Genomic DNA, 72089 nt, shown 5'->3' with positions numbered 1-72089 from the left:
ATCTTCCTCATTTGAATTTTCTTTCAAGGCTTTTAGAGCTATAGACTTCTTATTCTTATTTTTAGTGCTTCTTTCTTTCAAAATCATTTCATAGGTTAGAAGTGATCCTATGAGTTCATCTAAGGGAGTCATTTTAAGGTTTCTACCCTCCGTTATGGCCGTTGTTTTTGGTTCCCAAATTGGTGGAAGTGCTCTTAGAATTTTTCAAATCATCTCATGGGTGGAATATGTTTTTCCTAAGGCACTTAGTGAGTTTATGATATGTGTGAACCTAGTGTACATACTTGTTATAGTTTCATCGGAATTCATCCTAAAAGCTTCGTATTCGCTAGTTAACACATCAATTTTGCTTTCCCTAACATCTACTGTGCCTTCATATGTTACCTCTAATTTATCCCAAATTTCTTTAGCTTTTTTACATGCCATTACTCTATTGAATTCATTTGCATCAAACGCACAGTATAGGGCATTTATTGCACTTGAGTTAATTTGAAGCATTTTGTAATATGATTCGATTAGTTCTTTATCTTCTTTAGGTACTTCTTTTCCATCTAATAGTTTAGTGGGAATCAAATTTCCATTTTTGACAACATTCCATGCCTTCCAATCCATTGTTTGAAGGTAAATTCTCATTCGTTGCTTCCAAAAAGCATAATTTAGTCCACAAAAAATGGGTGGCCTAGTTGAGGATTAACCCTCACCAAAGGGAGCTACTCCTATTTGTGCAATCAAGATCTTTATATAGCTACTTGTTAGGTTTTGCTATAACCGTGGCTCTGATACCAATTGAAACCTAAGGTGTAGTCCTAAGAACGGGGGTGAATTGAGTTATTTAAAATTCCGCAAAAAATTGATTAACCAACGTACTCCATTTCAGTTTTCGCAAGCTCAAGAACAAATTAGGCTTTGGTTTATTTAATTTTTAATATGCATTGTTTTTATAATTGAAAGAATTAAAACATCCATGCAGTTTATATTTTTGCTGAAATTTAAAGAGAGTAAGGGAAAGAGAATGACACCACTGTTTCTACGAGGTTTGGCTTACCCCAGCCTACATCCTTGCCTTAGGTCAACCCCCTAAGGATTTCACTATACCATGCTCCTTTCGGGTGGAAAAAAAAAAAAAACCTTTACAATAACCAACATCTTTTTCAGGAAGAGAAACCTCTCCAACCAACAACTTATGTTTGGTCCAACGATCCAACTATACCTTGAACCATCAAACATCAAGTAGCAAGGAAATTGAAATCTGCATAAAAAAAAAAAGCTCTCAAACATAGAGCAAGTTATACAAGTTAAATCTCAAATCATACTACAAAATCAAAACTAGATAGAAAATATGAAGCTCAAGGTTTAGAAGTCACCAAAGTTTCTTTCTTATGTTATAAGAATTTTAGATACAACTCATAATCAGAACCCTTTTTTAATCCAGAAATTTCGTAGAGTTTTCCCCCCGGCAAAGGTGTGATCAAGAATGAGTTTTAGGAGAGTTTTAGCATAGAAATCATGTATTGTTTGAATGTATTCTTTATTTAGTAAGGAAGGTATTTATAGACATTTTTAAGGAAAATTTTCCTCATTTAACATGAATCATTTAGGTAACTTTTCAAAAAATATTAAATTATATAATTAATTTATGAAAATCTTCCATTTAGGTAACCTTTCAAAAAATATTAAATTATAGAATTAATTTTGAAAATCTTCCATTTATGTAACTTTTCAGAAAATATTAAATTATAGAATTAATTTTTGAAAAATTTCACGCAAGTTTGAAATTCAAAAATTCTCCACAAAGTCAGTCGGCTGACTCATTCGACTGGGTCACTGACTCACTTGACTAGGTCATTAGTCAGTCGTCTAGGCAGTCCTCTCTTTTCAAATATTCTCTCTTTCTAATTTCTTTAAAATCTTGTTTACTTGAAAAACTTAATTATGACATTTCAAAAACATGCTCAAGAGTTTTTTTTTTTTTTTTTTTTAAGTGTTGGTCTCTAAGTTTTTGTATCTTAAGGAACTTCACATATCTAAATAGTGATGACTTGAAGTACTTACAAATATCTTTCTAAGCATGATCTCCTTAATCACTAAGTCTTGCAGCCTCTTGAGGTTCAGTCTTTACTTCAAGGTCTGCTTGACCTTTAAGCTCTTCATGTATCTTCTATTTTTTCAATGTTCTGAGAAGCTTTCATTTGATTGACTTTGATCTCCAGCTTATTTCCATGATTAATCGTGAGTGTCCTTTTACTTAGACTTGAATTAAAACCACTCAACAACGCATATTAAAACATCCTTCATTTTGTTATCATCAAAACAAGATTGAAAAGTCCAATTAGGCCAACAACATACTCAAGCATCATTGTTTTGAAGAAAATATTTTCTGTACAAAAGCAAGGAGGGAAGTCAAAATGCAAACATTGAGGCCTCTAGTCATCCATACAACACTCGGAGGAAAGCTAAAGTTATGAGTGAAAAGTTGAAAAATAGAGTCATGGGTCTGGAACAAGGGCAGGAAGAAATAAACAGCAATTTCAAAGACTTGCAGGTGCAAATGAGTAAGGTTCTAGAGCCGCTAATGAACAAAGGAAAAGCAGTGCAGATCGATTCTGAGCCAGATTTGGACTGTTAGAATTGGTGTGATCCCATGAGGGGGGGTGAACTGGATTTTAAACACTTTTTGGCTAATTTTAACAATTCGCCGATTCACCACAGTATCATATCCCGTTCAACATGTAAATGTGTATGTAGAGCGAGTTTAACAATAAAAACAAACATACACGTGTGCAGTATCTTTTTTAAATCAAATGTGTGCATGAGAATAATTTTGACATTAAATAAACATTCATACACATGCTGAAATTAAAGTGTAAGAATTTAAATAAGATAGAAAGAGCAACACCAGATTTGTTATCGAGGTTCGGCCAAACCAGCCTACATCCCTGCCTTGGGCTTACCCCTAAGGATTCCACTATACCTGCTCACTTAACCAGGCGGAGCAAAAATTTTTTACATCCTCTCCTTACGAGGCGATGAAAACCCCAGTTCAATTGCTAGGCTGAGCCAAACTAGTCTCACTTATAGAGCTGAGACTCCCCAGTTCAATTTCGAGCTGAACTGAACTAGTCTCACCTGTGGGGCTGAGACTCTCTAGTTCAATTAACGGGCTGAACCGAGCCGTTACATGAAAACCATTTTTGTACATGAAAATTCTTCTGAAATACAAGCAGAGATGTACATAGTAAGCTCATACATATACACACTCCAATGATGTGAAATAATACTCAGGGGAGTAAAGGTGCTTGACTATGTTTAAACCCTAATAAAAAAATTTTCTCCAAAAAGGTATTTCAATAATAATATAGGAGAACCTAGGGTTTTGCTCTTTTAATGAATCTGCACAAATGCAATGTGTATGAAAAATGTGTATTATGTTCTCCTACAAAGATTTATACAAGTTAGAAATATTTGGAGAATCTAGGAGTTAAGCTCAATAAAATGTTTGTGCGATAAGTAACTTCTCCCAAAATATATTTATCAAGGAAATAATCTGGGAGAACACCTAAGCAATATTCTCAGAAATGTTTTTCAAATATTTGATGCCTAGTGAGAATATGTGCAAATGAAATGTCCTACATAAAATACTCTCCTCAAAGAAGATTTTGAAATAAATACATGAAAGAGAGTTAAAGAGATTTGAATAAAAGATATTTGACCCCAAAAGAGTGATTTAAATAATAAGAAACATTTTGGGGGAACTTTGATTAACCAAGGATTAGAGAGAAATTTAGAGTTAATCAAAGTTGCTAATCTGGAGTAATGAAGGGGTATTTATAGAGTTTGTGAGAAATATGACTGTTGGGGACACAGAGGTCATTTTAGAAAAAGTTTAATGACATTTAATTATAATTAACCTCGTTTTAAAAAGTTAACTGCGGTACAAATTCGAACCAACCCGAGAGCACCGATCAACCAGAAGACTTTCGGTCAACCGAAGTTCATATGGCTCGGTCGACCGGGCCAATTTTGAACTTTAGGGTCGGTCGACCAGGAAAGGCGATTTTTCCAAATTAACGCAGTTCGGTCAACCAGGGTGAAAATGAACTAACTAGTCGGTCGACCGGAAGAGGCAATTTTTCAAAACAGCGAGACTAGGTCGATCAGGACATTTTGCACTGAGAAGTTTGATCGACCAGGTTGTTAGGGCATCTCCCGATGACCCTCGATCGACTAGAGCATTAGTGTACATTTTGGGCTCGGTTGACTAGGTGGTCAATATGTTGACTTCAAGGGAGTTTGGTCGACCGAGTGTAAATGAACTGTCTAGTTCGATCGACTGGGCCATGGTCAAACTATTGACCTAGATCGAGTTCGGTAGACTAGGGCCAAAATGAACTACCTAGTTCGGTCGACCAGGCTATGGTCAACTAGTTGACCTGGTCCGAGTTCAGTCGACCAGGGCATTTTGTACATGGTAGTTCGGTCGACCGAATGTGCACATTTTGTGCATTTCGACCCTATTTAAGCCACTAGTCACCCTATTTCAAATGACCAAACATGTTTATCCATGAGTAAGTGTCCTAGGGTCATTTTGAAGACATCAAAAAAATCTGGTGTCGGTCAACCGAAGTTTTCGTAAACATCATTTTAGCCCCGATTTTGAACCTAAATCTATTCCAAAAACTTTGTATGATTTTAGTCTATTTAGAAAAAGGTTTTTAGTGAGACATGCTGGTCCCTAGGTTCTATCTACGGTCGTTCTGAACATTCATACACATCATGCAGATGCATGCATTATTACAGACCAAAGATATAAAAATTAAATGCAATTACATAAAACACAAATGTCTTCTTCTTCGTTTTGCTCTTCTGACTTCATGGAATGCGTTTAATCGTATAGTCTTTAAGTCCTGCAAGCTTCCATTGTCGTTTCCTTATGTGTGTGTTAAATTAATGGACTTGTTCACATGCTAAATACACACATAAGACACATGTGCTTTGTCAGCACCAAAACAGGGATCGAACTCAAAAAGTTAACATGGACCCCACACATGCTCTAGAATTGACCTCGGTTCATGGGTAGACCTCAACACCACCACCTGGTAATATAGAGGGTGCAATGCCAAATATCCCCCATTCATCCCCACCATGCCGGTGCAGGGGTTCCTAGCGACAAGGACACCTCCAATAATATTTTCTGATAAAGGGATAAACAGATTCGAGACCAAATGCCGGTGTGATGTGCTTGAAGAATGACTAAGAGCAATGGAGGGAACTAATGCATTTGGACCCATCGATCCTACCAATCTCTATTTGGTGTCGAAGGTAACTCTACCCCCAAAATTCAAAGTCTCGGAGTTCGAGAATTTTGATGGAACTCAATGCCCTCTGACTCATTTGCACTTATACTACCACAATATGGTAGCCTATTATGATAACGAGAAGCTAATGATGCATTGCTTCTAAGACAATTTAACTGGTGTAGCCATTGAATGGTATTTACAGCAGGATAGAGCCCGGGCCTGTACTTGGAAGGATTTGGCCAACGCTTTTATGGCCCAATTTCACCATGTAATGGAGATGGCACCTGACCATCTGACCTTGTAAGGTATGGAGAAAAAGCCCACTGAGACTTTTAGAGAGTATGCGTATAGGTGGAGAGAAGCGATCCAAGTAAGTCCTCCCGTGGATGACAGGGAGGTAATCTCCTTATTTGTTAACACACTTAAAGATCACAACTTTGGGCATCTTCTAGGGGCCACCTCCTAAAATTTCATGGATGTAGTGTCCAAAAAAGAGAGGATTGAGACAACTATCAAGATAGGCAAAGCCAAAGACATGGATTGAAACTCAAGTTCAAGCAAGAAATGGACTAGTAAAAAGAAAGATGAGGAAGCCCATATGATTCAAGGGCGTTATTATTAGGGCGGCTAGAACCGAGGGCCTAGGAAAAATTTTATTTTTTAACCCACCATTAACCAGATCACACATACGGGAGCAAGGCCTCAGTTTGTTCCCTCAAGGCCTACACTAGCCCAAGAAAATGTTCAGACACGGGAAAAAGGTTTTAATAAAGTGGATCCAATTCTTATATCCTATTCATATTTGTTCCCCCAATTACTTGAATAAAGGCTTGTGTCGGCCATCCCCAAATTGGATGTACGACATCCCCTCCCACAATGGTACGACCTAGATGCTTGGTGTGCATATCACTCCAATTCCCCTAGCCACACCATTAATCGTTGCTAGACATTTAAACAAAAAGTACAATCATTGAGGGATGCGGGTTGGTTGGATTTCAATGACAAGTAGCCAGGGATCCAGAGCGATCCTCTACCTAATCACGAGGAAGAAAATGATTTGTATGTTGGAAGAAGATCTAGAAGCCGAAGTTAGGAATAAGAGTATATCAGTTATGGATCCTAGAGACCCCACAAATAGCTTGAATGGATGGGTTTACCCTTTGATCATAGGAGTGAAGATACACAATTGACAAGCTTTTGATTATTTGGTTTATTTCATGTAATGATGTGATTTTCTTTATTTTCACTTTATTTCTTCTTGAAATCCGCTAACGTTGTTGTCTCACATAATTTTATTTTTTGTTAGTAAAATGAATTATGCGTTTCCTTACATCACTTGCATCATGAGTTCAGTTATCAAAAAGTTGTTTGCTTTTGTTTCATACGGGGATAGGGAAAATAACAATGCTAGTATTCATGAGTTAGAAACAGATGTTAATCCAGGATGTGGAAGTAGAGGAAGATGAAACAATGTTCCTCATCCTATGAATTCATATGTTGTGAAGAAGTATTTTGCTTGGAAACCATACAAACTCTTGAAGGAATTTAGTAAAATATTTGTGTTGTTCCAAGAATTTCATGTCAGTATGTTACTCTTGTTTTTATCAAATGACAAATGGCCATCTTTGGCTGACTAGTTTTCCTACAAAGAACCAAACATTGAATAATCATTCGTTCAACCCTTTGAGCCTAAATTTTACGCCATTTTCTTCAGAAGTCATTTGCCAAAAGTTTAATCGGGTTCGAAATTTAAGTGTCTCACAAATTTTATAAGACAAAAATTAATTGCCAAAAGGACAACAGGTCATTTTTCTACTACCTGAAAGAAAATCAAAAAAGAGAAACCCCTTTTTCCAGCCTTTTTGAGTTTAAAAATTCAATTCTTGATTAAGCCATCAAAGGATCACACCCCACACTAGGGCAGTTTAAAAAAGAATAATCCCAAATAAAGTTCCAATGAAAATGATGCTCAAAGTCCTTCATAAAAGGAAAAGAAAAAAGTACAGAAAATGAAGAAGAAAATGAAAATGAAAAAAGAAAGGAACATGCTTCAAATGTGATCTTTGACCAATGACTAAACTTTATAAGTTCAACAAAATTTGAGCCTTATTGTACCCATTTCTTCTCTGACCTATATCCCCAGCCTACATTATAGTCCAAATGAAAATCCTGACTAGATTAGTACATACATTGTTGTCACTAATGAATTGTTAGCCTCAATTTTGAGTATGAACTACGTAATGACCTAATCTTAAAAAAGGTACGTAGGCTGCTTGTTTCAATAACAAGCTTAGTCAATATCTTACAAACACCTCACCACAAACTAGGGCAAAAAATGTCATTTGGGGAAGGGGTTGTTGAGCTTTAGTTTCTTTGTTCTTATTGAAACCTAAATCCTTAAGCCTACATTTCGTCCCGATTCTTAAAGCCCATCTTGAGATCAAAACAGGGGCAGAACTTAACTAAACTATGGACAACAGTCAAAACAAGAGAGTTCCAATGGTTTCACAGCAAAATAAGATAGAAGAGGAGAAGTTTCCCTCGATAAAACTAAGGTAGTTGGAAAAAGGAGAAAATCATATGTTCAGCCTAATAAATTAACATCAATGTCATATGGCTTTCGAATACTTGTATAAATTTTTGCCTCTAAAATAGCATGTCAACATGGTTGAACATCTATTTTATGCATATGACCTTTTGATTTATCAAATTGATGTCCTAAATGCATGATCATTCATAATTTTCAAAAAAAAAAAGAGGCTCTCTTTTTCACTCCAAAAGTTCCAAAAGAAGAGTAGATAGTCAAAGAGATGTCTCGCAAAGCTTAGCTAGAATCACCAACATATTTTTCTATAAAGATGGTCCTCCAAGAGAATGATTGGAAGATGAAAAAAGGATCCGAAACATGGTGGTGGCAGAAAGAGCAACATGCATACATCCCAACATGCATACATCCCAACATGCATACACATCATGTAACATGCATCATTATGCATACGTACATATAACAACATGCCTACATCCCTACATTCTTGCATCATAAGTAGCAACATCCATGCATCACATAGAATCATCCATTCATATTTGTCTTGTTGTATAGGTTTTTGAACATCTTTTTTCACCTTTATACAAGCAATCCTTGCCTCACTTATATCTGAAACTAGGGCAACTGACCTAGGTTCAAATTGGGCACTGATCGAGGAACCAATTGATCCATCTTCTCTAAAATTGGGGCAACTGACCCTAATCCAAATTGTGTCATTTTTAAATTGAGTCAACTAATATCTTCAGGAGGCTCTCGAGACCCTACACCTAAGCAGTCACCTAGCTCTCGGGATCCTAAACTCGAGTAGCATCTTCCAAAAACTCTTGGGATCCTACACCCGAGTAGTCATCTACATCTAGCTCTCAGAATCCAACACTCGAGCAAACATCTTTAATGTATTTGGCTCTCAGGATCCTACACCCGAGTAGCATCTTCCAAAAGCTCTCAAGATCCTACACTCGAGTGGCCATCTTCTAGAGGTTTTCAAGATCCTACACCCAATAAGTCATCTTCCAAAGGCTTTCGAGATCCTAGACCCAAGTGGCCATCTTCAAGAGGCTCTCGGGATCCTACACCCGAGTAGTCATCTTCTAAAAGCTCTTGGGATCACACACTCGAGTAGTCATCTTCCAAAGATTCTCAAGATCCTACACCCAAGTAGTCATCTTCTAAAGGCTCTCGGAATCCTATACCCAAGTGGACATCTTCCAAAAGCTCTTGAGATCCTACACCTGGGCAGTCATCTAGCTCTTAGGATCCAACACCCGAGTAGTCATCTTCCAAAGGGTCTTGGGATCCTACACGCAAGTAGTCATCTTTCATAGGTTCTCGAGATCCTACACCTGAGTAGTTATCTTCCACAGGCTCTTGGGATCCTACATCCGAGTGGTCATTTTCCAAAGGCTCTCGGGATCCTACACTTGAGTAGTCATCTTCTAGAGGCTCTCGGGATCCTACACCCAAGTAGTCATCTTCCAAAGCCTCTTGGGATCCTACACTTGGGAAATCATCTAGCTCTTAAAATCCTACACGCAAGTAGTCATCTTGCTAGCTTTGGTGTATTCCCAAGAAGGGGTGAATTGGGTATTTAAAATTTCTCTCCTAGGTTCAATTTAACTAGCAACAATATTACACAAACCTAGGGTCTTTTTGTTCAATCATAAACCCAATTAACACATGTACAACATATAATGAATTAAACAGAATACATACATATGCTGAAAATGAAAGTGCAAAAAATAAACTACAAAAATATAAAGTATATGCATGATATATTATCGGGGTTCAACCAATACTACCTATATCCTCGCCTCTAGCTTGCAAGCACAAGGAATCCATTAATGCTCACTTAATGGGTGGAGCGGCACCAGTTACAACCAGATCAAATTAACATAGGGCTGACTTCAACCTTTACAAATTCTCCTCGCGGGGCGGAGAAGGCCCTAAGTTAAATTCACAAGGCTGATAGCAATCTGATCCTTACAGGCTAGATCAAAGCCCTTCAGGCCACGCCTGGAATACAACCAATAAACTTTTTGTACAAACAAAAATTTTTCTACCACAAGTAGATTTGTACCAAAATTCAGCACAGTATAGTCAAATCGCATCAACAAGATAGGAACTATAAGCTCTGTGCAATGTGTTTAACTATACTCTTAAAAATGTCAATATGCAATAACCTCAAAAAGTGTGCAGATAATCTATCTTTGAAACTAACAATTAATGTTAATCAATCAAAGCAAGTGTTTTAAAGAGTTACAATAAGGATGTAAAAAAATCTCTATTTGAAATGAATGCTTGTGAAAAATATTTGCACAATAAAAAACACAAGCCAAGTGAATCTTGCAATGGTGGTGCAGAGGCCCACTAGCCATAAGGTTTTCCCGAAAAAAGAATATTAATTAATCTAGGAAAAACCTTTGGCTAACTCTCAAACAAAATCAACAAACAATCAAAGTAATGAGAGTAATAGCTTTGTAGGATATCTCAAGATATACTCACTCGAAAATATTTGGCGAGGGAATGATAAAAGGATGAGTATATGGGATGTGTATGAAGAAAGGGATTTCAAAGAATTTAGAGAAAATTTTCTTAATCAAACTCCCTAATCTTGTGTTAATATTGCAAATGAGGCCCTATATATAGACATGGGCTAAATTATAACTATTAAGGACTCATACGGCATTATTAGAATTGTTTAAAAGCCAATTAGAAAAAATAACCATGTTTAAACAATTTTAACCACAGTAAAAAATAAACAACCTAAGAGTTTTTGGGTGGCTTAACCTTGGTTCGGTCACCCGAATAGACATAGTTCAAAAACCACTTTTGAAGGTTCGAGTGCCCGTATGTATGTTCGATTTGCTGAATTGAGGTGATTTCATTCTATCCATGCTTTGGTCTTCTGGTTTCTTATTCGGTTAACTGAACTCAAGTGTTTGGTCACCCGGGGCCATTTTGAACATAAAGTTTGGTTCGGTTGGTGAGAACAGTCACTTCAGTTGTTCAGTCGCCCATGGACGGTGCGGTCCATTATGTTTTGCCACCCAAATCCAAGTCAACATGTTTGCTTGTCCGCGATTCGGTCACCTGTGGTGTTTTGAACACCAAGGGTTCGGGCGCTCGACCTCTCACAATTTTTCCTATTAAGTCCATTTACATTTCAATTTATTCCCTTGATATTATAAATGATTATGAGGATTATTTTGTGCATTTGCATAGGGACCTAAGGTTTTTCTAGGGTCATTTTGAAATGGTCTCAAAAATCTAGTGTCGGTCGACCGAATGGTGATCCCTAAGGTCTTTCTAAGGTCTTGAGCTTATGGTTCCTATATGCATGATATGCAACAATTATTACAGCGCTTGGCTTAAATAGATATTACAGACCCAAAAGAATATAAATACAAATTAGAACAGATAAACACACTGGGGTTTTCATTCTTGTTTAAGTTGCTGCATGCCATCAAAATGATCAAACTAAATGTGATCCTACACACAAACTTGAAAGTCATCAAATACCAAGAGTATTTGTCATTATTAAAATAGGGTATGACCTATAAGGTCAAAACATATTCCAAAGGCTATCGGGATCCTACACCCAAATAGTCATCTAGCTTTCAGGATCCTACACCCGAGTAGTCATCTTCCAAAGGCTCTCAGGATCCTACAGCTGAGTGGTCATCTTCCAAAGGCGCTCTGGATCCTACACTTGAGTAGTCATCTTCTAGAGGCTCTTGGGATCCTACACCTGAGCAGTCATCTAACTCTCGGTGTCATGCCCTGAACCCAATAATTGGACCTGAGGGTGAAAAAGTAACCAAACATGTCCCTGTATCACCAAAATCAAGATACAGTACAATGAATGAGGTTCCGACCCCATGGGATTCCCAGGCACCCTATACACACTCACATACACAATAAAAAGACAGCGGAAGATAAGTCTTTCTATACACAATCTGTACCATATCAGAGTTTAAAAAAAGGAGTCAAACTTCATAAAAATACAACACAACCCATGTGACGACCATAACCTCAAAAGTCAACTCGATATAGTCCTAGTACTTACCCAAGTACCTCTCGTAGTACACCGACCACTATGCTCCTAACACCAAGACCTAGTTTCGGTTACTCGAAGGACCTGAAAAAATATGTACGTACAGTAGGGGTGAGACACCTCTTAGTAAAGGCACATACAGGTTATATCGGTGTGTGGCATTCGAGTGTTATCATGACAGTGAAACATACACTGTTAAATTCAATTTCCAGTACTTCCATAAAAAGCTTCAAAACAGTGCATACACACGCACACACACGATCAAGTAACCCGGTGTTGTCACACCCTTTGGCCTGAAGCCGGCTTGCAATACCCAACATCGTCCCGTAGCTGGCCTGCAATACCCAGCGTCGGCCCGTAGCCGGCCCGCGATACATGGCGTCCCTGGAACATGGCAAACCCTAGGCTTCCATGGCATCGTACTGATACAAACTAGTGGATCCACACCCTTTGGTGAATAACCAGTAAGGCTCACACCCTCGCATATAGAGCCAGATGCTCTTGCCAAACATGGCAGGCAATAAACACACGTCCTCAGATATAGAGTCAGACACTCTTTCAGTACCTGGAACAACTTGAAACCCAGTTCATATTGCACTTCATCAAAACACAACCATGCATGCTCATATAACCAAACAAACCACAGCCATTTAGTAATCTATAAATCATGATTTTCCAAGCATATACAGTTTAATAAAGTCAAGGCATGGCCATCCCTAACATAATATATAGCACAATATACCAAAGGTTTTCCAACAAAACTAGGGATTGTAGCCCAGTACCCCTTTTTTCCCAAAAATTGTCACATGAAAAACCCATAGTTTTACCTGTTAGATTTTCCCAAATGAGTAACCAAAACACATACAGGACCGTGAACCACAGTTCTACCGAGTCCAATTTCAAAATAAACCGACATAAACTGAATCCCCTTACCTTTTCCCGAATGACAAATCCCGAACTCCAAGGCCCCTAATCTGCAAATTGGGTTCCAAAACCTACAACCCATAGTACAAAACTTGCTCATAACTCTATTACCTACAAAACTATCGAATTAGAACTAAAAATCAAGCCTTACCTCTATTTTGGGCCAAAACCCGAGAATGCCCGAAATGAAAATTCAATCCGTAGAACTTGTAGAGAATCCTTCCCTGATCCTCGTGGTAATGTCGGATCTATGATTCCCGCTACATACGACGAAGAAATCTAGAGAGATAGAGAGTAGGTTGAGTTTCTAGAGAGATAGAGAGAAAATTTGAGTTTTCTTAGCTGAGAAGTAATGAAAATATCTACTTATAAACCTTCTTTTAATTAATTAATTCCTTATATCATGGTTCGGGTTCTTACAACCTCCCCTCCTTACAAAAATTTAATGTTCGAAATTTTCTATCTCTTATTCATAAACTCATTCATGAAATCAATTATACACTCGACTTTAGGAAGAAAATCGGTGACTACTATTACGCAACCCCGTCAAAATGTATACATACCCTTATTTATGGCAGAGGAATATCATGGTAACAAACATAAACCGTCTCAGGAGTTCACAAATACATACACTCCTCAAGACCAACCACCTATTCCAATACAAAGTAGGGTAATGTACATAACTTAGAACAACTGCGGATACTTTCGGCGTATTTCTGCTTCTAATTCCCAAGAAGCTTCCTCAACCTCGTGATTCCTCCATAATACCTTCACCAAAGATATTTCCTTAGTACGTAGCTTCTGACCTTTATGGTCTAGAATCTGAACAGGTATCTCCTCGTAAGCTAAAGTATCCCCAATCTCCACATTCTCGTAGCTAATAACATGTGAAGGATCCAACATGTACCTCCTCAACATGGATACGTGAAACACATCGTGGACCCTCGAGAGTGCTGGGGGTAGTGCAATCCTGTAGGCTACCTTACCCACTCACTCAAGAACCTTGAATGGTCCGATGTATCTCAGGCATAACTTGCCCTTCTTCTCAAATCTCATCACCCTTTTCATCGGAGCGATCCTCAAAAATACCTTACCCCCCACCTCGAACTCCAACTCAAGGCGGCGAACATCTGCGTAGCTCTTCTGCCAACTTTGAGCTGATTTAATCCTTTCTCGGATCAAACCTACTTTCTCAGATGCCTGCTGCACAAGTTTAGGTCCTAACACCTGACGTTTACTAACCTCACTCCAATACAGAGGAGATCGACACCTCCAACCATACAGAGCCTCGAATGATGCAATCCCGATACTAGGCTGGAAGCTGTTGTTATAAGCGAACTCTACTAGTGGCATAAACTGTATCCAGCTACCACCGAAATCTAACACACAAGCCTGCAACATACCCTCCAAGATCTGTATCGTTCTCTTCGATTATCCATCAATCTAGGGGTGGAACGTTGTACTGAAAGTAAGCTTCATCCCCAATACTTCCTACAAGCTCGTCCTGAATCGGGAAGTAAACCTCGGGTCTCGATCTGATACAATGGACACCGGTACCCAGTGCATTCTAACTATCTCATGCACATACATATCTGCTAGCCTACTTAAAGGGTAGCTAACCTTTATCGGTAAGAAGTGAGTAGATTTCATCAACTTATCCACGATCACCTAGATAGCATTCTGCCCGTGAAGTGCTGGTGGTTATCTGATCACAAAATCCATGGAAATATGCTCCCATTTCCATTCTAGATTAGCTAAGGGCTGTAACGGCCCTACTGGTCTTTGATGTTCAGCTTTCACCTACTGACATGTCATACTGTTCCACGAACTGAGAAATTGTCCTTTTCATACCACTCCACCAGAAGGTCTCACGCAAATCCAGATACATCTTCGTACTACCTGGATGTACTGTATACAAGGAACGATGCGCTTCCTCCAGAATCACCCCTCTGATATCGTTGTCATTCGGAACTTAGAATCTCATCCCAAACCTCAACACACCTCCTTCAGATATGTTAAATTCCATAGCCAACCCCCGTTGTACCTTCTCCACAATCCCCAGCTAACTCTGTAGCACTAGCCTGCGCGACTTTAATATGCTTCAACAAAGTCGGCTGGATTACAAAAGTAGCAATGAAAGCCTGATGATCATCTGACACCAACTCTATAGCCAAGCTCTCCAGATCCCATCTGATGTGACACTGAGTCACAACTGAAGATATTGCCGCATGCTCTGACTTCCGACTCAGTGCATCAGCCACCACATTGGCCTTCCCCAAGTGATATCTAATGGTGCAATCATAGTCCTTGATCAACTCAAGCCACTATATCTGCCTCATATTCAACTCTTTCTGCATGAAAACGTACCTAAGGCTTTTATGATCAGTGAAAATCTCACATTGAACACCATACAGATAGTGTCGCCAGATCTTCAGTGCATATACAATAGCAGCTAACTCCAGATCATGCGTAGGGTAATTATTCTCGTATTCCTTCAGTTGCTAAGAAGCATATGCTACCACTTTACCCTGTTGCATAAGCACACATCCCAAACCCTTTAGAGATGCATCGTTATAAATTACAAAGTTGTCATCCCCAAAAGGAATGGTCAAAACTAGAGTAGTAACCAGCCGGTGCTTCAATTCCTGAAAGCACTGCTCGTAATCATTGGTCCATTCAAACTTCACCCCCTTCCTAGTCAATCGAGTCAGAGGCCCAAACGACTTAGAGAATCCCTCCACGAACCGACGATAGTAACCCATCAGTCCTAGAAAACTCCGAACCTCCTGAACATTCTTTAGCCTTACCCAGTCAACCACATCTTCGATCTTGCTAGGATCCACTGAGATACTGTCCTTAGACATTAGATGGCCTAAGAATGCCACCTGATTCAACTAGAATTCACACTTATTCAGTTTAGAGCATACAACTTCTTCTCCCATAGAATCTGTAATACTAACCTCAAATGGTTCTCACGGTCTTCTATACTCTTCGAGTATACTAGAATATCATCAACAAATACCACCACAAACCAGTCCAAGTACTCATGGAAAACCCTATTCATAAGATCCATGAACACTGTCGGAGCATTCGTTAACCCAAACGGCATGAATAGAAACTTATAGTGGCCGTATCTGGTACGAAAATTAGTCTTCGCTACATCCTTAGATTTGAACCTCACCTGATGATATCCTGACCGTAGGTCAATCTTCGAAAATACCTGCGTACCCTGCATCTCGTCAAAGAGATCATCAATAGGAGGCAATGGGTAGCAATTCTATACAGTTATCTTGTTAATCCCATGATAATCTATGCACATACGCATCGACCCATCCTTTTTCTTCACAAACAGTACTGGAGCTCCCCAGGGCAAAAAACTAGGTCGAATAAAACCCTGTCTAGTAATTCTTGTAACTGCTCCTTCAACTCCCGAAGTTCTTCTAGAGCCATCTAGTACGAAGCTTTAGAGATCGGTGCCTTACCATACAACAACTCTATCACGAACTCCACCTCACGATCTAGAGGTAAACTGGGTAAATCATCTAGAAACACATCCGAGAACTCGCTAACTACCTGAATATCCTCAAGCCTCAACTCATCTCGCAGTGGTTCCCTCACACAAGCCAAGTACCCCTGACATTCGTCCAAGAGTAATCTCCTCGCCTGCAATGATGATAGAATCTGTGGCATCGAATGCACACACGATCCCACAAACTCGTACTCCTGCTCGCCGGGAGGTTTGAATGCTACCACCTTCCTACAACAGTCAATATCAGCATAACTGGAAAATAACCAATCCATTCCCAATATAACATCAAACCCTGACATGTCATATACTATAAGGTTTGCTGGTAGAAGCTTCCCTTAGATTACCACTAGGTAGTCATCCAACATCCTCTTATAGAATGATATACCCCTAGATGGTGTGGCTACAGACAATTCCTCTTCCATGACTTGGGTCTCCACCCCACACAATTTCATAAAATTAATAGGTATAAAGGAGTGGGTCACACTCGAATCAAATAAAACCACAGCTCTATTTACAACATCATAGTACCTGTCACCAAATTCCCCGCATGCTCAGCATCCGCCGGAGTAAGCTAGTAAACCTTCGCTGGAGCTGTGTTCATCTAGTAGGTTCCCTGGGATACCTGATTACTCCCCCGATTCTGACTCGAAGAAGAGGTACCCCTCTTCGGTGCATGACAATCTCAAGCCATGTGACCTGACTAACCAAAATTGTAGCTGTTACCCCCAAACGATTGGCACTCACCGTTATGCTATCTAAGGCACCTAGTACAACGATCACCCACCTGGCTCATCTGAGAACCCTGATGCTTGGTATTCTGTTGGTAACCCGAGCCCCTATTCCTCTTCTTGCACGATCCCTGATGAGATACAAACTGAAACCAGAAGGTACTGGCCTCTTCTTCAACTTTTGATCCACCTCATCCTCTCAGATACTAGTCTCAATCACAGTGGCTTTATCCACCAAAACTGAGAACTCACGAATCTGAAGCATACCCACTAATCTGCGGATGTCCTTCCTTACACCCTTCTCAAACCTCCGAGTCTTCTCGTACTCGTTTGAGATCAAACACGGTGCAAACTGGGATAGCTGTGTATACTGAGCAACATACCCCTACACCGTCATACTCCCTTGAGTCAGCGCAAAAAACTCATCCACCTTAGCGACACGTACAGAAGCTAGGAAGTATCTGTTAAAGAACACTTCCTTGAAATGGCTCCAAGGCATCTCCATAGGACCAGCCTTCTGCTTCTCCAGTAGACTCACAGTAGTCCACCATCGCCCTGCCTCCCCAGATAACTGGAAGGTAGCATAAAGAACTCTCTGCCTGTTTGTGCAGTCAAGGACCTCCAAGATCCTCTCAATCTTCTCAACCCAGTCTTCTGCTATTGTCGGATCATGTCCCCCTGAGAACATCGAAGGATGCATGCGTGTGAACCTCTCAATGGTGCATCCCACAGACGTAGGAGAATGTTCGCGTCTCCTGACACCCCGCCCGATCTCCCGTAGGACCTGTCTCATCAGTCCTCGAGGCACAGTAGGAGACTCATCACTCGCCGTCTCCTTGGAGCCACTTCTCAGGTCATTATCCTTGGGCTCCATTTTGAAAACACAACAGAGTTCTATCAAGACTCCTACAATATGTACATTTTACACAATTATCTAACCCTAATCATGTTAACTATCACCTATCAGGTCGAGGTCTATCCTATCACACTAACAGGAAAGTCATCAATGGTTTGTCGTGATTTTACTAAAATCGTCATTCTAGGAAAAAAAAACACAGAACACAGCCGAAGAGCCCCGATTTAGCAACAAACATCCCTTAACCAACTCTACCCACATCCAACCTCCTATGCTTTGGTATATACACACAGCTATGCCTAACCAAGTCTACAAGACCTAGCAACCTGGTTAGCTCTGATACCAAGTTGTCACGCCTTGAACCCAATAATTGGACCCGAGGGTGAAAAAGTAACCTAACTTGTCCCTTTATCACCAAAATCAAGATACAGTACAATGAATGAGGGTTCGACCCCATGGGATTTCCAGGCACCTTATACACACTCACATACACAATAGAAACACAACGGAAGATAAGTCTTTCTATACACAATCTATGCCATACCAGAGTCTATACAAAGGAGTCAAGCTTCACAAAAATACAACACAACCCATGTGACAACCATAACCACAAAAGTAAACCCGATAAAGTCATAGTACTTACCCAAGTACCTCTCGTAATACACCGACCACTATGCTCCCAACACCAGGACTCTAGTTCCGGTTACTCGAAAGACCTGAAAAATATGTACGTATAGTAGGGGTGAGACACCTCTCAGTAAAGGCACATACAAGTTATAATGGCATGTGGCATTTGAGTGTTGTCATGACAGCAAAACATACACAGTTAAATGCATTTTTCAGTACTTCCATAAATAGTTTCAAAACAATGCGTACACGTACACACACATGATCAAGTAACCCAGTGTTGTCACACCCTTCGGCCCGAAGCTGGCCTGTAATGCGCAGCGTCAGCCCATAGCTGGCCCGCAATTCATGACGTCCCCGACACATGGCGAACCCTAGGCTCCCATAGCATCGTACCGGTACAAACTAGTGGATCCACACCCTTCGGTGATCAGTCGGTAAGGCTCACGCCCTTGGATATAGAGTCGGACACTCTTGCCAAACATGGCAGGTGATAAACACACACCCTCGGATATAAAGCCGGACACTTTTTTAGTACCTGGAACAACTTGGAACCCAGTTCCTAAAACACAACCATGCATGCTTATATAACCAAACAAACCATACCCATTTGGTAATCTATAAATCATCATTTTCCAAGCATATACAGTTTAATAAAGTCAAGGCATGCCATCCCTAACACAATACATAACACAGTATACCAAAGGTTTTCCAACAAAACCAGGGATTGCAGCCCAGTACCCTTTTTTTCCCAAAAACTGTTACATGAAAAACCCACAGTTTTACCCATTAGATTTTCCCAAATGAGTAACCAAAGCACACACAGGACTGTGAACCACAGTTCTACCAAGTCCAATTTAAAAAATAACTGACATAAACTAAATCCCCTTACCTCTTCCCAAATGACAAATCCCGAACTCCAAGGCCCTTGAACTATAAACCAAGTTCCAAAACCTACAACCCACTATACAAAACTCGCTCACAACTCCGTTACCTATTAGACAACCAAATCATAACTAAAAAATTGAGCCTTACCTCTATTTTATTACAAAACCCAAGATCGAAACGAAAATCCAATCCGTACAACTTGTAGAGAATCCTTCTCTGATCCTCGTGGTAACGTCGAATCTATGATTCCCGCTACATACAACGAAGAAATCTAGAAAAATAGAGAGTAGGTTGAGTTTCTTGAGAGATAGAGAAAGCATTTGAGTTTTCTTACTCGAGAAGTAATGAAAATATCTATTTATAACCCTTCTCTTAATTAATTAATTCCCTATATCACAGTTCGAGTTCTTACACTCGGGATGTTACAACTGGGACAGTCATCTAACTCTTGGGATCATACACCCGAGTAGTCATCTTCCAAAGGCTCTCAAGATCCTACACTCAAATAGTCATCTTCCAAAGGCTCTCTAGATCCTACACTTGTGTAGTCATCTTCTAGAGGCTCTCAAGATCCTACACCCGAGCAATCATTTAGCTCTCAGGATCCTACACCTGGGCAATCATCTAGCTTTCGGGATCTTACACTCGAGTAGTCATCTTGCAAAGGCTCTCAGGATCTTACACCCAAGTAGTCATCTTTTAGAGGTTCTCGAGATTCTGCATCTGAGTAGTCATCTTTTATAGGTTCTCGGGATCCTGCACCTAAGTAGTCATCTTTCAGAGGTTCTTGGGATCCTACACCCGAGTAGTTATTTTCCATAGGCTCTTGGGATCCTACACCAAAGTGGTCATCTTCCAAAGGCTCTCTGAATCCTACACTTGAGTAGTCATCTTCTAGAGGCTCTCAGGATCCTACATCCGAGCAGTCATCTAGCTTTTGGGACCCTACACATGGGCAATCATCTAGCTCTTGGGATCCTACACCCGAGTAGTCATCTTCCAATGGCTCTTGGGATCATACACCCAAGTAGTCAACTTTTAGAGGTTCTCGGGATCCTACACTTGAGCAGTTATCTTCCACAGGATCGGGATCCTACACCCTAGTGGTAATCTTCTAAAGGCTCTCGGGATCCTACACTTGAGTAGTTATCTTCCAAATTCTCTCGAGATCCTACACCCGAGTAGTCATCTTCCAATGGCTCTCGGGATCCTACACTTGGGTAGTCACCTTTCAGAGGTTCTCGGGATCCTACAATCGAGCAGTTATCTTCCACAAGCTCTCGAAATCCTACCCCCAAGTGGTCATCTTTCAAAGGCTCTCGTGATTCTACATTCGAGTAGTCATCTTTCGAAGGCTCTTGGGATCCTACACCCGAGTAGTCATCCTTCCAAGGTTCTTGGGGATCCTAGACCCGAGCACTTACTACTGGAATTAGTGTATTCCCAAGAGGGGGGGTGAATTGGATTTTTAAAACTTCTTCCTAGGTTTAACCAGATATTAGTAATACACAACCTAGGGTCTTTCTAAGCATATACCAATTGTGTAGATAAAAATAAAATGCAGAAATTGAACCATGTGCGGAATTCACAATATATAAAATATAACATACATGTAAAGGAATATAAAGTGCTCAAAATAAAAAGTAGACACATGATATGTTATCAAGGTTTGGCCAATACTGCCTACGTCCCTGCCTCAGCTCGCAAGCCTAAGGATTCCACTAAAGCTCACATAACGGGTGGAGCGGTACCATATACAACACTAGGTCAAATTACCAGGGCTGACCTCAACCTTTACAATCAGACCTTATAGGCTAGATTGACACCCCCTCAACCCATGCTTGGAATACAATAGATAATCAAATATAAATTTTCGTGTACAATTTCAATGCTTCTCCAATAAGCAAATATGTACCGATACGCACAATACAAAAAATTATGATTCAATATGATAAGAATGTATAAGCTTGGTGAAGTCTATATGCCGACTCTTAATAATAGGCAACTATAACAGTTAATATGTGAGAGTGTTGTGAATAAATATTTGAGTCTCAATATATATTAATCACAAGATCAATCTCAAAGATCTTAAGAACACAATTAAATATCTCTTGTACAAATTTCAAGTATCAAGTGTAGGAGATATTCGAAATTAAGCTTGTCAGAAAATATTTAGCAATATCACAATACAAGCTCTTGAATCTTGCAACAAGAATGCAAGACTCACAAGCCCAAGAGTTTTCCCAAAGGAAATTTGTGGATTAAATACCAAGGTAAAACTCTAGCTCACTCTTCTAAAATCAATATCTAATGTGAAGGTGCGATGAGAGTGTGAGCTTTCGTAAATGAGATGGATGATTTCAAAACACTTTTACAAGAATGATTTTGCAATAAGAAATCCGTAGGAGTAAATATATGAGCTTGTTTGAGTGAAAGTATAAGAAAAATTTGCAAGTATTTCAGAAAGGTTTTTGCTAATCAAGTTTGTTAATTCCTACTTAATCTTACCAAATGAATAGGTATTTATAAGTTTTCAATAAATTATAACCGTTGGGGGACACAAGGGTCATTTTGGAAAAATTTAATGTTGGTTAAGTAAAATTAACCTATTTTAAATGCGGTAAAAATCAAGCAACCCGAGAGGTTCAGTCGACCGAAGCTTAGTAATAGTTGACCGAACAGACTCATCAATTTTGAATTGTTTTTTAGGTTCAGTTTGTTGTGGGAAACGATTGGTTGAGTGAACAGAGGCAATTTCCCAACCCTTCAAGGTTTGGTTTGTCAGGCTCATTTTGAACTGAACGTTTGGTCGGCTAAGGAAGGTGGAAGACGCCATTGTCACAATTCGATCGACCATGGGCGATACATTCATTTTTGGTTCGGTCGACTGATCCAAGTCAACACTTTGACTTTTTGGCTGGTTGGTCTACCGAGGCGTTGACAATGCCAATAGGTCGGTCAACCGAAGCCTTTTGAGAAATATTGCCTCTTCTTTTGACCTTATATGATTTTATCCCTATTTGTACATGTTTGTAAGGCTCAAGGGACTCAATCATGATGTGTCCTATGGTCAATCATGGCCTTGAGAGTTAACCCCAAAAATCCAATGTCGGTCGACCGAACCCTAAGGTCATTCTATGGTCTTTGAGCTAGTGCATCCTATCATGCATGTAATGCAATTATTACAAACCATATTATTATAGACCCAAATAATAAATGCATTACACTACAACTTGAAAAAAAAATCTTCATGCTCTACTCCTTTGCAATTTTATAGGTTGCATCGAATGGTACATGCATTTAAGTACTTTTCAGCTTCTATTTCTCATCTATCATTCGTGCTTAGAAAATTGAACTTGTTCATACACTTAGCACACAGACAAGATAGTATGGTTTGTCATAATCAAAATAGGGATCAAACTCAAAAAGTCAACAATCTTTCCCTTTTTGATGATGACAAACACAGGAGCAAAATTTGGGTTCACCTGATAAGGTTCCCCCTAACAATATGCATTAAAAGAATGACATTCAATAAAGTTCACATACAAGCATGAAGACTTTAGAATTTTTCGAGTTGTGCATTTAAGTATAGCTATCATTTTTCATTTTGAGTAACAAAAGTTCAAAGAGAAAGGACTAATTTTTCTCTCACAAAACATCTCCCCCTTTTTTCATCAGCAAAAGGGCAAAAACAAATATCTCCCCTTCTACAAGAGAACCATAAATAGCAGTGCCCCAAAAATTTATAAATTTCATGAACAAAATTATAATTTTTGAACATAAGTCATGAATGCTTTGAAGCTTATATACTGGCTTGATCATTTGAAAGTTCATTTCTTACCTTAAAAAAATTTCCCTTTTGGATATTAGCATCAAGTATTGGGGACAATGCTTGCTAAAATAATTTCAACATAAATGGTCAAGCAATCATCAATAATCTAGTTTAGCATTTAATAGTAACATATATCAACTTAATATTTTCAAGAAGATCAATACATTTAAGCACATCCCATAGTGAATTCAAATTAGATCTAAGCTAAAAATATTTGTGACCAAAACAAAATAGGAATTTATGTTTAGATGCTCCCCCTTTCGTTTTGAATGATAGCTTAGATGCTTCTAAGTGCTTATACATATAAAAAAATTACTCCTATTTAATGGGTCAAGAGTATAAGCAGTTATTTAAAATCTTTTAACATAACTATACTAGATATTAATTAATTCATTTCAATCATTGCAACTAGTATAGTCTCCCTAGAGCCTTCAAAATACATCAGAGAACATAAATTAAGGCATGAAAGAATGATTATAACCTAGAACAATCCATATCTATTTGTAGACTTTTAAAAGTTTAATATGATGTTCAGGATTTTTCAAAAGAGCCTCAATATTCAAAAAGCTAGACAAGTTGCATGTGAGACTTTTATGGTTTTTCTCTAGGGATGGAGCTTAACACCTCTAAATGTTCGATGATTATGTAAGGATGAAATTTAATATTTATTTAGTTTTCACTCATCATTTCAAAAAGAATTTTAACATTTATTTTATCATAATCATCTTTGTACACAATTTTATTTTGGGAAAATCCTAACGAAATTTCGACAGCATGCTGTTTGTATATAGGACATTTTCCCATAAAACTTGTACCTGATAACTGGTTATTTTCAATAGATAAAACAATTCAGGCATGCGACAACCAATAATCCACTACTAGCATGTAATTCACATCCACTGCATCCACCATGAAGAAGGCATTCTAGACTAAGCATGCAATCTGGTAGCACCTATCAATTAAAAAAATTAATCTATCCATCAAAGAATATAAATAGTAAAGAGCAGTGGATAAGTTTGCGTTCAGTACAGTATTGTTATTCATTAAGGCATATGGACATGAATGTTATGAGAAAATGAGAGCATTTAATTTATATTACCAAAAAAAACATATGCTCCCCCTGAGTTATGCACTAAATCATTTTATGCCTTTTGCATTTCAAGTTCTTTAGCCAAGAGTTATAAGATTTTCAATGATTTAAGCTTGGCATTGAGTTCTTAGGTTTAGTGGACCAAAAATTCACAATAAATATTTCTTTAAGTGTTCTAAGCCAATATTTGGCTCTTTTCTTATGATTTTCAATATATGAGAGGTCCGAGTTCAAATGGCTTTCCATTTTTAAAGTTTGTGCATAGGTTTCTCGGTTATTTGCATTTCCATATATGTTGAAACCTACAGTAGTCTTCTTAGCCATTCAGAAAGCTCTAACTAATTCAAAGTTGATTTGAGAGCTTGTCAAGTTATGCATAAAAACTCTTGAAAAAATGATTCAAAAAAGTATTTTGGATTGATTACGAGAGGACGATAAAAATCTTCTTGTTAGAGAAATTTCCAAACCTTTAAGACAAAGAACATAGAGGAGTATATGAATTTTGATTGTAGCTCTTTGGTGATTGGAAAGTCTCCTTTAAGTATGATCACTATTTTGAGCAAGGATACAAACCAATGGAAGAATGGATCTTTACCTAATATGATTGTGCTTTTGTAAAGATTTCCTATGGATGAGAAAAACCAAAATTCGAGGGTTTGCAATTTAAACTCAAGGGGAAAATTTTATGATATCTAGATGAAGACTTGATTCCCTTAATGGATGCCCCTAATTTGGTTGAGAAAGGATGTCCTCTCATGAGCAATTAATTCATTTGTCATTTATGATCAATAGTGTTTTAACCCTAGAGTGATGACTAAGATCTTAATCAAAGCTTTTATGTAAAAAGATGAGTTTGGGGATAAATGATACATAACAAGGTGAATTTCCCAAAACTCAATTTGGTGCAATGGACAAGAGTATGCTTAACTTTAAATTTTTCATATTTAAGTGTGAGTTAACCATTAGGAATTAGGCACAGATACCTTTGTCCATTTGGAAGTGGATTTTACTTGAGTATGCTATAGCCAATGTTCACATTTTAACCAATTATTATGATATATATGCATTAAGTTCAAATTGGATATATTACATGTATTTCCACATTAGCGTGAATTTCTAATGGTTCTTAGTAAAAAAAAAAATATTATATAGTGAATGCATATACTAGGAATTTTCATTTTAAGCACCAACCACTTCCCAAGTTTACAAACACCACTCCCCCCTATGGCTAATCCTATGCACTAAGGAAGAATCTAATAATTATGTAATTTTAATTTGACACCTTTCTTCCTTTGGTCTCGAAAGATTTTCCTTCTTGATTACCCACATCATTTCCTTGCCAATGCCTTTGCCATTTCTAAGTAAACAATTGAGCCATATGTGCCCTTTCTTTTTCCAGAATAAGTATGTTTTGTATATACGTGAAAGATTATGCTTATCTATTCTATTTTTGCTCAATGAGGCATGAAAAAGATTATGGGATTTGAGAGATCTTTTTGAAAGAAATATTTCTTCTTATTCCTAAGGGTTTGTTATGATTATTCTTTTCATTTTTAGCTTTGAGTGTAAATCTAGAATAATCATCTATTTCTTTCTCCAAGCATATAATTTTCAATATTTTCTCAATCTTTTTCCTTTCAAGAATAGCACAATAATTCTATAACTCCTTTAATTGTTTTTCTATTCTTTTGTTCTCATTTATAAAAAAATATTTTATACCTAGACGCCCTAACTAGAAATTTGTGCATTGTACCTAAAATATTTTCTATTTGTTTGCAGGAAGGCATGTTTTCATTTATTAACTCAGCACATGATTCATGATTATAAGATTTATTACCATAAGTATCATATATATCATTGCATGCATTCATACCAACATCATCACAAGACATATTTGAAGATTCATCACAAAATATATTGTAGGAATCAACAGAAGAATCATCAAATGCATCATCAACAGAGATAGAAGATAATTCATATACCTCTTCACCAATTTGTGTTATTAATCCATGATTTACCTCTTCTTGATCATTTGAGGTTGGAGCAACCGGAGTGATGGTCTCTTCTTTCTTAGGTACTCCATATTTCTTGTCAAGCTCTTCTCATATATCTTTCGCACTTTTACATACCATAATCTCATGAAAAATATCAGTCTCTAAAGCACAGTATAGTAAATTCATGGCATATGAATTCACATGCAATAAATTTATATAATTTTCGTTAGCTGGCATACAAATTCCTTTGACAATCACCTAGCTACAGGCCCTCTAGTCCATTGAATATATAAATATGCTCATTTTAATTTTCCAGGCGATGTAATCAACACCACAAAATAATGGAGGACTGGAAGGTGATCGTCCCTCTCCAAATGGGGATACACCAATGCGAGCCATTGTGATCTTTTACAAAAACGTTTAAGTTTAGTGCAACAAGGCTCTAATACCAATTATTGAAATTGGTATATTCCCAAGAGGGGGGTGAATTGGAATTTTAAAACTTTTTCCTAGGTTAAACTAGATATCAGTAATACACAACCTATGGTCTTTCTAAGTATATACCAATTGCACAGATAAAAATAATATGCAAAAATTGAACCATGTGCAATATTCACTATATATCAAATATAACATACATGTGAACAAATATAAAGTTCTGGAAATTAAAAGCAGACACATGATATGTTATCGGAGTTCGGCCAATACTGCTTACGTCCCTGCCTTAGCTCGCAAGCTCGAGGATTCCACTAAAGCTCACTTAATGGGTGGAGCGGCACTGCATACAACACCAAGTCAAATTATCAGGGCTGACCTCAACCTTTACAATCGATCCTTACGGGCTAGATTAACACCCCCTCAGGCCACGCCTAGAATACAATAGATAATCAAATATAAATTTTTGTCTACAATTTCAATGCTTCTCCAATAAGCAAATATGTACCAATATGCATAATACAACAAATTACACTTCAGTATGATAGGAATGAAAAAGCTCAATGAAGTCTATATGCCATCTCTTAATAATATACAACTATAACAATTAATGTGTGAGAATGTTGTGAATAAATATTTAAGTCACACAATATATATTAATCACAAGAACAACCTCAAAGATCTTAAGAACACAATCAAATATCTCTATAACAAATTTCAAGTACCAAGCATAGGAGATATTCGAAATTAAGTTTGTCAAAAAATATTTGGCAATATCACAATACAAGCTCTTGAATCTTGCAATAAGAATGCAAGACTCACAAGCCCAAGAGGTTTTTCGAAGGAAATTTATGGTTTTAATACCAAGGGAAGACTCTAGCTCACTCTTCTAAAATCAATGTGTCATATGAAGGTGCAATGAGAGTGTGAGTTTTGTTAATGAGATGGATGATTTCAAAACACTCTTACAAGAATGATTTTGCGATAAGAAATCAGTAAGAGTAAAATATATGAGTTTGTTTGAGTGCAAGTGTGTTGACCTTATAGGCCACACCCGGTTTTGATCATGACAAATGCTCATTGTATCTAATGAGTGTTTGAGGCTTTGTGTAGGAACTTAAATTGATAGATCATAATGCACATGGAGAAAGTGAAGTTTGAAGACCAAATTTCTATTAACGACCCAATTTCTTATGTTGTAATATATTTCATTCATGTAAAGGGTCTGTAATAGTAATTAGGGCTTTTCTGTATGTAATATTCACACACATCACATGCGTGGTCTAATACGTAAGCTCAAAATGAAAATGACCTTAGAAAGACCTTAGGGATTTGGTCGACCGACATCGGATTTTTTTGGTATCTTCAAAAGAACCTAAAAATGACCCTAGGACACTCACTCATGCATACATATATTTGATTATTTGAAATAGAGTGAATGTAAAATGAATCAGGACCAAAATGCACATTCTATGCACCTTTGGTCAACCGACCCAGGGAATTCATTTTGACCCCCGTCGACCGAATCGATTTGAATCAACAAGTTGATCACAATCCGGTTGACCGAGCCTCTGAAGCTCATTTGACCCCAGTCGACCGAACCATCTTGAAGTCAACACTTTGACTTCCTGGTCGACCGAGCATAATTTGTATTAGACCAACCTGGTCGACCGAGTTCCCACGTGTGGCATCCAAAGGTCTAGTTGACTGACCAGTTTAGTTCATTCTAGTTCTAGTCGACCGAACCTCGGAGAAATGAAAAATCACCTCTTTCCTGCCGACCGAGTCCGTAGTTCATTTTTTCCTTGGTCAACCGAACCGCTCTGTTTTTGAAAAATCGCCTTGGACATACTGATCTGGTCGACCGACTCTGAAGTTCATTTTTGACCTAGTCGACCAAACCATATAAACTTGGGTCGACTGAAAATGTTTCTAGTCGACCGGTGCCCTTGGGTCATTTTAAAAATTTACCATATTTAACTATTTTAATTACTAAAAACGGTATTAACCTTTTCTAAAAATGTCGACCGTGTCCCCAGCGAACACATTTTATGGAATGCCTATATATACATTTTCTTGATTTAGGGAAAAAGGCACTGATTTTGAAAATCTGATTAAGACAATTTATCTTGAGCAAAAAACTTTCTACCTCACGTTTTTCAATACTCATTCGCTCATACTTAGCAGCTACGAACGTTTTAAATCTTATGTAAGTTGATTGAGTGTTTATGTGAATAGGTTTGCTCTCCCATTCGTGCTTGTTTGATTTGATTTTTCTGAGAGCTAAACCTGAGTGTTCTTAGGAGGCTTTGCCAATAAGTCTCATCTAAGAAAACTTACATTAAACTTCTAAGGATTGCATTTTCATTGCAATAACTTAGGAAGTTTGTATTTTTTTTTGTTTTTTCAAAAACATTTTCAAATATCTTGTGTGATTTAGATCTATGTATTTCGTGAAAAGATATTTGCGTTTGTGATAGTGATCTTTGTTGCAATATTCATTCACTCACATATTATTTACTGAATACAAGGATCACATATATTTTTCAAACCAAGCATATACATATTCACACAATTGAGATATTCTGTTGATTGATATGCTTAAGGCTTGCTTGACATCTTTGTGTGAACATGGTTATTTGAATATCTTAAGATACAAATATTACTTGTTGATACTCTCACGCACTCATTACACTGATAGCAAACATATTTGAGAGTTGAAATATAAGATCACACTGAGCTTACATATTGAATTATCTTATGGTGTTTGTGATTGAACGTATTTGGGTACAAATATGATTTACATGAAAGCACTTTGATTTGTGCCATTTGATTGTAAATCTGAGTGTTTCTAGGTGTGGCCTGAGGGGGCGGTAATCCAGCCCGGTAAGGATTGGTGTAAAGGTTGAGGTCAGCCCTATGCTAATTGACCTGGTTTATATAGGTGCCACTCCACCCGTTTAAGTGAGCAACTATAGTAGTAATCCTTGTACTTGTTAGCCAAGGCGGGGCCGTAGGCATTTGGCCGAACCTCGATAATATTTCTATGTGTCACTCTTACTTTATTGTTTTCTGGTGCATGTGTTGTTAATTAAATTGCTTCATTTGATTTCTGATATATTTACATTACTTGCACTAGAATGACCATAGGGTTGTGAACATACTGCTGTTAGGTGGATTACCTAGGGGTTAAATTTTAAAAATACCAATTCACCCCCCCCCCTTTTGGGATCACAGTAAAGCTAACAAAGTGTGAGAAAAATTGGCAAGAATTTCATAGAGGTTTTTGCTAATCAAGTTTGCCAATTCCTATTTAATCTCACCTAATGAATAGGTATTTATAAGTTTTCAACAAATTATAACCGTTGGGGGACACAAAGGTTATTTTGGAAAAGTTTAATGTTGGTTAAGTAAAATTAACCTAGTTTAAATGTGGTAAAAATCAAGCAACCCGAGAGGTTCGTTTCACCGAAGCTCAGTGACGGTCGACTGAATAGACTCATCAATTTTGAATTGTTTTCCAGGTTCATGTTGCTCTGGGAAACGGTCAGTTGACCGAATAGAGGCGATTTCCAAACCTTTCGAGGTTCGGTTTGCCAGGCTCATTTTGAACTAAACATTCAGTCGACTAAGGAAGGTGGAAGACATCACTGTCATGGTTCGATCGACCATGGGTGGCATGTTAATTTTTGGTTCGGTCGACCAAGCCAAGTGAACACTTCGACTTTCTTGCCAATCGGTCTACCGAGGCGTTGACAACGCCAATAGGTCAGTCGACCAAAGCCCTTTGAAAAATATTTCCTCTTCTTTTGACCTTATATGATTTTATCCCTATTTGTATATGTTTGCAATTAGGCTCAAGGGACATAGCCATGATTTGTCCTATGGTCAATCATAGACTTGAGAGGTAACCCCAAAAATCCAATGTTGGTCGACTGAACCCTAAGGTCATTCTATGGTCTTTGAGCTTATGCATCATATCATGCATGTAATACAATTATTACAAAACATATTATTATAGACCCAAATAATAAATGCATTACACTACAACTTGAAATAAAAATCTTCATGCTCTACTCCTTTGTAATTTCATGGGTTGCGACAAATGGTGCATGCATTTAAGTACTTTTCGGCTTCCATTTCTCATTTGTCATTCGTGCTTAAAAAACTAAACCTATTCATAAACTTAGCACACAGATAAGATAATGTGGTTTGTCATAATCAAAACAGGGATCGCACTCAAAAAGTTAACAGTTATCTTCCACAAGCTCTTGGGATCCTACACCCAAGTGGTCATCTTCCAAAGGCTCTCGGGATCCTACACTTGAGTAGTCATCTTCTAAAATCTCTCGGGATGCTACACCTGAGTAGTCATCTTTCAGAGGCTCTCGAGATCCTACACTAGAGTAATCATCTTCCAAAGGCTCTCGGGATCCTACACCAAAGTAGTCATCTCCAAAAGGCTCTCGAGATCCTACACCCAAGCAATAATCAAATTCTTCAGATCCTACACCCGAGTAGCCATTCTCCAAAGGCCCTCAAAATCCTATACTCGAGCAGTCATCAAATTATTGGGAGCGTGCATTCTCTCTCTCTCTCTCTCTCTCTCTCTCTCTCTCTCTCTCTCTTATTTTCCCTCTCTAGACTGACGATTATCTCTTCTTGTCTTTTTGCTTTCAGCTTTGTTAAAGCTCGGATTGACGATCGAGAACCACCACGAGGTTCTTGAGAAGATTCTCTACAACATAGGTGGAGTAAATTTTCAATTTGGAGTTCTGGGGCATCATCCCAAAATCAGGGTAAATAATATTTTAGGGTTTAATGGGTTGTTTGAAGTATTTGAAATCTAGGAAGTATTATACAGAAATTGTTGTCGAAAATGAGTTGACTGATTTGGTAAAAATGTGATTTTTAGGCTTTTGAGATGTAAACGCCAAGCAATGTTAGATTTAGGGTGTTAATGGACCTCTCAGTAAGCTAGGTAAGGGGAATAAATTATTACAATCAATTTGAGATATACTGATTGAGTTATTATGTGAAAATAGTATTATAATATTTTACCCAAAATTTATTATGATATAAATATTAGATGAAAGTTGTGTGGCATATGATTTAGATTGAGATATGTTTAAAATTGGGTTAAATGATTTATCCTAAGAAATATGAGTTTTCGTAACGAAAATGTTGAAAAATTATGAAAGTGAAATGTACTGAAATAGTTATATATCTTCTGAGATATGATGAAACGTGAGATATGAAAATATTTTATTGAGAAATACTGAATGACTTGAAATGAGATATGTATATGTTAATATGAGATGAAATGAATTGTGAAAGCTGAATTGAGAAATATTGAAATGAGAATATGAGAATATGGGTGTTGTAATGTGAATACTACAATACAGATATTGAAATGTGAATATGAGAAGAAATATTGCAACGTTAATTCTGCAATATGAATATTGAATTATGAGAATTGAAATATGAAATTCTGAAATATGAATAAAGAAATGTGAATGATGAAATGCTAATACCGCATAATGATTGTGGGTATCTGGTGGTGATATCCCTGATGGATGGTTATGGCAATCCTAATGATGGGTTGTGATATTGAGCACGGTACTGTTACTATTGGAGACAGTACAACCACAGGGACTCATGGAGTGTGTGGCGTGACAGTCGACTGAGCTATTTAGTAGAGTTGTTGTGCCCCCTAAGTCTAGATCAAAGTTATAGGCCGGCCATTCATACTACAGACATTGGATATATGATGTGATATTTTGATCTAACCGAGTCGACCAACCGCAATTAAATCCAGCCTTTGGGCCGCACAACCCTATTCATGGGGGGAAGCATGACGCGGAGAAAAAAATCCTCCGGGTGGCCATGAGTTACAGACACGGGTATGTTGGTTATCAAGGATACTCATAAGCTAGAAATGAAATGGGAATGAAATGGAAATGAAATAGAAATGTGAATGAAATAGCATGTGTTAATAATATAAATAATTAAAGCAAAGTAAAACACTCCTCATAAGGGCTTACTGAGTAAGGTAAGTGCTCTAATAAGTATACAAACGATATCAGGGCCAAAGGAAGCTACTTGTATGGGCAGGTAAGTTTCCCTATTCTTAGGAACTTCACTGGTAAACATGGGTTGTGTATGATCGGATTTGGAAGTGGATTAAAAGCTTATGAAAGCTTGTGTTGTATATATATATATGATTGTAAATGTGGAAATGGTATATTTTCTTAGAAGATACTATCACTGAATAATTTATGTGTTATAATATAATGAAACTCATACTACCTCACATTGTAAATAATTTATTTTGTCTTACTGAGATGTGTTTTACCCAATCATTTAAATATTTTAGGAAACTGAGATAGACCCAGTGATATAGCTTTGAGATAGAGGGGAACCGATAACCTGAGTAGCCAGGGTGAGAATTTTGAGGTAAGGAGGTTTGATTATCCTAGAGTTTCTGTGTTTGACTTGTATATATGGATGGTAGTACTCTGGTATATGTATTCGCTGTGGTATGTATATATATGAAATGACTTCCGCTATTAGGTTTGTGTATATGAGAATGATTGAATATCCGGTACCCATTTTGGGGTCAGGTTATGTATTATAGTATCAGGGGTTGACGTGACCAATATGTGATTATATGTATTTATTTGTATGGGGAAAAAATGGTATGAAAATCAGGGCAACACACTTTGTGTCCTGGGAACCTTGGGATTTTTTGATTTGGATCACCTAGTCCTAGATCTGCCGTGATTTTTTGATCGTCCATCTTGACTTTCCATGTTCAAAGATGAACTTGAAGTGGAAGCACTGTTTGACTACATTCTGATCTCTTCCGTCAAAATCATGTTGATGGCTTCATCAAAATTGAGTTTTGATTTTCCTATGGAGCTACTGATCACAGTAACAATACCTTTCCAACTCTCAAGCAACTGACTATGAATCAGTAAGACACGGATTTCACTGTCAAACTTGATTTCAACTAAGGCGAGTTAATCCGACGGCTCATTGAAATTATTTAGATGTCTACTAAAACTTTCACTTGTGAGTATGTTCATGGTAAATAACTTCTTCATTAAGTGTACTTTATTGGTAGTTGATGGCTGCTCGTACATGTTGGAGAATGCATCCATAAGAGACTTGGTGGTTGTCATATGCTTGATATTGAAGGCAACAGACTTTGCCGGCATCATTCTGATAGCTCCGAGAGCTTTTCAATCAAGCAACTCCCACTTGTTCTCCGTCATGGAATCTGGTTTTTTCCTTCAATGGTAAGTGCAACTCCTTACCAAACAAGTAGTCCTCGATCTACATCTTTTAGAAACCGAAGTTGGTGTCGTTAAACATCGCGATCTTTGAGCTCTTTTCATTCAACATCTTGATTCATTAATCTAGAGATAGAATCAACTCAAACGGACAACACTGTTGGAACTGGAACGGCCAAAAACCTTGAAAATTGTTCAAGTTGTTCAAAAATCGGACCTGAAATGACTTCGAAAAATTGGTCAAATTTTCTAGTCAAAATTGGTCAACTTTCCGTTAAACTTAATGAAATATACTCCCACTTAACGGAATATTCCTGACGTTGTAACCGAAGACACAATTAATGCTACTACTGACGCCATTAACTAGTTGCTGACGTGGCAGGTGGGACCCCAGTGATAACGTGTCTACTGACGTGGTAGTGGGCCCAGTGATGATGTGCTAAATTACACCAGGTAAATTCTTAGGGAAATAGAGGGTTACAATGGACCGTTTAAGTCCCACTTTCCTAAACAAAATTTTCTTTAGACACGTAATTAACATAATATAGCTCCTAGGACCTCCGTTCGAGCTCCGGTTTGCACCGTTGGTTTTGTCTCAATGAGAGGAACATGATGGTGGCCTCAAATATCAATTCTGAGATACTGGGTAGGGTTTCCGATCTGGCTCTGATACCAATTATTAGGGATTTAAGAATAATAATCACACACACAAGCAAAACAAGCACAAAATAAGAACACCATATTTACGTGGTTCGATCTTAATCCGACCTACATCCATGGAGTACATCGAATATACTATAACCTAGAAGAAAACAAGAAGAGCAGACACACACTCAACTCAATTATTTTCACACTTTTCTCTCTCTCACCTTCAGCACTCTCACACTCCTCGCTCACTTGCTTTCATATTTGCACACAAATGCTCTCATTATATAGATACATAGGATGATAGTAAAAGGAAGGGATTAATTCTAATTTAATGGGATGAATTTGACACGCGGTATTATCATTCTAGCGCATGAAAGTTGGCTCTTCCGCGACTCTCATTCTCATCTACAGCTTATTATCATCAAGACCATTAAATTTTCCCATTTAATCTCTATTTCCATATTGCTTAACACCTCCACCAAACACAATCGACATATTTATAAATAATCATTACTTTCTTTTTTATGACAATATCAAACAGTGGCATTAGATTTTATTCAATTAAACATTTACTATCCGCAGTTACTAATATCTGCAGTAATTTTCTATTCATAGTCGATTTATATTAATACGCGCTTAGACATGCAGACATGCAGCTCTGTAATTAACATCACATGCTATAAAAGGTTCTTGGCAGTATTAATGTTTTCAGTAGAAGTAGCTGTCCGGAAGTGGCCGCCTCCCCCCTCCCGTTGCAGAGCTAGCATCCTTTTTTGAAGGAACATACAAGTAGTCAAATTAAGATCCTTCAACGTGCTCACATCCCCAATTAAAGAGTTTCACATGCTCAGTTAATATACATTTTTCCATCCATATGTCCTCCTCCTCTTATAAATACTTCCTTAAGGGACTTGCCTTCACCCCAGATCAAGTTCTATCGAATCCTAATTCAAACATGAGCCTTGCAGCGTTTGGGCGAGGCATGGTGCATCAGTCATGCGCAGCCTGCCGGATGCTACGGAAGAGATGTGACAGCAACTGCATTCTCGCTCCCTACTTCCCGGGCAAGGAGGTCGAAAAGTTTGCGCTCGTGCACAAGGTGTTTGGCGCCAGCAATGTCATCAAGATGATTCGGGTGGGTAGATCTGTAAACATTTCCTCTTTGTCAAGTTCGTAATTTCTAAGATATACATTGGATTCTTTTTTTTTTTTGGACCATATATGAATGCATGCAGATGGTGGAGGAAAGCAAGAGAGAAGATGCAGCTAAAGCAATAGTGTACGAAGCTATGGCGAGGCTGAGGGATCCTGTTTATGGCATCACTGGGGCCATTTTCTACTTGCAGAAGACTGTTGAGGAACTGAAGATGCAATTGGTATCGACGATAGCTCGGGTTTCGGAGTTGCAGGAACAAAGTGATCGGCTGTTGGGGATTCTAACCCGTAATGCTCATCAGCTTAATCATGATCTCATTCCCCTTGCGGACGACCTAGTCCTCCATGGTGGCAATATCTTTTCCTCAGATGACACAGTGATGGGCTGGAATTGGGATCCCTTAAATCCCTTCTAGTGCGTCACTATTTCTTTTGAGCAGGGAATAGAGAACGGACCGTAGCTAAACATTTGATTTGGATAGCAAGTTTAATTAAAGGGAAGCTGCCGTTATTGGGGCTGTGCAGGTTACTTAATTGATTAAAAAAGTTGGGAGTTCTTTCCTTCTTTTCCCACCTTCTCTTTTCTTTTTAGACGATGGAAAATTAAAAATGGAGAAAATTAAAGAGGGAGGCATGAGTGGGAGAACGCGTATAATTCCATCTGAATCACAAACAACCTTGTTTTCCTATTATGGCATGTATGCCTACCTTCAGGTATGTCTTTTGTTGTATATGGGGGCGGTTTTTTGCTTGAAAAAAAATATTGGTAAAAGACAATCACCTCCTTGAGTTTTGATAAAAAGATATTTTGTCAATTAGAGGATCCCTTAAATCGATAATACACATTCTAGTTGATCAAACCTAATTCTAATTGTTTGGATTTGAAGCAAAGATATGCACGGGGCAATTCGTCCTATTCAGATATTCATGACCAAGAAGTACTAGATTCTCTTTCGAATTGGCCCTGAAAGGAGAAGGATGGTTGGAGTACCAACATGCATCTATTATTGAATTCACCCAATCCAATAGTACCCATTTTTGGAACACTCAGTACCAAGGCCTGGGTAAGTCGTCAATCCCTAAAACAAACTATATAACGTACTTTATTTGGTGGGCAACACGTGAACATTTTATTAGAGATTTCTATTATATCAATCTACCTTTTGTGTGATTCCAATTGAAATATGGAACATATACTCTTGGGGTGGGTGTAGGGCAAACGATTTCAAAGTAAACTCCCCATTCATTAGATAGAAAAAATCACCAAGATTTCATCATCTATTGCCAAACTTATTCCAATTCCATTCAATGAGCATTCTCGATATTATGTCTTGAAGAGGACTCGAACCCCCATACTTTTTGGCACAAGATTTGGGGTCTTGTCGTTTTTTTGTCAAGCCTTAAAGGAGGTCAATATTTTTTACCTAAAATATATCATGACAAGTTAATATTAATTAATGTTCAAGAAATTATGTTATTCCAACCGATACATACTATAAAAAAAATGCAACCTAACATAAATTGTAACCTTTGTGTTAATCTAATCTGTCTTATTGGCATGCATAGGAAAAGGGATGAATCTATCAAGTAAATGCTAAAAAATATTTATGAAATTAAAAAATTGTATCGATGCCAAATTCTATCTAAGCATGCTGACGTGGGGTTGGCATTACACTCCCAAACGATAAAACCGGAGGAACGTTCTAACTACAACAAACACTGAAAAAAACACTAAAAAAAGAAAGTGGAGTCGTATCCTTATTTCTAAAAAAGAAAGAAAAATAAAGAACAATTTGAACTACATATTTGATACAAAAAAAAAAAAAGGGATGTGATTGAGTGGAATGAAATCCAATTATAACTTAATTTTATCCCTCTTCTTATTCAAATTTTCATTCAATTTTTTTCCTACTCACATTTCATCGGCTAACCAAAACATGATGTAAAGATCAACAAAACAAAAAAATGAATTCATGATGTAAAGATCAACAAAACAGAAATTGAATGCATGAATACTATTGTAGGTATAGGATGTGATTTGACTAAAGTAAGAAATTTGTTGCTAAAGTTCTTTAGGGATAAAAAAAAACTTCATTTCAACTTCGTTTCTAAAAAAGCCATCACTAAATGTTTTTTCGGATGAGTATTAAAGTTTGTTGTCTAGAGACAATATTTTGGGATGAAATAATTTTATTACTAGAACTTTGACAATTATTTTCTCTATTTGGACGACAAAAGAATTTTGTCCTTATAAGTAAATCAAAGTTTTTATGATGAAATAAATTTGTCCCTAAGTATCAAAAGTGAGGAAATAAACTTATTGGTACTTATCAATCTCCATATATTGTGACAAAATTATTTCGCCTGGTGGTCAGGACAACAGAAATTCGTTGGAGAAAAGTGATGCTGCTTTTAGCCACAAAACTTTTAGTGACAAAATATTCTCATTGCCAAAGCTAGACTTCTTTTCATTTTTTTTTTTTTTAAATCAAATATAGTTCCTGTACAATTTCAATAGTCAATAACCTTTAATATTCGACACTTGCTACTAAAAAAGTCAAAAATGCATTCAATATTCTATTTAAATATTCAATCAACATTCAAGAAAAAAGATCCAATTAAATACCAAATAAAACAACCAAAATGTTATTGCATCAATTAAAGGAATATATATATATATATATATATATATATATATATATATATATATAACTCTATTCAAAATTATATATTTTTTACAACAATTTATAACCCCTATTTATACTTGTAATTGTGAAATAATGGAATAAATACAAATTTAATCCTAAATTAATTTCCACACTTATGAAATAAATACAAAATTAATCCTAAATTAATTTTCATGCTCATTTCTATAATAAATAGATTTGTTGACTTTTCTCAAATAGAAATATCACGTAATTTGGGTCTCATGTTTGTTCCTTTATTTATGGTCTTCCTCAACGTTCCCCCTCAAGTTGGCGTGGATATATATAACAACACCCAACTTGCTGAGTAGTTAATTAAATTGTATAATTCCAAGAATTTTGGTAAATAAATCAGTGGGTTGTTGGTTTATATGCATATGAATTGCTTAAATGATCCTATTTCGAAGTTTTTCTTGAATTACATGATAATCTATATCGATATGTTTGGTTCATGCATGAAACATTGGATTTGAGGCTATATATATAGCAACATTGTTATGGCAATATAGTCTGATTGGCTTTGAATATGTCAGTGTGATTGTAAGTGATTGTTGGAGGAAGGAAATTGTGGATAGATAGTAGGCGTGATTGTTGGAGGAAATTAGGGATAGATAAATATGTCTGTAATATATATTCATTCATCCTGTAAGAAAAAATATGAAGAAATGTACAGAATTTTTCCATTTTCTGACATGGTATTACCTCGGCTCCAATTATCTATCTTTTTTTTTTTCTTGTTTGTCACCTCGTTGGCCAAGGCTTTCTAGATTCGGGTTACGATCACAGCAACGACAGCAGCCGATCCCGATCCCGATCCCGATCCCTGCTCTCGATCTTTGCAACGACCGACGTAGACACGATCTGCTTCGACGACACCACGATCCCAAACAACTGTCCTAACCATTCAGACGCTTTGGCGACCTAGCCTCTCCGCCATCGCCGACCACCAGATCCCCGCCATCGCCGTTGCGACCACGCTTCGGTACCAATCTCTCTAATATTTTCTATTTTGACTCCTACGACGTGCGCGACTCGTCTCCCTCGTGCTCTAGCACCGACTACTTGAGCTTGTAGTCGTTCTCCAGGGAGAAGCTGAACGTGTCGTTGAGGTGCGTCGTGACCTTCCTCGTGCTCCGATCCAGCTTGTACCCCACGATCCCCTGCAGTGGGAGGTCGATCGGAAAGTTCTATTCCTCCAGAACATCGTACGTCGACAGAGGGCTGTCGTACGACGCAACAATAATCTCGTCGACGGAGCACGCGCCATTCGCCACCATCTTGGAATTGGCCTGGAATTTTTTTTTAGTGTTTCGTGAGAAGTGGGAGCAAGGAATTAAAAGGAATTAAAAATGGAGATGGTGCCCTCCGTGGAGGTGACTTCCACCATTTGAGCACGATTACAACATCAATCATTCAATTTAGTAACTGAAAAAAAGGGGCACACTATCCGCAGCAGTGGATTTATACCCCACCTATTTTTTTTTTTTACCTGCTCCCTTTCCAATCTGCAGATTCGCCAACAATGGCAGCTGCTTGGCCAATGAAAATGCCCCGAACAGCCTCTCCCTATCATTCAGATCCAGAACAGAGTTTGAAACCGAAGAACTGATACCGCCGGTGTAGATAGGAGGTTTCTTGACCAACCCTGAACTAACTTCCAACCCAGAACTTTGTCAACAGCCGATTTTGCTATTTCAAAGTTGTTTTCTTTATAAGGTTTTATCAATGGAGGACACCGGCTACATCAGTAAATCCGGTGCTGCCTTATTTAATTCCCGTCAAAATACTAATAGTGATACCACATGACATTTGTCTCCAATGAGAATGCACAAACATTGCAAATGTCAATGAAGTTGTTTCTTCGGTGACCGGGGCTGGCATGGTGACTTTGTCACCTCCTCTCGCATTATCTAATACTTTATTGTTTCTCTATCTATCTCATAGGTTATTCTTTGTTAGCCAAGTAACAATAAACTTAAATTATGCTGTGCTCATTTATCCTACTTCTTGTTTTCTTTAGGATTTTCTTACAAAGGAGATTATTGGGCGTGGTATTATGAGAAGGGAATTATACTACATGGATGATTTCAGTAAGAGTTGAGCACATCATAAGCGTCATCCGAATGGTATCAAGGAGAAACATATTTGGCTTTTACATCTTCGATTAGGGCATCCGTCGTTTGGGTATATACGACATTTGTTCCCTAATTTATTTTCATATATATCAACTGCTAACTTTAAGTGTGATACTTGCATTCTTGCTAAAAGTCATCAAGTTACTTATCCATTAAGTATGCATAAAAGTGACGTTCCATTTGCTTTAATTCATTCCGATGTGTGGGGACCCTTTCTTATTTCTACTGCATCTGGAATTCGTTGGTTTATAATATTTGTTGATGATTGTACTCACATGACTTGGCTATACTTACTAAGACATAAGGATGAGGTATGAAGTGTGCTCAAATCATTTCATGTCATGGTTTAGACTCAATTCTCAGCCAAAATACACATTCTCCAATCCGATAATGGTGGTGAATATGTTAAACGGGGATTTCATGATTATTTCAAACACCATGGAATTATTTATGAAACTTCTTGCCCATAGACTCCTTAGCAAAATGGTGTTGCTAAACGAAAAAACTGACATATACTTGAAATTGCTCGTGCCCTCTTACTTGGTGCCCATGTACCCAACCAGCACTGGACTGAAGCAGTTGCTACAGCCGCGCACCTCCTCCACGGTATGCCATCCAGAGTTGGATTTTAAGACACTACTACAAGCTTTTTCAACTTATGTGTTCTTGCCCACAGTATTATTGACTCTTTTTCGGGTCTTTGGATGTGTAGCTTTTGTACACCTGCACAAGAACCAACGTAATAAACTTAATCCAAGTCTTGTTCGATGTCTTTTTTTGGGATATTCCATACATCAAAAAGGATATCGGTGCTATGAATTGATCACCAAACGCACCTATGTAACTTTGGATGTAACATTTCTAGAATCCGACATGTTCTACTCCCCCTCGGTATCCAATTTTTCTCTTCAGGGGGTGATCCAAGTTGAAGAGCAGAATTGGTCAAGATTTGATTGGATGGGGTTTGATGACATAAATAGTGTAGCTTTGGTGTATTCCCAATAGGGGGTAAATTGAAATTTTTAAAACTTATTCCTAGGTTAAACAAAATGTTAGCATGATATCACAACCTAGGGTTTTTCTATGCAATTCAAAATGCGCCGATAAATATAATATGTGTAAATTTAAATCATACGTATCATTCACACCATAACATACACGTGCGGTAAATATAATGAGCGGAAATATAAATAAACACACGATATGTTATCAGGGTTCAACCAACTGTGCCTACGTCACCGCCTCTACCTTGCAAGCCCGAGGATTCCACTAATGGCTCACTTAACGAGTGGAGCGGTACCAGCTACAACTAGGTCAATTTAAGGGGTTAACCTCACGCCTTACCAGGATGGCGTACCTAACTTTCCTAACCGAGTCTAAGCCAGTTTAGGATTATTCAATAGGGTTAGTCTCCCTCTTCAGGCCCGTGCCTGGAATACAACCAATGTGTAATACAATTTTTGAGTACACAGAAATATGTTTCTCACACTAAACAAATATGTACTATAATATGCGTAAATAATAATAAATCCAAACCAAACATATAAGAACTGTAAGGTCAATAGTGTATATGTGCAATCTACACTCATTATAATGATTATACTCAGTCAAGCACAAGAGTGTTCAAGCAAGCTAATCTTTGAAAACAAAGTATATGAAATCTCAATATAAGATTAGTGTTTCAAAGATGCTAGCAATATTATTCAAACAAACTCAAAAATATTTTCTCAAATTGTATCAAGCACAAGAGTTGTTTGAAAACAAATTTTATAAAATATTTTGCGCATAAAAATAATTACTAAAGGAATCTTGCAATGACAATGCAAAGATCCTCAAGCTACAGAGTTTTCCCAGTACAAGATTTATCAAGTTAAATCCATGGGAATAACCCTAACCAAACTCTCAACAAAAATCAAACAATACAAATATCAATTAGAGAATAGGACTACTTAGAATGAAGCACTAATATTCTAAACACTCTCTCTATACTTGAATGATCAAAGAGAATGAAGTAGAGGAGTATTTGGGATAGTATTTGGCAAAATAGGTTTTTTAAATTTGAGAGAATTTTCATTAATGATCTTGCTAATCTCTAGCTAATTTGCACAAATGAACTCCTATATATAGAAGTTGGGCAAATTATGACCGTTTAGGAGATGTAGGGTATTATTATTATTTTAAAACATTTTAACACATTTAACCTTATTTTATTATTTTAACCATGGCAAAAATATTACGGCAACTCGAGAACACCGGTCGACCAAGGCAAGGTTTAGTTGACTGAGTTGTGCACGTTCAGTCAACCAGGCAAGAAATAAACTAATAGTTCGGTCGACCGGTCAAGGAGGTTCCAGGGCGGCTTTCCTTTTCTGCGCGATTTGGTCAACCAGGAGCTTTTGAACTAAGTAGTTTGGTCAATCGGATCATTGAGTTCTCACACATCAGAACTCGGTCAACCAGGGCGTTGGCATACAATTTGGGCTCAGTCGACCATAAGGTCAAAATGTTGACTCTGAGGGAGTTCGGTTAACCCGGTGAGAATGAACTAGCAGCAAGTTTTGGTCGACCAGACAATGGTCAAATAGTTGACTTGGTCTCAGTTCGATCGGCCGGTTGATATTGTACTTGTGCAGTACGGTCGACCAAACATGCAACTTAAGTGCATTTCGGTTCTTTTTACTTATGCAATCACCCTATTTATATGACCATATATATTTGTGCACGTATGAGTGTCCTAGGGTCATTTTAAGTCATTTTTAGGACACAGAAAAAATTCAGCGTCGGTCGACCTGATCCCTAAGGTCTTTCTGAGGTCATTTGATTTTCAAATGATGTGTCGGGACCTAGAGTCATTCTATTTGAGTACGTGCTTAGATTCTTTAACTACTTATACTAACCAAATATTAATTTCATCATGTTTAATAGTATAAGACATCAATCCAAATCTTTAATATCAACTATACTGAGTATTTTTCAATTGCATTTGTCACTTGATTAGAATTGTTGTCCCTATAGATCATAGATGCATAAGAGAGTATATATTGAGGCATGCAATAATGTTCATGACCCAAGAACATTCCATATTAAATCATAAGTCTTTAAGTACATGATATAATATTTAGGGTATTCTCAAGAGCCTCGATATTTAGTAGACGAAAGTGATGCATATGGATCATTTATGTGCTTCCTATAGGGATGGATCTGAGCCTTTCTAAACGGTTGACGATTATGTTAGGATAAAGTTTAATTATCTATTTGGTTTCACTCATCCTTTCAAAAATGTTTTAACATTAATTTTGTCATAATCATCTTTACCACAAGATATTTTCCTTCATCTGTCAGAGAGGAAAAGATTGAGAAGTTTACTAATTTGACCCAGGGGGAAGTGACGGTTGCAGAGTATGCAGCTAAAATTGTGGAATTGTCGCGTTTCGCTCCATTTTTTATTCCAAATGATATAAGGAAAGTCAGGAAATTTGGGAAAGGCCTGAAGCGCAGAATTTACGAGTTGGTAGTCAGGTTTCAGCTCCAGAGTTTTTCAAAACTAGTTGATAAGGCCTTAATGTTGGAGAAGAGTATCTAAAGCAGCATTGAGTCTTTAGAGCAGAAGAAGAGACCTACACCACCTTGTTTTCAGTCTGAGGCCAATCAAGGATCAGCGAAGAAAGGAAAAGAAACAGTGGGCTCTGTATGCCCGAAGTGTAATAAGAGGCATAGGGGCGAATGCTGGTTTGACACTCCGAATTGTTATAGGTGCAGTAAACCAGGGCATGTCAGGAAAGATTGCAGGGAACCATTGTCTATGGTATCTATGCAGAATCGAGATCGGGGAAAACAATAGGTACTGTTAGGAAGGGGTGCTCCACCCCAACTGTACACACTTCAAGCTGAGGAGGATACCATCGAAGAAGCAGGTATGAGATTATATTTAAGATAATGATGATTTAATTTAATGAAGAATGATTGAATGATTTATATGATGATATTTATGTTGAGTTCTTATAGTTATAGTTAGCAAATGAATTCAAGTAATGTGAAAGGATGATTAGTTAGTAAAATTTCGAGGATGAAATTTCTTGAGGGGAGAATGTAATGACCCGAAAATTAAAACTAATTAAATAATTGAAAAGTATAATAAATGAAATGGATTAATGGATAATAAGAAAAAAGGAAAGATCTTAGAGGAAGGAATAGCAGGCCTCGTTGATGAATGTTTTGTCTTCGTTGACGAGTGTCCTTCTAGAGATTGTGGACGAACTCTCGTTCCTCGTCAACAAAGAAATCCCGATAAAGGGTAATTTTAAACTCTGAATTTCGTTGACGAATATATCTTCTCGTCGACGAAGTCTCTTCAATAGTTCATCGACGAACCCACGTGTCTCGTCGATGAAGCCCTAATTATAAATAGAGTTTCTTTCATTTTCAGCGAGAAACTTTGGGATTTCACTCACTCTCTCTCTCTCTCTCTCTCTCTCTCTCTCTCTCTCTCTATAAAAAATGGATCTCCAACCTTCTCTCTTCGATTTCGGGCTGGATTTGACCAGGTTTGACAATCCGGAACCACCATGAGGTTCGTAGGATCATTCTCTGCAAGGTTGCAGGAGCTGATCGTTGGTTTGAGAGGTTTGGGAAACATCCCAAAACCAGGGTAAGTGAGTTATTTTGGGAATTTTCTTAACAAATTGTTATTTGGAGCCTAGGAAGTATTAAATAAGTATTTTTCTTAAGATTTGAGTCAATTGGGGTTTATTTAATTAAATTAAGATTTTTTATTTAGGGTCCAAGTGAACGCCATAGGCATCGGTTCGGGGATCTTATCGGCGTATTTCAGAAGTTAGGTTAGGGGAAATTGTATATTAAATCATATTTTATGAAATTAAAGGTAATAAATTATGTTATATTTATGTATATATTTTGGTGTGGATTACTAAAATTCCAACCATGTAAACTATGTTTTCTGAGCATAGGACCATTTATTTAGCTATGTATATGTGGAAATGAACTGAAGAAAGTGAAAGGAATTTTCTAGAAATTTATGTAAGAAATGGAAGTTATATTTTCAGTAATTAAATGCTAAATATAGGTTGGCTTATTTTTCAAGGAATATGTATGAATTTTATTGTTAAATTGTGTGGCATGAGTAAATATGTGCAAATATACGTTGCATATATGAGATGTAAGTTAAGTAAGTAATACATTGAGAATAAAATATGATATGAACCATGCTGCTTGTGTATGTTAAATGCAACCATGTAAATGTACGACAGCTGAAAGCCGTGTTAGCAGATTTTAGCGCATTTCTATATAGACTAACTGATGACATCTAAAATTAATTGTGTTAGCAGATTCTAGCGCATTTCTATGTGCACTAACTGATGACGGCTAAAGAGTGGCTATAATACAAATGAATGAAATGAAAATGGAATGAAATGGAAATGAAATGACAATGGAATGAAATGTGAAATATGAACGATGTAAATGGGAAAGAGTCACTTAAAGTGAAATGTAATGCAATGTTTAAGTTATGAACATGAACGGATGTGAATGGTTGAATAATGATATAAAAAATAATGTATTATCATATTAGAAGTATCTATGCTCGTAAAACATGTTATGATTGGGCGAGGTGTACTCTTCACCTAAGGACTTGCTGAGAAAGGTGAGTGCGCTAGTAACTTCAAATGTGTCAGTAACTGCATAATGTACTAGGGCAGAGGTAACCTACTTATATAGGTGGGTAGATTTCCCTATCCTTGGGGCCTTTGTTGGTAAACCTTTGTTTGAACTGTGTGAGTACGAGATCAATCTAATACTTGAGGGCTTGCTAAGTAAGGTGAGTGTCCTAGTATGCTTCAACAGCAACCCTGGGGTTGCCTAAATATCAGAGCAGAGGAGTGCTACTTGTATGGGCGAGTAATCAGCCCTATCTTTGGGTAATCTCATGAATTAAATCCTTTGCATGTGATTGATTAGGTTAAAAGAATGGTTTCGGTGTTTATGTTAATGTTTTGAAAATGTTATTAAAATGATATTTATAAATCTCATGTTAGCCACATGTTGTTTTTAATATCCTGTTTCTTCCCTTTCTGAGAAGTGTCTCACCCAAACATGAATATTTCTTTTCCAAGACATCCTTGAGGCCAGGCTTAGGGAGCTCGAGGGTTTATAGTATTTTTTAGGATTATTAGAGAAAGGGAATCTTTTTTATAATACTGTTGGGTTGAATAAAGTTTAAGTTTATGGTTTTATGTTTTAAGATTGTTGAGAAAGGAATGATTGTGATAACTGAAATGCTTTGGAGATATATGTATATATGGAAATGCAGGTGATGAATGGTTAATATGGATTATAGATAGGAATAGTAAACTCTCGTATAATATTAATGGAGATTATGTTTACGTTTTTCGCTACGTATGTATTGCTTTGTGAATTATCGGGATTTAATCAGGTATAACACACTGGATAAGTTTTAAGGGTTCGGGGTGTTACATCATTTGTCTGTTGCTTTGCTCCCTGTGCTCTTGCAACCCATTCTCCCATCTCCATCTCCTTCACTCCCTAGTAGAAGTGTTGTGTGTGTGCATTTGTTTCACACGCAGTAAAGGAGATCCACTCACCACCTCTCGTTGCCGTCGCCACCCCTATCACTGTAGTCTTCTTAAACTCTGGCAACCACCTACACAACCACTTGAGCCTTTCTGCTGCTCTCTCTCTTCTCTCAGCCACTGCAGCCAGCTGCTGCTCCTCTCCGAAGCTATTGCTACCTGCTCCTCACCATCACCAACCACCTGCGTGACTCTCAACTTTGGTAGCCACTTCATGCTCCCATCATCTCCAGCCATAGCACAACAACCCGTGAGCCACCCCCCATGGTCACGGTCACCTGCTCAACTAGCTTGCTCCTCCAGTTCCAGCTGTACGCACAGTAAGTAACCTCTATACACACACCATACACACTTCATACACACACTGTTTACACACGCATGCATGCAATCACTCACGCTGTGTATGCACATCACACATACATGCACATATGTGTGTGTGTGTGTATATTTATTTATTTATTTTGATTTTATTTGAGCTGTAAAGGTTGAATTTTTAAATTTGAGTTTTTTTTTTTTTTTTGTATATCTAACATCAATTTATTTTTTGTAGGATTTTTCTCCTTTTTGTAATAATATTTATTCACGTTATATATATATATATATGTGTGTGTGTGTGTGTGTGTGTGCGTGTACTACAAAAAAGCTAGTTTTTAGTATTAGTGATGAATTCAATTTCGTCACTAAAAGTGGGTATTAGTGACGATTTTAGTAATCGTTACTAATATAACACTATTAATCACGAAATTGAATCTGTTACTAATAATTTCATCACTAAAAGTTGAAAAAAAATCATGGAAAAACATTTTTTGCTCAAAAATTGTCCTAGGAGAATATTAGCGACGATTTATGCGGTATTAGTGACGAATTAAATCCGTCGCTAAAAGATATTCACTAGTGACTATTAAATAACCGTCACTACTATTATTTTAAAAAATAAAAAAAATTGTTTCAGAGTATTAGTGATGAATATACAAATTCGTCACTATTAGTCCTTTATTAGTGATTATTAGTGACGAATTTGAAAATCGTCACTAATACTTCCTTTATTTAAAAAATAAAAAAAAACAATTTGTTTTAGAGTATTAGTGACGAATATACAAATTCGTCACTATTAACCCTTTATTAGTGACGGATTTGAGAACCGTCACTAATACTTACCTTACTTAAAAAAAAAAAAAAATATTTTGTTTCAGAATATTAGTGACGAATTTGTATATTCGTTACTATTAGCTCCTTATTAGTGACGGATTTAAGAACCGTCACTAATACTTCCCCTATTTAAAAAAAAAACATAAAAAATTTTATTTTAGAGTATTAGTAACGAATATAGAAATTCGTCATTATTGACCCCTTATTAGTGATGGATGTGAAAACTGTTACTTATACTTTCCTTATTTTAAAAAAATAAAAAATAAAAAATAGTTTCAAAGTATTAGTGATGAATATAAAAAAATCATCACTATTGACTCCTTATTAGTGACGGATTTGAGAACAGTCATTAATACTTCCTTTATTTAAAAAAAAAATAAAAAAATTTTGTTTCAGAGTATTAGTGACGAATATAGAAATTCGTCACTATTGGCCCCTTTTTAGTGATAAATTTTAGAACTGTTACTAAGACTTCTCTTATTTAAAAAAAATAAAAAAATTTATTTTTAGAGTATTAGTGACAAATATAGAAATTCGTTATTATTAGCCTCTTATTAGTGACTGATTTTAGAACCATCACTAGTACTTTCCTTATTTAAAAAAAATTAAAATTTTTTGTTTTAGAATATTAGTGACGAATATAAAAATTCATCACTATTGACCCCTTATTAATGACGGATGCGAGAACCGTCACTAATACTTTCCTTATTTTAAAAAAATAAAAAAAATTTATTTCAGAATATTAGTGATGAATATAAAAAATCGTTACTATTGACCCCTTATTAGGGATGGATTTGAGAACCGTCACTAATACTTCCCTTATTTAAATAAAAAAAAAAATTTGCTTCAGAATATTAGTGACAAATATAGAAATTCGTCACTAATTGCGCTTTTCTAGTGACGGATTTTAGAACCATCACTAAAACTTTCCTTATTTAAAAAAAAAAAAAAATTTATTTTCAGAGTATTGGTGACGAATATAGAAATTCGTTACTATTGACCCCTTATTAGTGACGAATTTCATAACCGTCACTAATATTTCTCTTGTTTAAAAAAAATAAAAAATTTTATTTTAAAGTATTAGTGACAAATATACAAATTTGTCACTATTAACCCTTTATTAATGACGAATTTGAGAACCGTCACTAATACTTTTCTTATTAGTGATAGATTTAAGAATCGTTACTATTGGATATTAGTGACAATTTGTTGAACGGACACTATTTAGATTTTTTATTAAAAAAATATATTTTTTGTGTCAGACTTACCCAGCCAGTTTCCCCAATCCCCTCATTTTCCCTCCTTTCCATTTTCTGCTTCCCTCCTACGCTCTCCATCCCCTTTCTGTTGCAACCTGGTTTGCGGTCCCCCGTTGCCGTTGGCCATCGCCGTCTCCTGTTGCCATCGCTTGTTGCCTCATCGTCGCCCCTCCTTTCCATTTTCTTCTTCCCTCCACCACTCCCCATCCTCTCTTCATCGCAGCCTGGTTCGCCGTCACTCGTCTCCCCTCACCTCGCCGTCGACCCTCGCAGCCCCAGCCCCTCTCCCTTGGTACATTTCTTTCCTTAATCTCTCATTTTTTCATAATGTTCTAAATACCACCATACATCATAATATCAAGTTGTTTGTCATCTATTTTCTTCAAAAAATTCAACTTTTTCAATTGTTCACTTGGAGCACTCTGTTAGTGGCTGTTTGGAACTATTAGAGATGTTTGCTAAGGTTGTTGGGGCTGTGTAAGTTTTTTTTTTGGAACTGTTAGAGCTGTTAGTTGCATCTTCTTCTTCTTCTTCGCAGAGCCGAAGTCACCTGCAGCTTCATCAGCTTGCGGAGGGACAGAATGTTCGTGTCAAGAACCTTGTTTCATCCATGGCGAAATCTTTTCTTCCCGCCAAGTGCAGGCTTCGTCTCGATCCTCCAAATAAGCTCTTCTTTCCCTGTGCGTCTCAAGTGTTCCTCTTTTTTTTTTTTGGCTATTTTGGGTTCTCGGTTGTTTTCTTGATATTTTTGTTAACTTACTTTTTTCATTTGTTTTTCTCGATATGGGATTTTGGGTTTTGGATGATTGGATCGATTCGGTTATATTTTCAGCTAAAATTTTTGTTTTATCTCTTTGCAGATTACTGCTTTGCCAGCTAGAATTTTCATTCCCTGTTTGATTTGTTTTGACCCTTTTGGTTTGTTTGTATTTTTTTTTAAAGATGAACCATGCAAACAACAACTCTGAAGAGCTACTACATGCGCCCCCCCTAGGGGAATACTTGCTCCAGGCAAAAGTCTTATTGCAACTGGTAATCAGTATTTAGAAGAATGCAAAAAAACTGGTTCAAATACATTGATTACTTTGTTTTTGGTGGTTTCGTCATCTGACTTTGTAACTTAATTGACAGTGTTCAAGTTTGTAGAGCATCCAGAAAACAATAAGAAACTTGTGGCACAGAGGAGCAGGGTTAAGTTCAAGATTGTGAGTTTAAAAGTCAAAGGAGGAACAGACTATGTACCAAAGCTGGTATGTTATGTGGGCCATTTATTTGAGATTTACTTCTGGTGAGAAATATATTGTGATGCGAGCACAATTTGGTGAACTTTTGTTGAAACTCCTATTCTTGCCACCAACATATTATATATTTGTTCCTTTCAAGTATATATATTTTAATGTAAAATTTTGGGTACTTCAATTTTTAAAGTCCTCTTAAATTTGAATCTAAATCTTGAAAGCTTAACTTTTAAATACAATCTTACATCATGTTGAACTTTCGATATTTATTATTTGGATTTTGTGTATAGTTTGGATAGAACACAATTCGTTATCTACCTAAACACTAACATTACTCTATATTTGGAAGTTTAGAATTTAAAGGTAGAATTTGAATTTGTGTGAATATTGATAAAAATCAATACAAATTCAAACTCGAGGCATTAGTTTATTACAATTTACGTATGTTGAAGTGAAAAATGATAAATAAATAATTTTTGAAATTTTACAATTTGTATTTAATATATTATTTTAAGAAAAGAATTATTAATTTTACAATGACTTATGCCCCACCATATGACTATCAAAATTGAATAAATAATTATTTTCTTACTATACCTATAGTGTGGAATGTTTGTTTGTCTTACCTTAAAAAATTTTTATATGCTTTGGGGCCTAATGTTCTTGAGTGGAAATGGAACATCAGAAGTTCCATTGGAGGAGCGTGCCTATATTGTGCCATAAATGGAAAACCACCTCACCAGAGCTAGCTCCATTAATGGAAAACCACCTCACCAATAACAATAAGCTTTTAATTTTTAAGATGAGTGGTTTTTAATTGGTACAAAATATCATGCAAATTGTAACTCGGGAACTCAAGGTGAAAACCTTACCCACTCAATTTACATCAATTGCTGGCATTTCGTTCTTTCTTTACATCATTGCTCCATCTTCCCTATCTTTGTTGGTTGTTTAATTGTATTCATATGCTGAATTGTGAATTGTTGGGAGATACTGGAACTGTATTGATTGTGTTGTCAATTTAATTATTTCTTAACATTCTGTTTTCTTTTGTTTTTTGTTGAATATAGGGCGGTGATTGTTCGAAACTCTAAGCTTCTTTTGAGTGATGTTGCTACTTTCTTGATACTGGAATTTAGTTTGCATCATAAAATATATGTGTTTTCCTTTATGTGATGTATTGCTCAAAGTTATTCTCTGGATCAGTACATGTAAGAGTATCATAAAATAGAAATTGTGGTTAATTTCTATAGCTGTCTTGCTTATGGGTGAGAATGGCCACCAAGGGATTTCAATATATATATGCTGAATTGTGAATTGTTTGGAGATACTGAAATTGTATTGATTGTGCTGTTAGGACTTGATTTTGATTTTCTGCAATATCATATATGTATATATGTGTGTATATATATTTAAAGAGATCATAGTGTTTCAAAACTTACTTATATCTTCTTTTTGTTTATTTTCTACTACTTATATCTTTCAGACATAAATTGAATTAGTTGATTGGGCATTTCGTTTGGCTACCTAGTCCCTTCACCAAAAAGGGCTTAAACAAATCACCCACTCGCCAGTCGCCACTTAAAAAAATCACTATAGCCTCTAATTCCACAAACTGCTTCTTTCGAGCCACAACCCTTGCCTCGGATCTCGTGAGCCTTCTCACCTTCATGAGAACTCCTCGAAGGTCGCAATAACCTCTCACATCCCTTCTTCCTCCTCTTTTCCCTATAGCTTGTTACTCTGTTATCCTCTTGAAAACGAATGATCGACGAGTTATAGGGAAAATAGGAGGAAGGAGGGATGCGAGATGTAATTGGGGCCTTTGAGGAGTTCTCGTGAAGGTGAGAAGGAGGCTATTGCTTATGTGAAGAATAAGCTGAACGATTCGGAGTTCTCACAAAGGTAAGAGTCGAGACGAGGGTTGAGGCTTGGAAGAAGCGGTTTGTAGAATTAGAGGCTAGGGTGATTTCTGCCTGGAAGAGGATACGACTTTGTTGAGGAGGTTCAAGGTTAGTTGGATTGTGTTTTAACTTTTACCTGGTAATATTTTCTTGATGAATGGTATTATGTTATATGAGTTGTATATTAAACTACTGGAATACATGCTTGTGTTGAACGCTAACTGCATGACTGATGTAGTATATTATGAATTGCAGGCTGGTAGTGAATTTAGGTTGTTGCATGCTTGAAATGTTTTATTTTGTGAAAATAACTATTTTTCAAGTACAGGTTTTATAGGAAAATGTCCAATTTACAGACGGTATGCTATTGAAATTTCGTTAAATTTTTTTTTTTAAAAAAAATGTACAAAGATAATTATGATAAAATGAATATTAAAATATTTTTGAAAGGATGAGTGAAAGTTAAACGAAAAGTCATTTCATTAAACCTTAAATTTGCATCTATTAACATACATTGCATATCATTTGCTTTTAATTATGGATAAGCATTAATATAATTTGTCCATCACCAGAGATATTCTGTTTTGAGAACAAGTTAAAGTGTTTACGTGTGTGTGGTTTGATGCATGCAACTGTATATATTCATACGTACGTCATTCACATTCATTTCAGTTATTCGTTTAGGGTTGCAAATTATTGTAAGACGCATTTTATATATTTATTCCTGATTATACTGAGCGCCAATGCTTCATTATGCTCTCCATTTGTATACTAATTTTTTTTTTTTTATGATTCTTAATTTGTTGGGTTCGCGACTGTCATAACATTAGCACAATGCCATGCATGCACTACAGTCGTTGGATGCAACTTTTGATTATTTTTTTGTAATTTTTATTGTTATTTGAACAAATGGAATTTCTGTATTTTAATTTGAATTTGTATATTTGTATTTAAATTTTGAATTTTTTGATTTTTTTTTTGTTATTTGAGCTGATGTTATTTCTTTATTTTAATTGAATTTGTATTTGAATTGGAAATTTTGAATAATTTATAAATTTTGTAGTAATTATGGTTTCAGGTTATGTTTGCGAAAAATGTAATTACAGATTTTTTACAGGAATTGATGATTAAAAAAATTGGTATTAAATTTTTTTTTGTTTTTTAATTATTAGTGAAGGATTCAAATTCGTCACTAATATTAGGGTATTAGTGAAGAATTAAAAAATCGTCACTAATAGTAAACTATTAGTATAGGATTCCAAATCGTCACTAATAGTAGAGTATTAGTGACGGTTTTCAAATTCGTCACTAATGTTAGGCTATTAGTGACGAATTTAAATCATTCACTAATACTGCACTATTAGTGACGAATTTGTAATTTGTCATTAATTCCCTACTGTAGACACCCTATTTTTGCCTTAGCCAAATAGAACAAGGGGTTCCCTTTTTATTATTATTTTATTATTATTATTAGTATTTTTATTTATTACTTTCTTATAATTATTATTATTTTTTATTTATTATTGTTATTATTAATTTACTATAATTATTATTACCTTATTATTATTATTATTATTATTATTATTATTCAAAATTGATACTTTATTATTATTATTATTATTATTGTTATTTTTTTATTATTATTTATTATTATTATTATTATTATTATTATTTATTTTCCTATATTATTATAAGTAATTTATTATTATCACTATTATTTATTTATTATTATCATTATTATTATTTTATCTTTATTATTTTTATTTTTACTATAATTATTTATTACTATTTACTATTTAGTAGTATTATTATTATTATTACCTTATTGATATTGATATTATTATGATTATTATTATTAATATTATTTCCTCTTTCATTATTACCATAGGAATAAAAGCATAAAAAAAAAAAGAGAAAAAGAAAAAAAGAAAATCAAAAAAGGAAAGGATTTTAGGGTTTTAGGGAGAGATGCCTTTAAAAAGGCACATTCCAAGACCATTAGGGGAGGAGGCTACGCACAACACACACGGGAGAAGAGCCAAATCAAAAACTGAAAAAAAAAAAAAAAAAAGGGCTCCTTCTTCTTCTCATCTTCATGCCCACACAGAGGGGGCAGCGCACAGCACACAGGGGAAGACCAGGAAAAGAAAAAAACAAAAGGAAAACCCTAAGCCTGCTTTCTCTTATCTCTCTCACGTACCAGTCACCATCTACTCCATCAACCAACTCACCCACGCACCACCATAGTCCACCGCCCGAGCGATTACGCAGTCTGTTGCTGCATCTGTTCTCTCTTCCGTCGTTGCGTATATGTTCGCATCTGCACACCAGATCCTCCAGTTCCCAGTCGTCGACAGCGTTCTTCCTCAATTCTCTTTCCGATGTTCGCTGTTCGTGTTGGTTCTCCAGTCATCTTCTCCGGCAGCTTCTCAATTGCAGCCGTTCTCTTTCTCCGACGAACCAGCGGCCACCCTTTCCTCGCCAACCTCCATTCACCGAGCCTCCCGCGTCGCACCGGCAACAAACCAGCAAACCTGAGCAGCGGCAACTTCGGCACCTGTTCTACCTTCCCAGCGGCAGCCCGAGTGGCCCTCCACGGCCAGCCACACGACACATCGTTGCTCTACGGCTAGCCACCAACCACCCAACTCCGGCGTTATCCCCCAGGTAAGCTTCTGATTCTGATCACACGCACACACTCCACGCATGTCTCCGACACACACACAGCACATATACCTTATTTTATTTTATTTTATTAAATGTTGGTATACCTCTTGTGATAATCCATGATCATTTTTTTTTTTTTAATTTTATTGTAGGTTTTATTTTATTTTACTTTTTTTTTTTTTTCCTGCAACATGTGTCTCAGAATTTAATGTCCATGTTCATATTTTGTGATATTTATTGCAATCTTGAGGTTTATATTGTTATCATATGAGTTTAAAGGTTTTAATGTTAATATCCATGTTAATTTTTTTATTTTTATTTTTTACTCTGCTGTATCACTGTTTATATAAAATAATTACCGTTATGTTGTAAAGTATTTATTGTTAAGGTGTTTTTCACATTATATGTGTATTATTATTAGTAATGTTATTATATTGTTGACTTATTATTGTTAGTATTATTATTATATTGTTGGTATGTCCTTATTACTATTATTATATTATTGGAGTACTATTATTATTGTTGTCATTTAGTAGTTATTATCTAATGTGCATATATATTATTGTTATTGCCTTATATAATTATTTGCATATTCATGCACATTCTATTGTATATGGGCTTACATATTTTCATATTATTATTGTAGTGCTATAATATTCCAATTGTATATCTAATTTGCATGTATATATATTTACGTAATATTATTGTCTATTATGTATTCCCGTGATATTATTGTTTATTATTGTTGTAATTATCATGTTAATATTTAGTTGATCTTATTATATAGTTACTTTATGATTTTCATCATTGTCGTATTGATATTGTATATTTTGGGTTATCATTATTGTCATATTGAGATTGTATAATAGGGCAGTTATATTATTATAGGGTTTTCGATTATCATTATATATTATTTAGGATTGATTTGTTGCCTTAATTTCATTAATTGTTTTAAATATATATTGTTGTTTATTAACATGTTAATTTTTAGGTCGATTCGTTTCCATAATTTCAGTTATTTCCATATTTATTATTTTGCCTTTTGCATATTAGTTTTAGGGTAGATTTGCTTCCATAATTACATTAGTTGCTTCCATATTAATTATTACATTTTGTACATTTATTTTAGGGTTCAAATTGTTTCCATAGGGATTAATTGTTTCCATATGTGTATATATCGAATATTAACTTTAAGGTTTTGATTATTTCCAGGTTGTTATTATTATATTTATCGGATGTTAATATCTTATTCTATGGTAGTGTATTATTGTCATTATTAGTATTATTGTTATTATTATTACGTATGATGTAGTATCATTATTATTATTATTCTAAGTTTAGTATTATTATGATATGAGTTACATTATTGTTACTATTATGATGCGTGTATTATTACTATCTATTAGGTTGGTTTATTATTAGGATAAGTTATTAGGTGTTATAAACAATTTATTATTATATAGTATATATAGCATATATGTATCCCTATTATTATTACATGTATTATGGTAATTTAATTTCTTAGTTTATTATCTTATTAATATATATTAAAACCTCCCATACTAGTATTTTCCTATAAAAATTTTATATATAATTTCAAAATTTTGGGAGTGTATTTTCTTAATTATTATCCCTATGATTTTATTGCGAGGGTATGAGCCTTCGGGCATCACGTACCCTAAGCTCTGAGGGAATATCTATATATATATATATTATCTTTATTTATTTATTTATTTATTTATTTTACATGTACTTATAAATTCATAAAAAAAAGGAGTAATTTAAAGAATTATTAGATTAACTTAGGGATAATTTTAAATTAATTAGGTACCGTTCGTAAGAACGGGCGCGTAGGGGGTGCTCGTACCTTCCCCTTGCGTAACCGAACTCCCGAGCCTAACTCTGGTAGTGTAGACCGATTCTACCCCTAACGGGGTAGTAATCATGTGTTCTAATCGCACTAAAGGTTAGTGGCGACTCCGACTTTTTCCATGATTTTTCCATGAAAATATTAAAAATGATTTTAATTTCGCCGCCCGGGGCACACGTGCGCCCGGGACGTCGCGACACCTACCATTAGTAACAAATTTTTATCCTTCACTAATACTGTACTATTAGTGACGAATTTGAGTAGAGTTGATGTATAATTTATAGTGACGGTATTAGGGTTTTAGTGATGATTATAATCCGTCACTACTGTATTATTAGTGACGAATTTTAAATTTGTTACTAATAGTTAGTAATAACGGCAGATATAACAATTAATTTAAAACTGTCACTAATACTTATAAATTCGCCACTTATTAGTGGCGAATTTATAAGTATTAGTGACGGATTTGATCCTTTACTAATATCCTGATTTTTTGTAGTGGTGTGCGTGTGTGTGTATTTGATGTCAATTTATTTTTTGTAGGATTTTTCAATTTTTTTGTAATAATATTTATTTAGGTTATATATATATGTATATATTTGACGTCAATTTATTTTTTGCAGTATTTTTCTTCTTTCTAATATTTACTCAAGTTTTAATGTATAGGGCATTCACTATGCTTACTAATAAATTAGGGTACAATATTTAACAATAGATGCTGAGTAAGTATTATTCATGCTCAAGGTTGTAATTATTTAGGGTTTTTGTTATTATAATGTTTGTTTAATGTCAATGTTATATGTTTAGGGTTTAGTCACTTCCGAATAGCTTGTGAATTAATTTTAGGAAGTCCATAATATTATTTCCATATTTGTTTTTAGCGTTTCCATCTTATGGCATATCTATTTATTATTAATGCGTATATTTCATAGTAGATTCATTCTTTGAATGGTTTCCATAACTTTATTCTTTCTCTTTCCAATGCGTATATATTATTTACGTGGGGATTAAATATTTCCATATTAGTATGATTGTACTTATAGGATATTAGATGTGTGTATCATCATAATGACTATTATTAGTACTTTTTATTATATTGTGTGTTAGGTGTTATTATTATTATTATTATTATAGCATGAAGCATTATCATAGTATTATTATTATTATTATTATCATTATGGCATGAAGCATTATCATAGTATTATTATTATTATTATTATTATTATTATTATTATTATTATTAGTATTTTTGTTATTTGGCTTCATATGTACTATGGTATTTATTTTTATAAAATATTTTCTTGATTTTCATCCCTATGATTGCAATAAAAAGGGTATAAGCTTTTTAAGTTTCACGTATCTCAGTTCTTATGGAATACATATATATATATATATATATATATATATATTACGTATATTTTTGTATAATTTATTTATTTATTTATTTTGCATGTATATTTGTAAATTCACAAAAGGAGTAACCTAAGAGGTTTTTTTAAATTTACTTTGGGATAATTTCATAATAAATTAGGTACTATTCGTAAGAATGGACGTGTAGGGGGTGTTCGTACTTTCTCCTTGCGTAATCGAACTCCCGATCCCAGCTTTGGTAACGTAGACTGATTCTACCCTTAATTGGGTAGTAATCAAGTGTTCTAATTACACTAAAAGGTTAGTGGTGACTCTAATATTTATTTTTTTTTCCTGAAAAATATAAAATAATTTTTATTTCGCCGACCCTGGGGCACTCGCATTCTGGGACATCACGACAGCTTGCTGACTCCACTAGGGAAATTAAAGAGTCGAGCTAGTAATTAATTAGAAATTATCCCGAGTTCAAATTTAATAAATCTTTTAGTTCATCATTTTGTGAATATTAATTGTAAATATTTTATTTCCAAATTTTTTAGATAAGCATATTAATTGCAAATATTTTCTTTCCAAAATTTTTTTGATAAGAATATTAATTGTAAATATTTTATTTCTAAATTTTATAAATAAACATAGTAATTGCAAATATTTTATTTCCAAATTTTTTTAGATAAGAATATTAATTGTAAATGTTTTATTTCTAGAATTTTTAAATAAGCATAGTAATTGTAAATATTTTATTTCCCAATTTTTTTAGATAAGCATATTAATTGCAAATATTTTCATTCCAAATTTATTTTGATAAGCATAGTAGTTGCAAATATTTTATTCCCAAATTTTTTAGATAAGAAAATTTTAATTGCAAATATTTTTGCAAATTTTTTATTGCAAATATTTTTGTTTCCAAATTTTATTAATTACAAATGTTTTTTTTTTTTCCAAATTTTTTTAAAAGCATTTTATTTGTACATAATTTGTTTCCAAATTTTAACTACAAATATTTTGTTTCCAAATCTTTTTTTAAATTGCAAATATTTTGTTTTCAAATATTTAGAATAAGTGTATTAATTATAAATATCTTGTTTTCATATTTTGAATAAGCATGTGATTGATTGTAAACACTTTATTTTTTTTATTGTTTGAATAAACATGTGATTAATTGTGAATATTTTGTTTCCATTGTTATAGAATAAGCTTGTGATTACTTGTGAATATGTTATTTGAATAAGCATGTAATAAAGGTTGGGGTAGAGGGACTAGGCTAAGCTTATAAATTCACACATTTTCATTAGCCTTCTACCCGAGTTTCACCCTTTAAGATTAGAAAGGAGCATAGTACCATTAGCCCTCATGGGACAAGGTCCTGGGGGCACGTGAACCACTCCGCTCAGTTTAAACTCTGTCCAAACCCATTGGGTTAAGATAGGGTTCAGGCTGGGAATTTGTTGTCTATAGGGAATAGAGCTTACCCACACATACTTATCTATAGTTTTCCCTAATTAGGGTAGAGTAATGAAGAAACCCTGTAAAATAGGTGTACCTACCTGGGGTTGGGACAAAAGCCACATCCTTCTTCATATTATGTAATTGAGTCTTTTGTATATATGTTTTTAGATACTTTGTAATATGTCTTATATTTTGTATCCATTCTAGGCATCCATACCACTTAGCCAATATTCTGGAAAAACCCAACAGTGAGACCGCAACCCATTCTTTTAAAAATAAAGAACTTGGCCTAAGCATTTAAAAGATGGGTTGGTCCAATCTTTTTCAAAAAATTTGGACCCAACTCTTTTTAAAACAAATCTAGGCCCGACTTTTTTCTAAACAAAAAAATCCGACCCAAGCCTGATTTTCAAAAAGGGCCAAACTCATATTTTAAAAGGGGGCTTCGGCCCTATTACTTAAAAATCTAGGCCAATATTTTTAAAACAATTCAAGCCCAACTCTCTTTAAACTCGGGCCTCGACTAATCAAAGAATAGCTTGAAGCCCATATTTTGAAACACCCGAGGTCCAAGTGCATATCAAAGTCCACAAGACTGCATTGAACCAACCCAAAGGGTTGACTCGCCCAAGTTAATCCCAAACCCAGGTCATAACCTAATCTTTCGTAGAATCTAAGGTACATGGACCATCATCAAGGAAATGAATGGTTGATGGAGTAATTGAATTGAATTAATGGTCTATCAATGGTCGGCTTAATCATGAAACATTTCATTAGCCGATAGGGATTTTTCCAAAATTCTCGCAAAGTAGTTATTTAGGTTACATTGCATTCATGCATAATTTCACGCATAGTCATGCACGATAGATTGCATGCATGTTCATGTCCCTGTTTATACGTATGTTTGCACTAGTTATGTAATAACCTCAAAAAGGGCTATGCAAGATTAGTGGAGTGATTCCAAAAAATAAAAATAAAAATTAATTAATTAATTAATTATATAATTAATTAGTTAATTAAATTTAAAAAAGAAAAGAAAAAAAATAATAATTAAAATTTATTTTTATTTTTGTTAATAAAATATATTATTATTAATATTAATTAAATATATTATTATTATTATTATTATTATTATTATTATTATTATTATTCCTGAAACTAGAAGCTTCAGGATTGAAATTAAGAGAGCCGCCCCCCTTTTCTTCCTTTGCTATTGCAATTGCGCAGGAGACTTGTGCAGTCTCTCTCTCTTTCTCCTCTCATTCTCTCTCCCTCTCTCCTCAGTTACGTGGTAGATTCTCGCTCGATCGAGAATCAGAAGATACCGTTGAACTCTATTCTTCCTGCCGTCATTTCGACCGGAGCAGATCGGTGGTAAGAGTGGTGTGGGCGTATTTCCTGGGGTAAGCCAATTTTTCCTTTTTCATTAATTTCTTGCAAATTATAAGCCTAATTGACGAACAGACATCACCACGAGAATGTAGGGATGATTCTCTACAAGTTTAGCGAGACAGAATTCTCGTGGGGTCGTTGTGGGCATAATCCCAAATTTGGGGTATGGGGGTTATTAAGGGGCTTATTTTTAATTAATTAGGATTAATTTTGAAATGTTAACATGTTGAGCATCTGGAGTTAAAATAGAATTTTCAAAATTTAGGACCTGGGTGAGCGCCGCCGCGGGTGTATTTTTAGGACCCACGGGCAAAATTCAAAAAATTAAGTAGGGGTGTCAAATATTGGTTTAAATGTTAATTTGGAGTACATGGGGCTTGGGGAAGGTTAGATGGGTAGTATTTTTGGGAAATGAATTAATTAATCTGGGAAAAATGCAAATTGTAGGAGTTGAATTTTGGACGCCAAGGGCGTAAGATTTGGGCTTCTAACGAGACTCTAAGTAAGCCAAGAAAGTAGAATAAATTATTGTAGTATTTTCAGAATTACCGTTTGAATTTATATATGAAAATGAGCATATTGTATTTTGCTTGAAAATTATTCTGATATAAATATCAGATAAATTGTGTGGCATTTCAGTAACATTAATTTGTGATATTTTGGAGTCTGAAATTAATATATTATGAATATTAGATGAAAACTGTATGACACATGACATGTGTTGAAAAATGTGAAATATAACGATGTGTATTTTCTGAGAAAATATTGAAATGAGAATGATTGATGTGATTAGTAGAAAATAATGAAATATGGTATTTATATGTGAGTGAAAATTATTTGAATGAGAAATGAGTTTGTACAAATTATTGATGAGTATTTGGGGAAAATGTGAAAATACATGAAATATGATATATATTATTACGAGATGATGAAATGTGCACAGAAAATGATGAAAATATTTATATTGAACTGAATTGTGATATACTGGAATATGATTGATGAAATGCCAATACCGCATAATGATTGTGGGTATGTGGTAGTGAACCCTGATGGATGGTTATGATATTGAGCACGGTACGGTTGCTAGTGGTGTTAGTGCAAACACACGGACTCTTGGAGCGTGTGACGTGACAGTCGACTGAGCATTTTTTTAGGGTTGTTGGGCCCTCTGAGTCTGGATCAGGGTTATAGGCCGGCCAGTCGTACTACAAACGCGATATGATATTTTGATTTAATCGGGTCGACCAACCGCGGTTAGATCCAGCCTTCGGGCCGCACAACCTTGACCATGGGGGGAAGCATGGCGTGGATAGAAAGATCCTTAGGGTGGCCATGAGTTACATACGCGATGTTGGTATTTGATACCAAGGATACTCATACGTCGGAAAATAAAAATGGAAACGGAAAGTGAAAGAATGATAAAATTGGCTAAAATAAGAAATGAAAGAAAGAATGGAAATTGAGAAATAGAAAATGATAAAATTGAGAAATTGAAATATGTGAGTTAATAATATAAATAATTGAGGCGAAGTGAAACTCTCCGCCTGAAGGTTTACTGAGTAAGGTGAGTGCTCTAATAGGTATCAGATATGGTTATACCTGACTGCATAATGTGTTAGGGTAGAGGGAAGCTACCTGTATGGGCGGGTAATCTTTCCTATTTTCAAGAACTTTGCGGTAAATATGTGTTGGAAATTATTGAATTTAAGAAATGATTTTAAAGCTTATAAAAGCTTGTATTGTATATCTATATGATTATGAGAATGTGTATATCAGTGTATTTTCTTAGATGAAATGATGGTTTGAAAAGTAAAGTGTATTATAACTGAACTCATATGACCACACACTGTAAATAATTTATTCCTTCTTACTGAAATGAGTCTCACCCAAATTATCTAAATTTTTTAGGTAACGGGGATAGGCCAGGTGATAGAACTCCGTAGTCATAGGAAGCTGGGATCCTGACACACAGGGTGAAGTTTTGGACTAGGGGAGGTGTAATTCCCCTAGAGTTAGGTTATTTTTGAGTCTGTTAAGGTGATGTATATATTTGTGTTGATACTCTGGGTATTGTATTCTGATTGTTAATTATGTATTAACTTTCGCTGTTAGGTTATATAAATAAAATAACTTTTTACTTGGTACCTAATGCGAGTCGGGTCGTATGAATGATAGTAGGATTGTTGATGTAGCCAATTTATGGATGTTGTTTATGACGAGTGAAAATTCATTTATTATTGGAAAAAAAATTGTACGAAAATTGGGGCGTCATAGTTTGGTACCAGAGCTTGGGTTGCCAGGTTCTGTAGACTTTAGTGGACAGCGGAATACAATACCAGAGCATAGGAGTGGATTTTGAGGGGAATAGGAGATGGGTAGATTGAAATGTGAGTCAGCGGCCATTTGAGGATGAGGTAAGAATTTATGGTTCTATCTTGCAGCCTAGAGACAGGAGTACCGCGGTTGCTTCTGTCTTTTTTCCTGGGGTGACGATTTCAGGAAAACCATGGATACTATTATCGGGTCTTGTTTCTGAGTGGTAGGGGTGAATCCTAAATGGGGATTAAGGATGTGGATAGAAGAATAATTTATGAGTTATTCCAGTGTATGATTGTGTGATAGTAATTGCATGCTGAGATTAGTTGCTTCCTTTACAGGATGGATCCGAGGAACAGTAACACGAGTGTGGGAGGTGATGGAGTAGGACCTTCTAGTATGGGTGGTGTAGACCCAGACGCAGTGTTGCGTAGCGTTACTCAGTAGGTGATGGCTGAGATGGATAGGAGCTCAGGAGAGCGCAGCTGCATGATTGAGCAGTTCATGCGTATGCGATCCCCGTCTTTTGCTGGAGGAGCGGACCCACTGGTAGCAGAGAATTGGGTCCAGGACATAGAGGATATACTGATAGTCCTCTCATGTACAGATGAGTAGAGGGCGTTACTTCCTACAATTAAATTGACCGGGGAAGCGAAGAGCTGGTGGAGGTCAGTGAGATTACTTGAGGAGCAGAGGCCTGACCCTGTAGTGATGATGTGGAGTCGCTTTAGGAAGATTTTCTCTAAGCGATACTTTCCCACTATGGTCAGGAGTGTGAAGGCGTTAGAGTTTTTAGACCTGACATATGGGTTTATGGTGGTGCAGTAGTACGCAAGGAGGTTTGTTGAGTTGTCCCAATTCGCCCCGTATATGGTTCCAGATGAGAAGAGGAAGACAATGAAGTTTGAGGAGGGCCTGAGACAGAACTTGTATGAATAGGTGGTTGGTTTCCGAGCTCAGACCTTCTTGGAGATAGCGGACAGTGCTGCGATGATTGAGAACAGCATACAGAGAGGTGCAGTAGCCCAGAGCCAGAGCAAGAGGCCCGTGCCTTCTGATTTTTAGGCAGGGTCCAGTCGAGGGCCGTGGAGAAAATATGATAGCATAGGGGGACGATGATAGGGAGGAGGAGAGCGAGCAATATAGGGTCGACAGATGCTCCCTCCATGCCCCAGATGTTTGAGGAGGCATCTAGGAGAGTGCTGAGCGAAGGAGATTGTCTGCTATCAGTGCCACCAGCCTAGGCATATCGCGAGGAAATGTCAGGCACCGCCAGCGATAGCAGCTGTTCCTCGACCATATAGAGGAGGCCATCAGACACCTCGAGGTGGACAGTAGAGGAATACTATGCCAGCGCGAGTTTATGCACTGACGCCGGGAGATGTTGAGGTGGCGGGGAGATGTGGTGACAGATATGGTTTCAATATTGTCATTTATAGCTACTGTCTGATTTGATTTTGGGGTGACTCATTCTTTTATCGACCGAGATTATGTTAAGTTGTGTGGGTTTGAGTCTCAGCAGTTAGATATTAGTTTTTCTCTTGGTATGCCGACTGGGGCTGTTGGGATATGTAGAAAGATACTCAGGGACTATCCAATGGATATTCAGGGGAGGTCTTTGTTAGCTAATCTGGTGGTTTTAAAGATGCATGGGTTTGAGATAATCTTAGGTATAGACTAGCTAGCTGTCCACTATGCTAGCATTGATTGCCATAAAAGAGGGATAGTATTCAGACCTTTAGAGGGATAGCAGTACAGATTCGTGGGATCATGTGTGCGCACCCCACCTCAATTATAGTCTACTATTCAGGCACGTAGGTTGCTATCGGAAGGCTTTCAGGGATATTTAGCATGTGTGAAGGCAGTATTAGAAAGGGAGCTAAGGGTGGGGGGGATCCCTGTGGTGAGGGATTTTCCTGATGTATTTTTCGTGGATTTACCGAGACTACCTCCTGATCGTGAGGTAGAGTTCATTTCTGATCTGGTTCCGGGGACAGCGCCAATTTCGAAGGCGCCGTATAGAATGGCACCGGCAGAGCTGAAAGAAATGAAAGAATAGTTCCAGGGATTGTTAGATAGGGGGTTTATTCGGCCCAGTCTGTCACCTTGGGGAATACCAGTTTTATTTGTGAGGAAGAATGATGGGTCAATGAGGTTGTGCATCGACTATCGAGAAATAAACTAAGTGACTATCAAGAATAAATACCCGCTCTCGCATATCGATGATTTGTTTAACTAGTTATAGGGGACAGATCTTTTCAAAGATAGATTTACGCTCTGGGTATCATCAGGTGAAAGTCAGGTCGAACGATGTTCTGAAGACGGCATTTAGGACACGGTATGGTCACTATGAATTTCTAGTTATGCCATTTGGTTTGACGAATGCTCCTGTAGTGTTTATGGATTTGATGAGCTGGGTATTTCACCAATACTTGGACCAGTTTGTGGTAGTATTTATTAATGATATACTAGTGTATTCGAAGAGCCCTGAGGAGCATGAGGAGCATTTGAGTATAATGCTGCAGGTGTTGCGAGAGAAGAAGCTATATGCGAAGCTCAAGAAGTGCCAGTTCTGGTTGGAATAGGTTACCTTCCTTGGACACATTATGTCCAGGAGTGGTATTTATGTTGATTCGAGTAAGATTGAGGCAGTAGTAGATTGGGTACAACCAAAGAATGGGCATGAGATCAGGAGTTTCCTGGGTTTGTTTGGGTACTATCGCATGTTTGTTGAGGGTTTCTCTATATTGTCAGGTCTATTGACTAGATTGACCAGGAAAAGAGTGAAGTTTGAGTAGTCTGATGAATGTGAACAGAGCTTATAGGAATTGAAATAGCGACTCATCACTACGCCTGTATTGATGATTCTTTTAGGAGAAGAGGGGTTTATAATTTATAGTGATGTCCCATAAAGGGCTTGGATGCGTATTGATGCAATGGGGGAGAGTAAAAGCCTATGCCTCACGACAATGGAAAGAATATGAGAAGAACTACCCTACCCATGATCTTGAGTTGGCGGCGGTTGTTTACGCACTGAAGATTTGAAGGCACTATCTATATGGGGGTAGGTGTGAGATATTTATTGACCATAAGAGCTTAAAGTATTTCTTCACATAGAAGGAATTAAATATGAGGCAGAGAAGATGGCTAGAGTTAATAAAGGATTACGACTGCACTATCAGCTACCACTCAGAAAAGGTTAATGTGGTCGTTGATGCTTTGAGTTGGAAATTAGTGGATTCATCTATGTCTGTAGTGGATATTCAACATCCAATTCAGATGGATCTAGAGAGACTTGGTGTGGAGCTGATAGAGGGCGATCACCAGACGTTCATTGTTGATTTGATTTTGTAGCCGACTTTACAGGAAAGGATTAAAGTAACCCAGAGAAATGATGCAGAACTAGTAGAGCTTATGGGGAAGGTACAAGATGGTTAGGAAACAGAGTTCAGCATCTCAGATGATGGAGGTTCCGTACCAGGTTATGTGTTCTTGCCATTCTTGAGATCAAGAAGATCATTCTGGAGGAAGCACATCGGTCCCTGTATACTGTACATCCAGGTAGCACTAAAATGTACATGGATCTTTAAGAGTCCTTCTGGTGGAGGAACATGAAGAGGGAGATAGCCCAGTATGTGGATCAGTGTTTGACGTGTCAGCAAGTGAAGGTTGAGCATCAGAGATCGGCGGGATCATTACAGCCACTCCACATTCCTGAGTTAAAGTGGGAGCATATAGCGATGAATTTTTTCATAGGATTACCGCTTGCGTTGCATGGATAGGACGTTATTTGGGTAGTGGTGGATCGATTGAAAAAGATTGCATACTTTTTGTCGATCAGAGTTAGCTACTCCATGGACAGATTGACTGAGTTATATAACTAGGAGATAGTTAGGCTCCATGGCGTCCCAATATCCATAGTTTTAGACAGAGACCCACAGTTCACATCTCATTTTTGGAAGAGTTTGCAAGGGGCCATGGGTTCTTAGTTGTCGTTCAGCACAATTTTTCATCCTTAGAAAGATGGGCAGACAGGGAGGACGATATAGATTTTGGAGGATAGGCTGCGAGCATATGTGTTGGACTTTGGAGGTCGTTGGATGCAATATTTGCCACTGGTTGAGTTTGCGTATAACAACAGGTACTAGGCCAGCATTGGAATGACACCATATGAGGCGGTATATAGCAGGAGGTGCCAATCCCCATTATATTGGGATGAGATTGGGGAGAGACAGATATTGGGGTCAGAGCTGATATAACAGACTCAAGATAAAGTCAGGCTCATCAGAGACAAGATCCAAACAGCACAGAGCCGATAGAAGAGTTACACAAATACTCGTCGGTGAGAATTGGAATTTGACGTAAGAGATCACGTATACCTGAAGGTGGCATTGCTGAAAGGTGGTATGAGGTTCAGGAGGAAGGGTAAGCTAAGCCTTAGGTATATTAGATCATTCAAGATTCTTGAAAGAGTGGGTCCAGTTGCCTATCGATTGGCATTACCACCGGTCCTGTCTAGGATCCATGACGTATTTCACGTTTCTATGCTGAGAAAATACTTCCCAGACCCCTCCCATGTGATCAGCTATGAAGCACTGGAGTTGGGTGATACTCTAGCTTATGAGGAAGTGCTAGTACAGATTCTTGATTGGAAGGAACAGAAACTAAGCACGAAAAAGATTCCATTGATAAAAATTTTGTGGCGCAACCATGTCATTGAGGAGGCTTCTTAGGAACTAGAGGATCAGATGCGCCAAAGATATCCATATTTATTCAATAGAGTTTAGGGTTGAGCTAGTCAAAGTGAATGGAGTAATATTGTATATTTTTATTTATATAGTGTAATGTAGGATAGATAAAGTTTCTAGTTTTGGAATGTGAATGGTTTTGAGAGAATTTTAAATAGTTGTAATCTCCCAGAACCCTCGTTGTAAGCACGGTGTTTCTCCACCATAAGTGAGAGTAATTAATAAAATTGGAAGTGTTTTCTCTAAGGATGGGAAGCAGATGAATTGCAAATGTCGGGGACGAAATTTTTATAAGGTGGAGAGAATGTAATAACCTAAAAAAGGGTTATATAAGATTAGTAGAATGATTCCCAAAAAAATTAATAATTAATTAATTAGTTAATTAAATTTAAAAAAGAAAAGAAAAATAATAATAATTAAATTTATTTTTATTAAAAAATATATAATTATTAATATTAATTAAATTTATTATTATTATTATTATTATTATTATTATTATTATTATTATTCATGAAGCTAAAAGCTTGAAGAATGAATTTGAGAGTCGCTCCCTGCCCCCTTCTTCCTTTGCTATTGCATTCTGCGCAGGAGACCTACGCAGTCTCTCTCTCTCTCTCTCTCTCTCTCTCCTCTCATTCTCTCTCCCTCTCTCCTTAGTTACGTGACGGATTCTCGCTTGATCGAGAATTAGAAGATACCGTTGATCTTCATTCTCCGCTGTCGTCATTTCTACCGGAGCTGATCGATGGTAGGAGCGGCGTAGGTGTATTCCTAGGGGTAAGCCAATTTCTTATTTTTCTTTAATTTCTTGCAAATTATAAGCCTGATTAACGAACGGACATCACCATGAGAATCTGGGGATGATTATCTACAAGTCTAGCGGGACAGAATTCTCATGAGGTCGTCATGGGCATAACCCCAAATTTGGGGTACGGGGGTATTAAGGGGCTTATTTTTAATTAATTAGGATTAATTTAGAAATGCTAAAATGTTGAGCATTTGGAGTTGAAGTAGAATTTTTAAAATTTAGGACCCGGGTAAGCGCCGCTGTGGGTGTCTTTTTAGGACCCGCAAGCAAAATTCAAAAAATTAAGTGGGGGTGTCAAATATTGGTTTAAATGTTAATTTGGAGTACATGGGGCCTAGGGAAGGCTAGATGGGTAGTATTTTGGGGAAATGAATTAATTAATCTAGGAAAAATGCAAATTGCAGGAGTTGAATTTTGGGCGCCAAGGGCGTAGGATTTGGAGTTCTAATGAGACTCTAAGTAAGCCAAGAAAGTAAAATAAATTATAGTATTATTTTTAGAATTACCATTTGAATTAATATATGAAAATGAGCTTGAAAATTATTATGATATAAATGTCAGATAAATTGTGTGGCATTCGAGTAATATTAATTTGTGATACTTTGGAGTCTGAAATTAATATATTATGAATATTAGAAGAAAATTGTGTGACATATGACATGTATTGAAAAATGTGAAATATAATGATGTGTATTTTCTAAGAAAATATTGAAATGAGAATGATTGATGTGATTAGTGGAAAATAATGTAATGTGGTATTTATATGTGAGAAAATTATTTGCATGAGAAATGAGTTTGTACAAATTATTGATATGAGTATTTGGGGAAAATGTGAAAATATGTGAAATATGATATATATTATTACGAGATGATGAAATGTGTACAGAAAATGATGAGAATATTTATATTGAACTGAATTGTGATATACTAGAATATGATTGATGAAATGCCAATATCACATAATGATTGCGGTTATGTGCCAATGCCAATATCATTGCTAGTGGTGATAGTGCAACCACACGGACTCTTTGAGCGTGTAGCATGATAGTTGACTGAGCCATTTTGTAGGGTTGTTGGGCCCCCTGAGTACAGATCAGGGTTATAGGTCGGCCAGTCGTACTATTGGCGCGATATGATATTTTGATCTAACCAGATCAGCTAACCGCGATTAGATCCAGCCTTCGGGCCGTACAACCTTGATCATGGGGGGAAGCATGACGTGGATAAAAAGATCCTTAGGGTGGCCATGAGTTACAGACGCGATGTTGGCATTTGATACTAAGGATACTCATGAGCCGGAAAATAAAAATGGAAACGGGAAGTGAAAGAATGATAAAATTGGATAAAATGAGAAATGAAAGAAAGAATGGAAATTGAGAAATAGAGAATGATAAAATTGAAAAATGAAATTGTGAGTTAATAATATAAATAATTGAGACAAATTGAAACTCTCCTCTTAGGAGCTTACTGAGTAAGGTGAGTGCCTTGATAGATATCAGATGTGGTCATACCTGATTGCATAACGTGTTAGGGTATAGGGAAGCTACCTATATGGACGGGTAATCTTCTCTATTCTTAGGAACTTCAGTGTGTTTTCTCAGATGAAACGATGGTTTGAAAAGTAAAGTGTATTATAACTGAATTTATATGGCCTCACACTGTAAATAATTTATTCTTTCTTACTAAAATGTGTCTCATCCAAATTATCTAAATTTTTCAGGGAACAGGGATAGGCCAAGTGATAGAACTCCGTGATCATAGGAAGCTGGGACCCTGACACATAGGGTGAGTTTCTGGACTAGGGAAGGTGTAATTCCCCTAGAATTGGGTTGTTTTTGTGTCTGTTATGGTGATGTATATATTTGTGTTGATACTTTGGGTATTGTATTCTGATTGTAAAGTATGTATTAACTTTCGCTATTATGTTATATAAATAAAATAACTTTTTACCTGGTACCCAATGCGGGTCGGGTCATATGAATGATAGTAGAATAGTTAACGTGGCCGATTTATGGATGTTGTTTATGACAAGTGAAAGTTCATTTATTATTGAAAAAAAAATTATACAAAAATTTGGGCGTCACAAGTTACACTCATACATAAACACCCATTGCACAACATAATCATACATCCCATGCTCAATTTCATGACCATGCTTGCATAGTCATCTCCAATAAGTCGGTAATCACATCCTAATTTTCTGTAAAACTGATGTGCCGAGGTGGCAAAGCTAAAGATTTAGGGTTCCATCATTGAGCAGAACAAAAATGATCTCTCTATTCTATGCGAAAGGTTAGAATCATGGGAACCCATTGCCAAATCACAGTTGAAATGTCGCAAATGCCATCGGGTTGAAGGATTGATCGATATTCAACTTCAGAAGTGAGCTCACGTGATACAAAAATGATGTGCTTGATCACCTAAGAGTGATAACAAGAGGAATGCATCCATGCTTTTCATTTAAATTATTTTGAAATTGAATGAAATAAGAATATCTTTCAGCCTCATCTCATCCTACACTCTGGATCATCACCCTATGTCAAATTTTGCTTATTGTTGACCTGATTGGTCACGCCTTG

General features: G+C 36.4%; 2 protein-coding genes and 1 long non-coding RNA gene across 3 annotated transcripts; 2 read left to right on the top strand and 1 right to left on the bottom strand.

The window, feature by feature from the left end:
• The first annotated feature begins 35673 nt into the window (after positions 1-35673).
• LOC131166202 (LOB domain-containing protein 1-like) lies at positions 35674-36736 on the top strand. The gene is made up of 2 exons (XM_058124548.1): positions 35674-35877; positions 35978-36736. The coding sequence occupies exons 1-2, from the start codon at positions 35698-35700 to the stop codon at positions 36311-36313; spliced, it is 516 nt and encodes a 171-aa protein (XP_057980531.1). The 5' UTR covers positions 35674-35697; the 3' UTR covers positions 36314-36736.
• Positions 36737-39220: 2484 nt separating this feature from the next.
• On the bottom strand, positions 39221-40290 carry LOC131166166 (uncharacterized). The gene is made up of 2 exons (XR_009139749.1): positions 40092-40290; positions 39221-39891 (listed from the first exon to the last, which is right to left on the bottom strand). It is a non-coding gene; the product is annotated as an uncharacterized LOC131166166 (long non-coding RNA).
• Positions 40291-54888: 14598 nt separating this feature from the next.
• Positions 54889-71458, top strand: LOC131166240 (uncharacterized). The gene is made up of 2 exons (XM_058124593.1): positions 54889-55559; positions 71231-71458. Exons 1-2 carry the CDS (start codon positions 54988-54990, stop codon positions 71241-71243), a joined length of 585 nt encoding a protein of 194 aa, XP_057980576.1. The 5' UTR covers positions 54889-54987; the 3' UTR covers positions 71244-71458.
• The last annotated feature ends 631 nt before the right edge of the window (positions 71459-72089 follow it).

Source organism: Malania oleifera, chromosome 10 (assembly GCF_029873635.1).
Source record: "Malania oleifera isolate guangnan ecotype guangnan chromosome 10, ASM2987363v1, whole genome shotgun sequence".
Classification (NCBI taxonomy): Eukaryota; Viridiplantae; Streptophyta; class Magnoliopsida; order Santalales; family Ximeniaceae; genus Malania; species Malania oleifera.
Note: the sequence above shows the minus strand (reverse complement) of the source record. Positions and strands in the feature narration are given on the sequence as shown.

What these genes read in the sequence shown, in the direction of transcription:
- LOC131166202 (XM_058124548.1), top strand. Translation starts at nt 35,698, where the DNA reads ATGAGCCTTGCAGCGTTTGGGCGAGGCATGGTGCATCAGTCATGCGCA. An exon ending in ATGTCATCAAGATGATTCGG is followed by an intron (nt 35,878 to 35,977) that starts GTGGGTAGATCT and finishes GAATGCATGCAG; the next exon opens with ATGGTGGAGGAAAGCAAGAG.
- LOC131166240 (XM_058124593.1), top strand. Translation starts at nt 54,988, where the DNA reads ATGCCCACACAGAGGGGGCAGCGCACAGCACACAGGGGAAGACCAGGA.